We start from the raw sequence: 72,089 nt of genomic DNA, 5'->3' as shown, positions 1-72,089 counted from the left end.
TAAATATTTTTTAACAAAAATTTAGATATAGTATCTTATGTATAGATAAAATTATTATCTAATTAATTAGAATTAGAATTTTATCTTTATCATATTTGCAAATGTATATCAATTAGATCTACAATAACTCCATTTGCATTTAAGAAATTTAACGGAAGTTTTGTTTTCATATTTTTTTAACCGTTTTTTATCTTCACAAATTTTAGATTATCATATCTTTATTTAATAAGAAAAATATTAATTTTTTTAATAACTATCAATCAACACTCTCAATAATCACTCAATCCATGATATTTATTTTATATTTTTTAAAAACAAATTGAGAGGTACAAAGTGTTTCTCTCTAACAAAGAATAATGAGAATCCCTTAATTTTAACATTCAATAAAAAAAATCAATTAAATTTAGAGGATAAAATTAGTTTATAAAATGAAAATTATCTCTTATTTATATATTCATTATTAGTATCTTAATTTGTGCAATACACAAATTAAATAATTTTTATATATAACTAAAATTTAAATAAATTATATATATAAATCAACCTTATATATAAAATAAAAACATCTATTTTATGTAAGAGTGTTTTTAAGAAACTAGTATTTTGGTCTATGTAATGCACATGTATGTTTATGTGTATATATATATATATATATAATTCAAATATATAATAAGTCATATATATATAAATAAATATTGTGTTTGAATATATAAATTATATTTTAAATTTATAATAAATAATTTTTTTGAATAAAAAATTAGTTTCATTTATTGATAATTTATTTTTAAAAAAAATATTATTTATATGATAAATAAAAATCAAATTAGATAAAGGTTAAAAAAAATTCTACAAATCCTCTTACAAACATCCACGTGAAAGATATAAATTTATGTTTAACATATAGGTGTTCATAAATTATCATGATAAATAAGAACTAAATTAGATAAGAAGTTAAAAAAAAATTCTACAAATTCTCTCATTGAAGATATCTCTAGAAACACTCTTAGTAAGATAGAAATTCATATTTAATATATAGGGGTTGACTTTCTTTTTTGACAAATTTAGAAATTTCTTTAACTTCATATCTAATTTAATTTTTATTTATCATAATTATTTATTAATTAAATTTTAATATTTTTAAAATAAATTATCAATAAACAAAAATAATTTTGTGCGATAACGATTTTTAAAGCTTTTCTTCAACGAAGAGTATTTAGAGATTCTTTAACTTCATACCTAATTTGATTTTATTTATTATAATTATTTATTAACTAATATTTTAATATGTATAATAGATAAACATGTTAATTATATATAGTTAAAATTTATAATAAATTAAATATAAATAAGTATTATGTTTGAATATAAAATTATATGTAAGATTTGTATAAATATTAAATAGATATTTTTACACATATAAATAATATTTTAGATTTATGACAAATAATTTATATTGTAATATAAAATTATTTTATTTATTGATAATTTATTACAAATGTTAATATTTTTTTGAACAATAATTACGATAAATAATAATCGAATTAGATAAGAAATTAAAAAGAAATTTATAAATATTCTTGTTTAAGAAAAATCCCTAAAAATACTCTTGTTCAGAATAGAGATTCATATTTAATTTATAATTAAGGATTGATTGATTGATTGATAATTTATTTAAAATATTTATATCTTATTCAAGAATAATCATGATAAATAATAACTAAATTAGATAAGAAGTTAAAACAAATCTTACAAACTCTTTCATTGAAGAAAAATCCCTAAAAATATACTTTCGCGTAGAATAGATATTCATGTTTAATACATAAGATTGATTTAATGATAATTTATTTGAAATATTAATATTTATTCAAGAATAATTATGATAAATAAGAATCAAATTAGATAAGAAGTCAAAAAATATCCCTATAAACTCTCTTTTAAAGAAAAACTCCTAAAAATACTTTTGCACAAAATCAAGTTTCATGTTTAATATACAAGAATTGATATTTTTAAAATAAATTATCAAAAACTAAAATATATTTATCATAAATAAAAAATGATTTATATATTTAAAATATATATTTATTCAAAATTTAAATAAATGTATATATTCGAGTATAATATTTATTTATATATATAAGTTATTATAAATTTTAGTTATATATAATAAACATTCAACTTGTGCATTATATAGACTAAAATACTAGTAAATAAATAGTATCTTAAGTTGTGTGTTTAACTAGTATTTTAGAATGTGTATTATACATGCTAAATGATTATTATATATAACAAAATTTGTAATAAACTAGTATTTTAATTTGTGTGATACTTAAGTTAAGTGTTTATTATATATAACTAAATATTTTTTAAAAATATGTATATAAATAAATAATATTGTTACATATATAAGTTCACTACAAGAAAAATGTTATTTTCCTGCGAATTTTCCTGCAAAAAAATATTCGCAAAATATTTTTGCAAATTTTCCTGCAAAAAAATATTTGCAGAAATTTTTTGCGAATTTATTTGCAAAAAATAATTTACAGATATTTCTTACAAATTTTTTTATGAAAAATAATCTACAAGAAATTTTTGCAAATTTTGCTACAATTTTAATGATCATAGAAATTTTTTCCATGGTAAAAATTTACAAAAAATATTGTAAGAATTTTATTTTTTTTCTTGCAAATTTTCTTGTAAAAATAAATTGGCAAGTAATGTTTACTAAATGGTAAAAAAAATTGCAGGTAACTTTTCCTACGGATTTTCCTGCCAATTTTAATCTGCAGGAAAAATAAAAAAAAATATTTAAATTTATAAGTTTAATATTTTAAAAAAACTTCAAGTCTCACATCGATTGAAAATAAAAAAATTAAAGAGTATATAAGTTGGGACAACACTTACCTTACAAGTTGATTTGTATGGTTGAGTGTTAGGCTTATAATTTACAATCTTAGAATTTGAAAGAATTATTGATAGAATTTATAGTAATTTCTTTAATTTTTTTTCATAAAAAATATTCCTGCAGAATTTCTTGCGAAAAAATTCGGAGGAAACTTTCCTGCAATTTTTTTTGCAAGAAACTTTCCTACTAATTTTTTTCGCAGGAAAATTTCTTGCAAATTTTAAAATTCGCAAAAACATATTACCCACGAAACTATTACCTGCAAATAAAATTTCGCATAAAAATTTGTAGGAACAACCTTTCCTGCGAATTTTTATGAAAAATTTGCAGGAAAAATCACATGTAATAAAGAAAATTCTAGTTGTAGTTATATTTAAAATTTGAATAAGTAAATATTTTTAAATATATAAATTATATTTTAGATTTATGGTAAGTTAGTATTTTAGCCTATGAAATGTTTACTATATATAACTAAAATTATATATATAAAAATTTACCATAAATTATATATACAAATAAATATTATATTTAAATATATAAGTTATATTTAAATTTTACATAAATAGATATTTTTAAACATGTATATTGTATTTTAGATTTATGAAAAATAATTTGTGATAGTACATTTATTGATAATTTATTATAAAAATATTAAAATTTAATTCATAAATAAATATGTATATTAAAATTTAATTAAATAATAAGTTAAAACAATTCCTAAAAATTCTTTCGTTGAAGAAAAATTCCTATAAAATTTTTTTTGACAGATATTTATATTTAATATATAGTGAGTAATGATTTATATTATAATAAATTATTATTTTTACTTATTAATAATTTATTTTAAAAATATTAAAATTTAATTCAATAATAATTGTCATAAATAAAAGCCAAATGAAATTAAAAGAATATTAAGAAATCTTCTAATTGAAAATAAGTTTCTAAAGTACTTTCATACCTTGTTCATATATAAAATCGATCATATATAAAAGTTGATTACATATACAAACTAGTAAGTAACTTATACATAAGCATAATTAAATATAATATTGTAAATATGATTTGTTAAATAGTGATAAACAATTTAAATCTAATGCATGTAGCATCTGCTTTATCATCTTATTTTTGGGAAAACAAGGATATTAAATCATAACAGTAAAAGAGATGCATGGACATGAGGGAGGAGTGTGGGTCTTAGCTCAAAAGGGAGGGTTCTTCACTTTCAAGTGATAGGTTTTGTGTCATAGTGTGTGACAATTTTATTTTGCAAGGGGAACAATGGGTGGTGTTGTTCAGTTGTGTATGTGAGCCCAAATTTTGCCAAAAGACCCATTCTCTGGCAGCATTTGGAGGAGCTGAGGGGAAGGTTAGTCAAACCATGGATGTTGGCGAGGATTTGCTGGTTGCCTTAATATATAGTTGTGCTCTAAATTGACATGCAATTCTTCCAAGGCCAGATTACATGGCAAAAACGTTGAACTAGGGGGGTGTGTTTATCTCTAAAAGGTTAGATAAAGGGAGTATGTGATTGTGCTTGGAGGCTTGCTTTTCCTGAAGCATTTGTGGAACATTACAAAGGAGACATTCGGTTTGCAACCCCCTCCTCATTCGTTGTAAGCACACAATGACTAATAGGAGGGCTAGGCCTTTTCGATTTCAGGCAACATGGTTTAAGCATGATGACCACCCCGAGGTGGTCCAAGATGCATGGATTAAAAACAACAGGTACATGGTGGTTGTGCTAAAAAATGTGGTGGAGGTTTCAAAGCAATTAATTCAACTCTCTGAGGTCTTTGGAAACATTTCTCATAGGAAGAGGGAGCTTGCGGCTGTTTTTGAGAGGTATACAAAGAGCCCTAGAGAACATCGATTTTGCATAGCTTGTTCGACTTCAATGCATGTCTGTTGAAAGAATACGAAGACATATTGTTTCAAGAGGAAACATTCAGATATTTCAAAAGTCAGGACTCGAGAACAATAGGAATACTTCCTTCAGGAGAAAGAGGAATAAGGTACATGGCCTTTTCCTTCCATCTGGTGATCACTGGTGCACAGATGCAAAGATCCTATAGGCGAAGGGCATGAGGTATTTTAAAAGCATGTCCTATATAAGAGAGTTTGGGTCAAAGTGATCAAGGTGTAATACTCCCTTATTTTTTTATGATGCTAAACAGGCGTTTTTTACTCTAGTGAGTAATTAACGAGGATGTTAAAATGTGATACAAACTTCTAGAATAAGCTAGAATATTCTAGAAAAATATATAAGTATATGCTAGTAATTACTAGATACAAATTCTAGAATTATGTAGACAATTACATATAGGTAAAAAATTATAGAAATAGATATCTCTAGAATCTTCTACATAAAACATGAATGTGGTGTTGAGGCCTATAAATAGGCTATGTACTCAACATTTGTAACCAATCAACTAGTAAGTCATTTTCACTACTCAAATTTATTCTAACTATTCCTCTAAACTAGTTTTTCTTTCAACTAAGTCTTTCATTATAAATTTGTCTCCCCATTCATCCTACCAATCAAATAAGTTTTTATTATTTGATAATTCATAAACTAACAGTGATATCTGAGTTACATTCAGTCATCTGCTGGGCGTATAAATATTACCCTACTACTTCCAAAAAAAAATTTCCCAATATTCTACCCACTTTCAAAAAACAAATTCTAATCCATGGCTAACACCATTCAACCATCATCTATCCCTATTCCCATTTTTAATGGTGAAAATTATGATTTTTGGAGTACAAAAATGAAGACATGTTTCACCTTTCAAGATTTATGGGACACGATAAAAGAAGGATTTTCTACTCCAAAAGATACCTCAGCGCTTACTGTAGCTCAAAAAAAGGAGTTAAAAGAGAACAAACAAAAGAATTCAAAGGCATTATTCATTTTGCAACAAGCTGTGACCGACACAATTTTTCCGAGAATAATGGGTGCAACAACAGCCAAAGAAGCATGGACTACGCTGCAGGAGGAGTTCGAAGGAAGTGAAAAGGTACGTGCCGTAAAATTACAAACTCTACGGCGTAACTTTGAATTGTTAAATATGAAGGAATCTGAGACTGTAAAGAACTACTATTCTAAGATAAAAGAAATAGTTAACCAAATGAGAGCATATGGAAAATATTCTTGATAAGAAAATTGTGGAGAAAATTCTAATTAGTTTTCCCCGTAAATATGATCCAATTGTGACAATGATTGAGCAAACAAAAGATTTATCTACCTTATCAGTAACAGAGTTGATCGGGTCACTTGAAGCTTATGAGCAAAGGTTGAATAGACATGTTGAGGACTCAACTAAAAATGCCTTTCAATCAAAGCTCAAATTACGATCTCAAAATAAAGATAAAAGGAATAATGGAGAAACTTCTAGAAATAAAGAGAATTCTAGAAATTTCTCTAGAAATTATCAGAATGAATATCCTTCATGCGGCATTTGCAAGAGGACAAATCATGCTGAGAAAGACTGTCGATATCATGGAAAGCCACAATGCCGCCACTGTAACAAAGTTGGACATGTGGAGAAGTATTGTCGCAATAAAAATAATCATCAAGCAAACTTTGCTGAAGAAAAAATGGTGAGCAACATCTTTTTTATGCTACCCAAGATTCCAATAGTGAAACAAGTGGAAATTGGTACTTGGATAGCGGCTGCAGCAATCACATGGCAAAAGATGCAAGCATCTTCAAGGATATTGATGAATCTTTCAAGGTGAAAGTTCGAATGGGGAACGACACTATCGTTGAATCAAAAGGCAAAGGCACAGTTATGATGGAGACGAAGAAAGGTACGAGACTTATTACTGATGTTCTACTAGTTCCCAATCTTAAAGAAAATCTCTTGAGCATTGGCCAAATGATGGAGAAAGGTTATACTCTCCATTTCGAAGGAGACACATGTAAAATATATGAAAATAAAAAACTAGAAATTGGCCAAGTGAAAATGGAAAAGAGGAATAGAAGTTTTCCTATAAGTCTGAGACAAGGCCCTAACATTGCCATGAAAGCAGAAGTAGACGACTCATGGCTTTGGCATCGAAGATTTTGCCACTTTAATACACATGCCTTAAAGTTATTATATCAAAAAAATATGATGAGAGATCTCCCATGCCTAAAAGAGAATAGTGAAGCTTGTGAAGGATGTCTCCTTGGCAAGCAACACCGACTGCCGTTTTCAACAGGCAAAGCATGGAGAGCAAAGGACTTGTTAGAGCTAATCCATACAGATATATGTGGACCAATGCGGACGTCGTCACTCCATAACAACAGGTATTTCATTCTCTTCATAGATGATTTTTCTATAATGACTTGGGCCTACTTCATAAAAGAAAAATCATAAGTCTTTGGTATTTTCAAGAAGTTTAAGACCATTGTCGAAAAGCAAAGTGGTAAACAAATAAAAGTACTTAGAAGTGATCATGGCAAAGAATACACCTCCCATGAGTTTGATAAATTCTACAAAGATGAAGGCATTGAGCGGAAACTTACAGTTGCATATTCTCCACAACAAAATGGAGTATATCTGAAAGGAAAAATCGCACAGTAATGGAGATGGCTAGATCAATGCTCAAGGAGAAAGGATTACCAAACACGTTTTGGGTTGAAGCAGTTTATATTGCTGTCTACATACTTAATAGATGCCCAACTAAGGTAGTCCAAGATAAGACTCTAATTGAAGCTTGGAGTGGAATAAAACCATCAGCAAAGCACCTAAGGGTATTTGGATCTATTTGCTACATACACGTTCCAGAAGAGAAAAGGCACAAGCTAGAAGACAAGACAGTACGAGGTATCTTCCTTGGATATAGCACACAGTCAAAAGGCTATCGTGTCTACAACTTGCAAACCAAGAAGCTGATTATTAGTTGAGATGTTGAAGTTGATGAAAATGCGACTTGGAATTGGAATGATGAGAAAGTAGAGAAAAACATTCCTATCTCAATTCAGCAACCAGAAGAAGTAACTACAGAAGTCCCAAGGTCAAAGCAACAAGTATGGGTCAAGGCTATGGAAGAAGAGATAAAAATGATTGGGAAAAATAACACATGGGATCTAGTAGACTATCCAAAGGACAAAGATATCATCAGAGTGAAATGGGTTTATAAGACAAAGCTCAATCCGGACGACACCATACAAAAGCACAAGGAAAGGTTGGTAGCTAAGGGTTATTCACAACAACCTAGAGTCGACTACAACGAGACATTTGCCCCAATAGCACGCCTAGATACAATTAGAGCTCTAATAGCTCTTGCAACACAAAAAGGAACTACCAAGAGCAAGAATCAAACAATTTTGCACTATGATAGGAGTTAGAGAAATTTGTATCAAGGAGGAGTGTTAAAATGTGATACAAACTTCTAGAATAAGCTAGAATATTCTAGAAAAATATATAAGTAATATGCTAGTAACTACTAGATACAAATTCTAGAATTATGTAGACAATTACATATAGGTAGAAAACTCTAAAAATAGATATCTCTATAATCTTCTACATAAAACATGAATGTGGTGTTGAGGCCTATAAATAGGCCATGTACCCAACATTTGTAACCAAGCAACTAGTAAGTCATTTCCACTACTCAAATCTATTCCAACTATTCCTCTAAACTAATTTTCCTTTCAACTAAGCCTTTCATTATAAATTTGCCTCCCCATTCATCCTACCAATCAAATAAGTTTTTATTATTTGATAATTCATAAACTAACAGAGGAGGTCAATAAGTCTCTGTTGGTTATGAAATCTTATAAGACCCCTATGTCAAATTGTAACATCTTATTTTTTAAAAATAAATAATAAATTATTTAGAATAAGTAGAAAATATAATATAAATATTTTAATAATACAAATAAAATAGGGATAGTGAATAAAAAAGATTTTGGGTTAGACTATGAGTTTAATTCGAAGACTAATTCAAAAGAGAAAAATATAGAGAGGGTTAGATCATATACACATTTTGAAACCTAGAGCATGTTGATCAAGTTCAAGATGAAGACATAATCATAGTTAGTTTTGATGATTACAAATAAGCCTTTTGAGAGATAAAAGTGCAGCTTGTAGTTTGTTTTGAGTTTTTTGATAGATAAGAGTGTAGGTTGTATCTTATTGTGTGTGTTTTAGGCCTTGTCGGTCATGTCCTTTGTGCTTAGTAAGTAACTTAGCCTTTTGCCTCTACCTAAATGATGATTGATGATTTAGACGTGTTAGAATTGAATCATAAAGATAAATGATATGAAAAATTGAGATATTAAGTCTTTACTTAAAATAATCGATTATTTCAAGTAATAATCGATTATTTATTTTATTTTTTAGTAATCCGAGGAGTAGATGTTGTAATAATCAATTATTCAGTAAAACAATCAATTATTTCAAAACTTGATTTCTAGAATAATCGATTATTGCTCAAAATAATGAATTAAACTGTTATTGGTTGATTTTCAAACTTGCTAAGAATAAAATTATCGATTATCCATGTAAATAATCGATTATTTCAGTCGAAAAACTTATATATATTAGTTTTTACAGTTTGAATAGAGAGATTTGATTCTTTGGAATATCTTTTTTCAAAAATACTCTTTGAGAAACATTTTTCATTACAAGAATGGGTTATTTTACCTTTGTGATAACCTTAAGGAAGCTTTCAAGAATTGAATTGATCATCAAATTCATGGAATGAAAGGATAAGTTACTTGATTGATTCACCTACTCAAATATGTTCTATACATAAGGTGAATTCATTCCTTAAACTTTTGTATTGATTATTTTCTTATAAGTAGGTTTCTTAAGAAGGGAGAATCTTGTAATGAGGTGCTACAAGTGAGTGTTTCTTGGGGTGCAAGAAGTGATTTTTTAATAGTATATAAGTGTATTGCATATGGTATTGTGACTGTAAAACTTTTGATATTAAAGATTAGTAAAAAAATCTCAATTGAGTTGATTGGAAACTAAATGTAGATTACAAGTGAATATGGTCAAACCAATATAAATTGGTTGTGCATTTCTCTCTTTCCCTATACTTGATCTTACATTCTTGCATTTTTATTTTTATGTTTGTTAATATTTGTTGTGAGGTACAAACATTGAATAAAGACTTGAGTGAATTTAGAATTGTATTGAATCTAAACTACATATTCTATATGCAACTATAGATCAATACACTTCTTTGAAAAGATTTAGAAAAAAAAAATTCAAAACCAAGATAGATGGGCAAGAAATTTTTAATCAACCAATTTACCTCCTCCCCTCTTGGGTTAGACCATCTTTTCTAATAGAACACTCACAAGAGAAGACTAAGAGGAGACCACCAAGGAAGACATATATTAACAGTTAAAGCTATAGGAGGAACATCGTTCTGCGAGAATCATCTCCCTATGTAGGGGGAAGTGAGATTTTTGACTCCTTGGACATATATGAGAAACAAGAATAGAAGGACGGTTCCTAAGTCCTAAAGGTTATATGTTTAGTCGTATTGTATGTATGACTACATTGGTGAAATTGTTAATGCTTTGTTTACAATTTAGTACGATAGGTTGATCAATTTATTTGAATGATGAATGGTATATTTGAAGGGTGAGTTTATACATATGTATTGGGGATTTTGGATTACATTGTATGGATCTTAATGATTGATTTTTTTTTGATGTGTATCAAAGTATGTATTAATTAATGGACCGATTGAATTGTAAATTTCATGAATACATGAGTTGTGGAGGAGAAAAATGCAAACTGCAAATATGCAATGCACAAGTTCTACACCACGTTAGGCGTGAGAATGACCACATCGAGCGTGAGGTTTCGCATCCAATGTCATTTGACGTTGATTTTATGAGGAAGTTGACATCGAACGTAACTTAGACCATCTCAAGCAAGATTGAGACAAAAAAAAGTCTCAGACCTCACCACTTTGGGCACAAGTGATACCACGTCGGGTGTAAATACATTCTTGTTGGGCATCACTCCTTTTTCCATTTTGAGATGTTTTATTTTACTAATTAATTATTAAATGAGGAATCATGAAGAGGGATTTGATATTGTATACTAGTAGAAAGAAATAATTAATGAATAATAATATGAAAATTGATGAAGTCTGTTATGTTGATCATGTATGAATAATTATTTTGATATATTATTGAATGGTTATGATGGATTCTTTGATGATGTATATTGTGAGAATGTTGATGATGAAATATGATGAATTAGTGTTGTGAACAGACACTCGAGGAGTTAAGTATGCATATTGTGTTGTTGTATTAGGTGTATTGAGTTCATGCATTTACATTTTTTTTCATAGGATAGTGTAAGTATGTGTAGGTGGAATATCATAAGTCATCTACTTGTGTCCTGATGTTATGGTTGAAAACCTCTAATGGAAATGGGATGCTACCATAACTAGGTATAAGGATAGGAATAAATCAGGGACCTATAACGATCTCTTTTAAGTTTGGTCTATCCTACAACTTGTTTAATAAAAAGATTAGATTTAGACTTTTAAAAAAAAGACTATTTATATATAAAAAATTAAAAAAAAAAAAAAAAAGGTCAGATTTAGCTTACAAAACTTTTTGTTAGATTTGATAGGTTAATCTATTTATTTATATAATATAATAAAAATAATATATATATATATATATATATATATTATTAAAAATATAGATAAACTAATATATTTATAAAACAAATAAATTATTAAAATTAAAAAAATATATAATTTTTTTTTCATTATAGGTTTATAAACTTACAACTACAACTTATGCATGATTATACATCAACATACATGGTTATGTATGAATTATCCTTTCAATATTCAATTTTTTTCCTATTTTTTTTTAATTTAAATTTTAATAATATTGAGTAAATTATATTTTAAAAATAATTTTGTTGATTTTTAAAAATTAAATTTATTGATCTAATTAACATTAATAATTTAAATAGACTTTTAAATAGATTAATAAATTACTTTTAAAATTGATTCTTTAAAAGCTTAATAGTGTGTTTGGATAGAAAATTTAAATAGAATAATTCATTTATTTGAAGAATTTCAAATTCTTTGAGGTAAAATACCTTGTTTGGATGGAGAATTTATAAGGAATTTGAAAATCAAGTATTTGTAAAATTCCTTGAAATAGTAGAATTTCAAATTCTCTCAAAAAAGTAAGAATTTGAAATTCCTCATACTTTTTTTTTCTTATTTCACTTATATATTTTATCTCATCTCTTATCTCTTCATGTTTTTAATTATTGAATATTCAAAAATATTTTTAAAATTATTAAATATTATCTAATATTAATTTTTAAAATTATTAAATATTTACAAATTAGTTAGTATTTATTTTTATAAAATTTAATTTAAAAATCTCAACATATAAATATATTTTTAAAATTAATTTTAACATGGCGAAATCAAATTATCATATCTAACCCAACAATTTAAAATTTGACAAATTTGAATTGACTTATCCAAACAAAATATTTTAAGAAGGATAGAAAATGAAATCAAAGTAATTCAAATACCAAGAATTTAAAATTCTTTTAATTTATAAAATTTTTCATCCAAAAACATCATAAGACCTTCAACGGGGAAATCTTCCCGCCTTACTTATTTGTTTTGTATATGTAGAGGCCAGGGAGTATGATACATCAGAATGTAGTGGAGGGTGGATGGAAACAACAGTCGTAACAGGTTGCCTTATAACACCTCTTCTTTGTAGATGATGTTATTCTTTTAGCAAAAGGAGATTTAGAGTAGGTGGAGAATGTGGCTCTCTGCTTTCCTTCTGCTCTCTTTCATGGTGTCTTTGGGGGTTTCTGACAATAGAAGAAAGATATTTGAGATGTGACCAACATTAATATGGACAAATATCTGGGGTTTTGAATTTATGAAGGGCAAACTTGGAGGAGGGATTTCACTGACCTTATATTGAGAGGGCCAGTAGTGAACTTTCAGCATTGGAAGGGTAGGTCAACCAATATGCATCTTTTCTTGTTTTCTTATCTTGACTTTCAAAAAAACAATTAAAAAAAAACTAATACAACTTTAAAATGAAATATTGGTTATTCATATCTTTTGACAATTTTTGCTCGGCTTCGTGATCATAAACACAATTGTTCCAATCCGCATAAAGAGCATATGTAGATAATGTGAATAATCACATTAAGAAGAATACGTAATAATAACTACATATAGAAGTTTAGCAACATAATGATTCAATAATTTGTAATTCTTTCGCAAAACCATTAAGACAAATGTAATCAAGTACAGTTCATTATAGGTTTTCAAAATTGCTCCCCATTCAGTAGGAGGAATGAAAATAACTTCTGCTGTTTTGAAGCTCTAAATTTAAAAGTCACTAGTCACCATTATGAGTGACAAAATAGTTATTCACGTTCGTTTAGACTTTGTTCTACCTTGCTACTAATATCTTATTAGTTGGATACTTGTATTTAGCACCATCAACGTTTCAAAAAAAACTTAACTAAATAATCATCCATTTTTCTATTTAATAGGGTACATATTAAGATGATTGACAAAACATAAGCAAAAAAGGCAAAAACATGGAAGACCCTGCTCCCCTATTTTCCGTAGCCTAATTAATCATCATATGAAAATTCAATAAAAGCAAAAGAGAACCCTCTTTTAAATGAGAATAGTTTCTCCTTAAAATCTTCCATAATCTTCGATTTTCCCAACCACTGGCTAACAAGGGAGAAACTCATCCTCTCCAGCACCAAACCATTTTCCACAAAAAACTTAGCTAACCACAGCTCATGCTCACATCCATGGACTTTACGAAATTTCACAACCTGGAGAGTATATGTCAAACAATCGGGCACAGCAGTAGAATTCAAAAGCTCTTTGGCGAATTTAGATATTCCCTGATGATTAATCATCAAATGAAGTCCAAATAAGAATCGAAAAAAAAGGCTAAAAAAATTAACAAATCATAAAATGTGGTTGCAATAATTACCAACCTTGAAAAGTAGAGTCTTGAGAACCGGTGACTTTAGAAGCAATCCTAATAAAACCTCACCACTAACTAAACCAAGCTCCAATTGGCTCAACATTCCAAATAAAGGTAGCTTAGCCACACTTGATTGTGTCAGTACCTGGATTAATTCCACATAAAGAAACTTATTTGTATTATGACATTCAATATATTGCACCAAGCTTAGAAGTAAAATATGCATGTATATGAATCTCTATAATCAGTAGGGTCGACTTAATATCAGAGAATTGAGAAAGTATAAAACATACACACGATCTTAATTCCAATGAAAAAATAAATAAATAAAACTATAGCTGTGTGAATATATGTGCCACTACTTCAGTCCAAGACTTTCTTCTTAATAATTTAATCAACTAAATAAATGAAAGAATTAACATTTACATATGCTACTCTTATCTAATGCATATTAAGTTTATGATGTGGTGTTCCAAGTAAGGGATGATGCACATTTTTAGAAAGGATACTTACCTCACAGCCCTCAAATTTGAGATACTTCACTTGGCTGAATTCTTGGAGAAGCACAAAGGCACGGAACTCTGTTTCTGGATCTCTATTTATCGGACATTGACTCACAGTTACATTAAGAGAAGCATTATGAGTCAACAACGATTGTAACAGCTTAAAATAATGTGATATGTAACCATCACCACAATAACTGAACTCTATCAGATTGGAAGCAAAAAAACACATTGAACATTTAGGCGTGTCATAAGACATAGACTTGGCGTTTTGCACTATGATAACACTTTCAAGTAGAGGCACGTTTAGTGTAACACATTTTGCATTTAACCAAGTGCAGTTTGTTGTTTCAAACACCTTGAGAACTGGTAAACTAAGATTCATGGTTCTGTAGCTAGGGTCAACAGTAAACAAAATCCCAGACAACTTAAGGATTCTTAGTAATCCAAAATGAACAAAGTCACTATCATAAACCCTAATGGCACAAGATTTCATATTGAGCACCAACTCTTCTAAGAACTTGGAGTTGAAAAGAGAGTGAGATGCAAAAGATGTCAAGGGCATCTCAAAACTTGTGTCAATACGAAGACTTCTAACATCCCTTATCAAGATGTTAGATACCCATGTGTTGAGAAGGGACACATCGTACTTGTTAACAACAGTAAGTGAAACACTTTCTAAGAGTTTACTTTGGGTGAGAAGAAGTGCCCTATACACGAAGTTCATGAAGAACATTTTTCCACCATTTTTTCTCTTAGGAGAGTAGAACACAGTGTCATCTAAGTCCAACTTGGTGATGAATGTCCATCGAAAAAGCCATTTCTTGGATAACACACACGTGCGAACTGCATCTTTGGTTGGGAGAAAAGAGAGTATGCGACTTATGAGTGGTTCTGGAAGCATGTTGATCATATCTACACCTTCATTTTTCTTCTGTCTCTTCACAAGATTTCGCTTGCGTACGCTAGAGCCAGTAACAGATGAACCAGAAGACTCCAACATCACTTTAAAAATTTCCTACAAATAACTAATTTGCTGCGTTAATCATCAAGCAATTAACTTACTTTTATGCATGACGTCTTCCAAAGTAGTAAAATTTAGAAAGTTAAAAACTAAGGCTTATTGCCTCTAATAATATTGTAACATGAACAGATATATAGAGAAACCGTAACTTGAAAGAATAAGAGCTGTGTAAACTCAGCAAATTTAAAGAACAAACGTAGCATTAAGGTGTCCTCTCACCAATTTGAGCAAATAAGAACTGAGAAGGAAGATGGTGGTTATGAAAATTGGTTTGTTTGTTTCAACTGTAGGAGCATAAACACGTTTTATTATGGAGGGAAAGCTGAATCCAGTGACGGTAGCGTGGGAAATAAAAGTATGACATATATAAATGCAACGTCCCTTCAACTCAGGTTTCCTTTTCTATATCCTTCACCTTGAGCCACGAAAAGTTGAAAACTATAAATGCAATAGGTAATTATTATGTCTACTTAAAATAATAATAAAAATAATACTCTTACCATTTTATTTTATTTTGTCTGATAGATAAAATTTTAACACAAAATTAAAAATATATAATTAATGTATCTAATTTTATTGAAAAAAATTATATAATTATTTTATGTATTCTTAAACTTATATGTTTTTACTCAATTTGGATCCTCTCCTGTAATATTCTCTCTCCAGCCTCTTTTCAATAACATTAATAATTATTAGATATATCTAATGACTCAAATTTAATCATATAATTAATGTAACTTCTTAAATGATTTTTATAAAATTAAATTTGAGTCATTAGATATATCTAATGATTATTAATGTTGCTAGATATGGCTGGAAAGAGAATATTGCATGAGAGGATCCAAATTCGTTTTTACTAATAAAATGAGTTTTAAAAAAATACATTAATCAAATAATATGGTATTGATAGTTAAAGGCATAATAGAAAAAAAAATTTAATATTACAATAATATTATAAAACTATAATTAAATTGAAATAAATTATTTTTTTTTAAATTTCAAATAAATTAAAATAAAATAAGTATATACTAATTTATAAATTTGTAATTAATTTATAATTTTTTATTAATTAAAGTAAAAATATTTATTCAATAGTATACAAACTTTTTAATATTTTTCATAAATTACTTAAGATAATGTGTTTTAACTTTATAATTTGTAACTTACACATTTTTCATGTTTTAATATTTTAATAAAAAAACATTATCTTCCTTTCATATTATATTATTTATTTTCTAAAATATTTTCTAAAAATAAATGTTTAATACTAAACAAAAATTATTTATGATTAATAAAAAATATGTATATCACTGAAGAAAAAAGATTTAAATATTTTGTTGATCTCTTTGATTTTAAATAAATTTATTTAAATTTTTGAAATTTAAAATTATTATTTTAATCTTTAAAATTACAAAATAATTTAATTTGTCAAAACCATCAATCACATCATAAACAATATCAAAATTGAGTCAATTAATGAATGTCACTAGGATTTAATGCAATACTTTCATTAGCAACAATATTAATAAATAAATTTTGTACAAAAGTTCAGTAATAAATATATTTTGTTTGTTAAATACAGAATAGGAGGGCTAAAGTTTTTTTTTTTCAAGTTTAAAGGATTAAAATATATTTTTAAATTTAAGAGTTCAAAATCAGATTTACTTTATATTTAATGACTTAAAAATATATTTAAACCAAATAAAATATGTAAATGCATCTTTATAGTATTTAATATATCAATTTTAATACTTTTAAATTAATAAACTAATTTATTTATTTTTTTACTATATTATATAAATTAAAACTAGTACTAATTATATTTCTTTAATGTATGCATCATTGAATAAATTAATTTTTTGTCCGTCATTGTTAAATATAACAAAAAGGGAGAACAATTTTCTTAAACTTTTTTTTACTTATAGATTATGACATCTAACCATAGTTTTAAAAATTGGACCGGTCATCAAATCGGTTAGGGTATTGGGTCAGTGGGTCAAAAGTTAAACTGATGGATCACTAATTGAACCGCATGACTCGATTTTTATTAATTTTTAAAAAAAAAATATTTATGTTAAATATATTTTATATAAATTTTAATAAATTCATATCTTATTTTAAATTTCAGTTTTCATCTTATTTAAAATTATCTTTATTTTTATTTTGTATAAAGAAATACATAAAAAATTACATGTTAAACTATATATTAATACAAGTTAAAAATATAAATAATATGTATATATATAATATGCTTACAATTGATATTATAAAATAATATATGTAATATCTAAATAGATATTATATTATTAAATATATAATTTAGAATTAATAATATATTATAAAAATTATTTAAGTTGCATATATTATAGACAAATATATTAAAATAAGTAGTTATTTTTATGCTTAATAAGACTCTTTGTTCTTTCATTAACAAATTAATTCTCATTGTTATTTTTGTGATTTGTGGTCTTTTAGAAAAAATTATAAAACAAATTTATGGTTGAACCGGTTTGACCCACTGGTTCACTGGTCAAACCGGAAAATTGACCGGTTCAATCCAGTTTGAAACTGGTCGAATACATAATCGATCCAACTTAAGATTTGAACCAGCTAGACCACCGGTTCCCGGTTCAACTGTCCAACGGGCAGTCTGATCCGGGTTTTTAAACACTGCATCCAACAACATTTTAAGTGTTTGATATACTTCCAAAAAATGTTTAATATACATTTACAGCGTAAATTTTTTACGTTGCCAACTTAAAAATTATCTTCATATTATTTATCAGAGAATTATTTTTAAGTCAACACACTTGCTACATATAACAATGTGACCAAATGATAGTGTAAAAAAATTATTACCGTGCATACATTTTAATTAAAACCACTCTTTTCTGTGTTTCATTGGATAATTAAATTTTGAAGCTCTAAATTAAAAGTTACTTGCTGATGTAAAACGAAAATCAATATGCTTTTAGAGACACGTGAATGAAAGGCATAAACTAAGATACTGTAATAAGCATGAAACGACATTACAGTCCTAAAGCTGGCTCAAGCTCAACTGTTCTTTATGAAAATTCAATAACGGCAGAGCCAACACTTTTCTTTAATGACAATATCTTCTCTTTAAATTGGTCAAATTTGGACCAACGGAGACCCCGACAAGCTATGAATCTTGCTCTCTTCAAGACTCGAGCATTTTCCACTACAAATTTGGCGAATCTAACCTCATGTTCATCACCTTTAAGTCTTCCAAAATATAACTCTTGCAGGTTAGTTAAGACACAAGGCACACATCTGGCATCCCAAAGGTCATCCTCAAAAGAAAGTAGCTCCTGATGATCGAGGATAAATAATTATATTGCACAAGAATGAAATAGAAAAAACAATAATTTATGACAATTATAATTAAAACAACTGAATAAAGTTGATCAGTAGGTTAACAGAATAGTTTATTTGCAAAACTCCAGAAGATTTAGTCATCTACGTATGTATTTTGTAAAATTTAGTGATTATTTGGTGGCATAGCTAGTTTCAGTTCAATCAATTACTAACCCGAAAAACAAGAGTCTTGAGAAGTGGTGCTTTTATAAGTAAGAACAACAACAATACACCAGCAACTTCATCTAGCTCCAGACGACTCAACATTTCAAATTCAGGAAGCTCGATCAATGAATCCCCTGCTGGCACAAGAACCTGAGTGACAAAGGAATGTTCGTATTGAGAGACAGTCAATATACTAGTCATAAATGCAACAAACAGAATCTAGACTTGTAACAACAAACATACTCTCATAAAATAAAAAGTCACAGATATATGATTCGCATTTGATATAGCATTAGCAAGGTAAACATTTTCAATATTCTCAAACAAGGAAATTAACTATAGATGTTCTTATTAAATTTCATTGTTGTCGACATTCATTGCAAAGAAAAGACGAAGCAAGGAAGCATACCTCTGGCTGGTAAAAACTTAGACATTCCACTTTATTATTGAACTTTTTCAGAAACTCGTAAGCAAGAAGCCCGGATGCTTCATCACTTCCCTCTCTTTGTGTCAAAATATTAGCAGAGGCAATTTGTGTTATAGATAGGTCTATGAAACTGGCATCTGACATGTTTCCGATATAAGAAAATTTTGCAAGACGCGAAGCACAAAACTTGATTACAGAACGAGAACCATCTGGCCCTAACACACGAGTATGGCTTATTCGAAGCACTTCAAGTAGAGGAACTTCAAAAGTGACACCCTTTACATTTAACCACTCGCAATATTCTGTCTCATACTTTCTAAGAACTGGGAAGTTAAGGTTAAGCTTCTTCGAGTCATTAGAGGGGGCACAGGTAAATGTGATTCCATTCAAGATGAGGACAGTAAGGGACGAAAGACAAACACAGGTGGGAACTTTGACTCTAACATCATAATTCATTTTCCGTTTGATAGAACAAGCACTCATACACAACACCAATTTCTCTAAAGACGGGGATTTCCAAAGGGAAGGTGAGAAGATGTCATTTTCTTTGGTTGATTTGATATAAAGCTCTTTAAGTCTTCGTCTTAACATAACAGATATCCACTGATTAACATGGTAAGAATTATAATTCTCTGAAAGGGAAAGAGAGAAGCTTTGAATGCTTGAAGTGTTTAGATGAATTAGTACCCTATACACAGAGTTTACAAAGCGGGTTTTGCCTATATACCGATGTCGCTCTTTATCGTTAAAGTGTAGCTTGGTGATGAATGTCCAGAGGTATATCCATCTCTTGGATAAAACACAAGTACGAACTGCATCTCTAGTTGGAAGAAAAGAGAGAATGTAATAAATAATGACATCAGGTAGGTTGCTGATTATGTCCTGATCTTCTTTGGATTTTTGCTTCTTGGACGAGGAATTTGGGCCCATGTCTGTTTCAAGTTCCTACAAAAAGTGAAGGACAATTAACTGCATTGTCAAGCTATACACACACAAAATCGTCTAAAAAACTGAAGCAAAGTTTGAACAAGTAATTTAAGTTATTGAGATACTTAAGACACACCGAGTCACAGATTGCAGACTGAACGCATGAAAATGTGAAATAGAGGACAAAATGACCAAAAAGCACTAAACACAGACGCTACAAGATGTGAATGTGATTATGCCCAAAGCATTCTTGATAAGAAACACAAGAGAACCCTCAGGAAGGGTAGCTAACATGTGAAGGGCAACATCATATCCATGAGCCAAGCATGCTAAATAATCAGCCACACTATTCTCTTCCCTGTACACACGAGAGACTCTAACCTCCCAATCCTTTGCTATCCACCACCAAATTGTATCAACCATGAACCTGAAAGCATGTCCATGCTCCAAACCTTGCAAAACAAAATTAACAGCAAATGCTGAATTCCAGCTGTCCAAGCTACCCGAAGCACAGACAATATACCCCATAATTCTGCCATAAGCACGTTAGAAGATCCAAAGTTCCTAACAAACCCCTTCAACCAATTCCCATTATCATGTCTAAACACACCAGCACACGTGGCTTGCTGGCTAGGACTCTCAACAGAAGCATCCATGTTCACCTTATACCAACCCATAGGTGGAGCAATCCACGCCAAATTCGCTTCCTGTTTCCTGCTTGACAAACCCCCATGAAGAGATTGATGAGACTTAACTTGGGCTCGGAACTCTGCCTTCAATTGAATATCACGATAAACCTAGTACCCATCAAAGTCCACTCCAGGAAAAAAAAAATGCTTATTACGAGCCGACCAAATTGCATGGATTCCCACAACAAAAACAGACTTACACATAATACCATCACTGCAATTAATCTCACACATAAATTGTGATGAAGCCATTCCAACAACTTAACCTTGAAAAAACTGTAATGGCAATAAGGTAAAAGAGTTAACCAAATAACCTTTTCCTAATCACATTCATGCAAAACATGCAGGATAATCTCATCCTTATGTAGACAAAGTGGACAAAGAGAACAACTATTTACTACTAATCCGTCTTTCCCAACAAAATAAATTGGTCATAACACCTTTATGAATAGCTTTCCATAGAAAGCAACTATCCCTGGGTTGCATATCTCGAGACCATATCTTCTCCCAAATTACATTCAATCTAGTCGCCTCCTCATTCTTGAGTAATTTATAAGCAGATTTTGTTGAAAATTTTCCATCTGGTGTGCTAACACGATCCTCCCCCAAAGCCTCATGGGGTGGGACACAACCAAGAATTTTCCACCAACAACCATTCAGGAACGAAGTCCTGAAATCTGGCACTATTCCATTCACCATCTTCAGCGATATAATCACACACAAATTCACATCACTATAAGATAGGTTCTGCTCAACAAAGTTAAACATGATAAGTCCAGAAGGTAACCATCTGTCTTTCCATAATCTAATCTGCTTTCCATTCCCAATGATCCATCTACACCCCAACAGGACAGAATCCCAAACTGAGGATATACCTTTCCACACATCCGAGCAACTTTCCACACAGCTAACGCAAGATGATGCATCATCATTACAGTCATACATGCTTATAATAACCCAAACCCACAGAGCATTAGGATTAACCACAGACCCAAAGCCAACTTCTTAACAAGAGCGCAATTAAACACCTTCAAATCACAAAAACCCAACCACCTGCATCCTTATCTCTACAAAACTTGTTCCAAGCAATAGAATGGCACCTCCTTTGATCCTGAGATTCACCCCCACACAAAACTCCAACACATACTTTCCAACTAGATAGAAAAACTTGATTAGGAAGGATCACTGTTTGCATGGTGTACGTTGGAAGAGTAGCGTACATCTTCCTGCAAAGGATAAATTATTTGCTCTCCAAGAACTTAGGCTTTTTTGAGTCTTTTCAAACAAATAAGAGTAAGTCTCCCTCCTCGTTCTACCATGCAGCAAAGGAACACCAATGTACCTCCCAAGATCTCTCATAATTCAAAATCCAGACAAATCCCTTAACTATTTAAATCAAGCATAATGGGCATTCTTTGAAACAAAAATCCTAGTCTTGGCCACAGAAACCTGTTGACCAGAGGATGAGCAGAACAGAACAGAAAACATCAAGACAAAAGTTAATGGTCTCCATTTGGGTCACACTAGCTTCCCCAAATAATAGAAGAACATGCACAAAAAATAAATGAGAAATGGGAGGCCCTAATCTACACAACTTGATGGGTTTCCAGTTATTACAACTCACTTCTTTCTCAATCAAATTTGCCAAGCATTCCATACAAAGCACAAAAGAATATCGGGAAATTGGATGGATTGGATCCCCTTAATGAATTCCTTGTGCAGGGCTAAAATTCTCGGAAGGAATACCATTGAAAATGTTATTCATAAATATGCTCTTCTTGTTTGACATTTTTATTATTTTCTTCTTTTTTTTAACAAAAATGAGTTTTGGACACTCAACAATCCACATGATAATCAATACATTCCATATATATATATATATATAAGACTTAATTAACCTTTTGATCTTTATAGTTTCATACACTTTACCTTTTCCTCAAAGTATGTAATTTTAGTCTCTATTCATGCTATTTTTGTTTCCTTTTACTCTCAGTATTCTATTGCTAATTTGTTATTGAAACTAAAAGGTAAAATTTACGAAACTATATGAACTAAGTGAAAATAAAAATAGAATGGATAGAGACTAAAATAAAATACTTTTAATTATAAAGACTAAAATCGATGAAACTATAGGTAGATAAGGGTAGTTAAACCTATATGGTACATGCAACATAACACATAATCTAAAAATTGGAGCAATCAAAATTTAAACAAGTCCGATAAAAATAATTTGATATTTAAGGCTCCTCTCCTCTGAGTCTCAAATTGCAGACTGTGAGAGCAACACCACAACAAGGAAATCTAAGAACATCAATCTAGAAAGCCAATAGCCCAAATTGAAAGAGGAGATGAAAATTGAAACCCAACAACATCTCATAAACATAGCATGAAGAATAGTTAGAGAGGAGTGAGGAAGATACCGTGGGGAATATACCGAATTTGTGGGGTTCGCCGGTGGCTAAGGAATTGGACATGGTGAAGGAAGTGATGCACAAAGTCGTGAAGAAGTTGAGCAAGTATCAAACATGAAGAGGTGAATGATACAGAGAAATGCCAATATACACTCCAAACATCGTTCCACTTTAAAATGATAATAAAATATTATTTATTTATACTCCTTCTATTTTTTATTCATAGTCGTTTTTGTCAGAATTTGTTATTTTTTTATTGTTATTTTACTAAAACCAATGACTTATTAATTTTTTCTCTTATTTTTACTCTTGATAATTAATGTATATTTATTGAACAATGTGTCTATTTATTTCTAATGTCTACCTATTTTTTCTCCAACCACCTATGTGAAGTTAATGTTACATTTAATATGTTTCCAACGAAATATTATTCCCTCTATTTTTTATTCATAGTCGTTTTGTCAGAATTTGTCATTTTTTTATGAATAAAAAATAGAGGGAGTAGTATTTCGTTGGAAACATATTAAATGTAACATTAACTTCACATAGGTGGTTCGAGAAAAAATAGGTAGACATTAGAAATAAATAGACACATTGTTCAATAAATATACATTAATTATCAAGAGTAAAAATAAGAGAAAAAATTAATAAGTCATTAATTTTAGTAAAATGACAATATAAAAAAATGACAAATTCTGACAAAACGACTATGAATAAAAAATAGAGGGAGTATAAAATAATAGAAGATAGAATAAAAAAGTAAGTAATAAATATTTTTGAAAACTAAAATATCAATCATTTTTTTAAGTTCCATGCAAAAACTTTAAACGACTATAAATAAAAAAGAGTGAATAAAATTTTCACTTCTTTCAAATTTACCCTTTACAACACTTTCGTAAAGGGTAAGGCTTTAAGATTCAAAAGTCAAAAAAAGGAAAAACAAAAATACATAGAAGCCAAAGAACCATGCCATTTTTACCGTCTTTAACGGTGTCAAGTAAGTTATTTACTTTTTACTTTTTTTTTAATTTTAATTTTTTGTTTTTTATTAGATATTATTATTTACTTAACTTTTTAATTTTTTTAATTTTAATTTTTTGTTTTTTTATTAGATATTATTATTTACTTATCATTCTACTGAGTTTTTTTATCGGTGTTAAGTTATATGATAATTTTTTTTGTTGTCCTTGAGTTTTTCTTTTTATATTTTTAGGATGTTATTGTTTACTTTCTCTAATTTTTATTATAAAGCACTTTTATCTAAATTATCATATCAATATTATAGTTATATTAGTTGATTTTATTAAATTTATAAAATAAAATTATGATGACTTAATTTTATCTTTTTTATTTATTATTAAATATTTAAAAGAGAAGTGCAGATATTATTTTATATCAAAGTTTATGTACCAATACCAATAAAAATAAATAAAGCTAATGCTTTATAGAAAATGTATTGATAGATGAATAATTATTTTTTTTATTTGATCATTTTTATCATGATTAATAGTTTATGAAATTATATTTTAATTGTAACTATCTTGTTATTTTCCCATGGTTAAGGTATAAAGATGGTGAATTCTATAATCTTGGAAGAAAGTGAAGAACTTAAAATATGTTGAAGTAGCATTATAAAAGAAATTTCAAAGGTCAAAATGATATTAAACTAGTGGTAGAGCCCATGCGTGCAATGCACGGGCAATATACATTTATGTTTAAAAGTTTTAAATATATTTATAACTGCATATATATTAAATAAATTATTTAAGTATCTAATAAATTATAATTATTGTTATCTATAATATAATAATTAAATAATTTTTCATTCAGTATAGTTTAATATATATAATTTATTTTTAAAAACTTTTAAATACATCATAGACATAGAGCAAAAAAAAAATTATAATTAAGCATTTTTTCTCATTCTTCAAAATTTATTATGTATCAACTTTTTTATTATCATTTCAGAATATTTAATAAATAGGTCAAAAATAAATATTAAAATTGAGAATTTGTTGTTACTTATTGAAGTTTATTGGTCATTTTTTCTTTTAAAAGCTTTTCAATATATCAATTACAAAGTGTTGAAATTAATGAATTAAATATTTAATGTTTTCAATTAGTGTAATATTATAAATGTAATAATTGAGTCTATTCTCTTATTTTTTTTAAATTTTACATTTATTTAAACAAAATATATAGAGACGTGAAGTGTCTCGATTCTATTAGTAATAATTATAAAAATCTTCAAGTTAGTGTTAATAATACTCATTACTCACTCTTTAGTTTGTAACATTGTTTAGTGTATGGATTGACAAAATTATATTTACAAAAACAAATCTAATAATCCAAATCTATTTTGAAATATTTAATTTTTACTAAAAAAAATAACTTTAATTATATTGACTTGATTGACTTAATTCAATCTAACTCGTTTATGATTAGATTAGATCTCACAATAAAAATACACCATTTGATCCAACTCGACTAGTTATAATTTATATTTTAATGTTTTAAATATACTTGTAATTGCATATATATATATATATATATATATATATATATATATATATATAAATTATTCAAATATTTAATAAATTTTAATTTTTGTGTTATTTATAAATGTTATAATTAAGGGTTCTTCAAATTAGAACCTCTCTCATTTTCATTATAGCCTATTATTTCTTTTAAAAACTTATAGTTATATCATAAAAAAATTAGGCATACTTTTCTTTTAAAAATAGTTTTTGTGAAAAAAGAAACAAAGAGTATAACTTGTATAAACGAAATAAGGCTAGTATTATAGAGATAATTAATTAATTGCAAGTATAATTTTTAAATTTATAAATGTGACTTATTAATATTAAGATTACTTCATTAACATTAATTTCTTGTCAAATTTATTATTATCAAACAACATAACATATACTTGTATAATTTTGATCAAATCTTATACAATAAGTTAAATCTTAAATAACTTAAAGTATGAATTAATTATTTTTTAATAATTACAAATAAAAAATTAAAAGTACTACACAATTCAATCCGTAACAATGATAAAATAATTTATTGTACTACTCTAAACCACAAATAATATATTTAGATGACAATTTTTCATTAAGATATTTATTATAAAAATAAATCAGATATTTATTTATCATATGGTATCATAAAGTATTTTTAAATAATTGAAAAAATATAAAAATAATAATATAACTTGTAATATGAAATTAAGATATATTTTTAAGTTTGATATTATGATTTGTGACTTGAATTATAATGCATATTTTAAGTGTGACGATTTATCATATAATATTAATTTTATTCAATTTTAATCTTGATAATTTATAATCATATACTTAAGATTAAAAAAAAGTTATTTTATATGAAAATAAAGTATAAAACACAAACAATTATTGGGAAAAAGAATTGTTAGTAAGGTAGAATAAGCTTAAGTTCTAGATTTTATAAAGTCAAATTGATGAATTTTCATTTACACTTGGACAATTACAACATGTTTTTATTGTGGAAAGAAAGGTCATAATTCTTCAACTTGCTATATTAGAAAGAATTTTAACAATCTAAAGAATATGGTATGGATTCCTAAAGGTTCTTCTGTTATTACTAACATTAAGGACTCAAAGAAAGCTTGGGTACCAAAATCAATTCATTCTTTTTCTTGAAGGACTCCAAAGACCAAACTTGGTACATTGATAGTAAATGTTCCAAGCACGTGATAGGAGACAACAACAAAGGAAAAATACTTGGCATTGGAAGAATTGGTACAAACTTCTCAACCTCCATAGAAATTGTCTTACTTATGAATGGTCTTAAACATAGTTTATCAAGTGTGAGTCAATCATGTGATAAAGGTTTCTCTATATCTTTTGATTCACAAAAATGTCTTGTTGAACATAAAAATAATGAACATGTTATAATTATAAGAAACAAAGCTAGACTAGTTGCTAAAGGATATAATCAAGAAGAAGACATAGATTATGAAGAAACATATGCACTTGTAGCAAGACTAGAAACCATTAGAATGTTAATAGCCTATGCATCTATAATGAATTTCAAACTATATCAAATGGATGTCAAAAGTGCATTTTTAAATGATTTTATTCAAGAAGAAGTATATGTTGAACAACCATCTAGATTTGAAATCTTATAATTTCCAAACCATGTCTTTAAGTTGAAAAAGTTTATATATGGATTAAAACAAGCTCCTAGGGCATGGTATGAAAGACTTAGTAAATTTCTTTTGGAAAAAGAATTTACAAAAGGAAAGGTTGATACAGCATTAATTTATCAAAAGAAAAATGAATGATATTCTTAAAGTGCAAATTTATGTTGATGATTTATTTTTGAAAGTACAAATGATCACTTGTGCAAAGAGTTTTCTAATGATATGCAAGTGACTTTGAAATGTCCATGATGGGCGAGTTAAATTTTTCCTTGGACTTCAATTTGGCTTGATCTTTACCTTTGGATTATTTTGTTATTATATTTTTTTTTTGATGTTCCAAAGGGGGAGAGTAAGGCTAAGGATCACAAAAGGAAAAATACAACACTTATCTTAATCCTCTACTTGACTTTTTGATGTTGCCAAAGGGGGAGAGATAAGACTGCAAAGGAAAAGAAAATGTTTATTTTCTTTCTAACATTACTGTGGGCTAAGTTTGTCTAAAATATTTTGACAAAAATATTCTTGATGCCCAACTTGACACTTATGTTTTAAAAATATAAACATTGATCTCTACAATCTTTTTCAAAACATAAGTACAACTCCTTTTATAAAATAAAAGGAACTTCAATCAATGCTTTACTAAGGAGGAGTTTAAGGGGGAGTGATCGAAATATATTGTTTTATTTTCTTTCCCTTTACAGTGAATTGTCATCATCAAAAAGGGGGAGAATGTGGAAGAAAATATGCACAAAGTTTTGATGATGCCAAAGCATTGAAGAAAATAAAGGTCAAGTTAAAGCAAGCTGATCAAGAAGCAAGATCTCAAGTAATAACTAGATAAGTCTTGACTGCTTAGCTTAGTATGTAAAATGAACTTTTAGAATTTGCAAATTTGACTTGGCCATTAAAATAAGAATTTCAACAAAACCTAAACTTAATACTTTTGAATATAAGAATAAGTTGTTTGAAAAGAAAGAAAAAAAGAGTATTCAAAAGTATTCAAAAGATTAAACAAAAATATTTTTAACTGGAAAATAGAAGCTCTTTATATCTTAAGTTTTCATAAGCCAAAACAAGTGACATGTTTCTGGTAATCGATTACTCCTTGCTGTAGTCGATTACCAGAGAAAGAAAACCTTTCAAAATGTTAAAATGCTCTCTGGTAATCGATTACCACTGACTGTAATCGATTACCAGAAGAGAAATTTTCAAAATTCGAATTTGAACTATACAACGTTTCAAACATTTTGAACTTAAACTGTTGTAATTGATTACCAAGTACTGTAATCGATTACCAGAGCCTATTTTCTGAAAAATTATAGAGAGTTACAACTCTTCATGAAAAGACATAACTCAAGATACAATTGTCTATAAATACCTATAATTTTTCAGAGAAAGGTGACGAACTCTATTGTGAAAATCATTTACAAAAACTACTTGGCCAAAAATCATTTGCAAACAATTATCTAAAGAGTTCATCAAGTTCTTAGAAAGTGTAATATCTACTCTTTAAAGAGAGTCATTCTGTAATACCCTGTTGATCTGTTGATCTGTAAAGGAGAAAGGGTTTTTCTCCTTGTTGGTGTTTGAATCTCAACACAAGGAAAGGGAGTTCCGAGGTGTTGGAGGATTCATTTTCTTGTAAGGTTTACAAGAGTAGTGGAATTCTCAAGTGGGAGACTTGAGGACTGGATGTAAGCAGGATTGGCCGAACCAGTATAAAATCAAGTTTACAATTCTTCTTCCCTACACTTTTATTTATTTGTTATTTAATTATGTTTGAGTTGTTCTTCATCATCATTCTTTACATGCAAATTTGTCTAAGGAAATAAAGTGATAAGAAAGTAATTGGAAAAGGTTTTATAAGAGGAAAATTTAGAAAACTTAATTCACCCCCCCTCTTAAGTTATACGAGGCTAAGGGACTAACAAACCTAAAGAGGAATCTCACAAGTCACATGTGTGGTAAATGATATATTTTCAAAAACAAATATCACATATCATTTAAATGTCTTTCTACCATAGGGATCTACCCTAAATCCTAAAAAAACTAATAAAACCAAAAATAATTTATAGAAGAAATAAGATAAAAGCCACAAAAACCAATCACCTATGTTAATTTCAATTTTTGAGATGTGAATGTTGAAAATAAGTTATATTCAGACAAACAACTCAAATATAATACTTATGAAAAAAAGAATAAGATGGTAGAATAAATGAAGTTTGTCCCATAAGTTAATAATTCAATTATACACTTAACTTTTATATATATAAAGTCTCCCACCTCTTATTTTAGCAAATATTAGATACAGTGAAACATGAAAAAAAAATATTTGTTAATGTTTATAGTTCTCACCTGAGATCGGTCTAAGGATGACTTCTCGAATGAGACCGGTGGGCCTCTTTTGCTCTGCGGATTCGTCACTCCAGGATGGGGTGGGTACCTGCAAAAGAGAGTCTAATGCTTAAGTTAATCTTTATAGGTGTGTAAGTCTCATATATATAATGCACGTACCTCGATATGAATTAGGGTTTTTCCCTTGAGTGAGGGTGGGGTTGGTTATGATATATGATAAGATCGTGGCCTATCAGTTTATCTTATCAGTTGGAGAACGATCCGATTTGATAAGCTGACGTGGTCTACCTACATCAATATCGAGGTGGGCCCTTGAAACCGATGTGGGTAGTAGACTAGCCCCCCGAGCTCTGAAGGCTAGGAGCCAAAAAGTTAGTGCCGAGTTCGGGTGAGGGGTCATGACTGGCCCTAATACGGATATGGGTAGTACACTAACCCCTCAGACTCTATACGCCGAGTTTGGCGAGAGAGTCTTCTTAAAGAATCTTTTGAAGCGTCACGGGTTGGAGCTCGCGTGTGTCTGACATTAAGTTGCGTTCCTTGGTTTTCGAAATGGCACACCCCCTCACAGCGAAAGGCGCGCCTTTTAATGATCATTTAGGGCCATTAATGAGGGGCTGCAACCCGTCATTATGAGGCTTATTTAAGAGGGTTATGTTTCTGACAATTCTTGTCGTGTAATAACTCTTAACATTCCTGTTCTCGCATTTTCTCATTTTGACCCTTTGGCTCATATTACCATTTTTCTGTGTTTGCGTTTGTGTGCTCTCTTAGTTCCGATTGTCCTTGTGTTCTTCGTTGCCGTCGCTGTTGGCTTGTCTTAGTGCGATCAGGTACCATTCCTTCGCCTGTTTCGTTCATTTGCTTGGTATTTCTGTGTCATGGTTAAGGGGGTGGTAAGGAGTTAGGTTCTTTCGCTGCCCGCGTCCGCCCCAGGTCTCCGGTGGCCTCTGGTTCCAGCATTTGGCCAAGGGTAAATTTTTGTATATATGATCTAAGAGATATGAACTTTCAATCTAACAGTTGGATTTTCAAAATTCACATTTAATATAAAGTTATTGAACGGGTGTAATATTTAGTAAAAGTTACACCAGTGTTATTATAAGCCTCCTCATATATATATATATATATATATATATATATATATATATATATATATATAGTTTCCTTTTAGTCAAGACCTTCTCTTTTTTAAACAAAGAATTCAATTTTCAAAGTGAAAAAAAAGTTGGGTAATGAAAAAAAAAACTCACCTTAACCTCATGCAATTCTTCGAGATTTTTCACCTGTCAAAAAAAAAAAGGAATGAAAAAATAGTGACATCATGAGAAGAGAAAGATGAAGACAAACTCTTAGATAAGTTTTCCTCACAACCTTGCTCTCAGCATTTTTGGAAACAAACCACATGAAATTTAAAATTTAAAAATTGTGATAATTCTTTCACATACTTTCTCATATCATATCAAGCCAAATATTTAGATGACATTTCTACCTAGAAGCGGGCATCAAACACCATCCTAAGCAAATCATCATCACATCCTTAACACCAAGAGCCCTCAACTTCTCATAATTCCTCACCTCCTTCCCATAAAAAAGAAGTTGTTGTTGCTGAAGAGACGCACTTGTCTTCTCAAAAGCAATAGTTCAACATCAAACAAACACAATAAGAAATCCAATCACATAAACATCACACCAAGCATTAACAAAAGGGACACGCAAATTGAATCAAATAAGATCCATAATCTCATGCTTGAAGATGAAACTCATTCCCATGATAGAGAACGCTTCCTCCTATCTAAGCTTCCCATGTCAACTTGTAAAGCCTCACAAAGACACAAGTCACCATGGGAAGATCAAAAACCCCATGTGTGGCACCAAACCCTAGCACCACTTCACATTTCCTTGCACCACTTGAGGTTCTAATGAGAATGCCCACAGGATTTTTTCCCTTACACTACCCAAAACTTTTTAAAAAAATGTATCCTACAAATGAAATAATGATAATGCAAAGCTACCGTCACACTTCGCGATGTGGTTTTCAACTCGTTAGTCAAAATCATATGCTTCCAACTCCCCAACCACGACATTCCACGAAACTTAGGGCCACTAATGGAATCTCTTGAGTGCCTTTGACAAAGCAAGGGTTAACAATGACACTAGCAAAGAAGCTGTGGAGATTCATACCATGCAAGGGAGGAGGATGAAAAAGGGAGTGAGCTAAACAATCTGCCTTTCTCAAACTCATATTTCTCATAAAATAATGGAAAACAATATAAAAGGAGTAAAGAAATCTCTGATAAAATCTTTGTGAAGCACAAAAACCGTGTACAAAAGAGAAAAGTGGAGAAAAGCCATTAACACTTACTTTAATATTTTTCATCATCGAAAATACCCCTTGAGAAAATAGAAAATTTTAGTTAAACCTATGAGTAGTAAACTATAGTAACTTTAAAAACTCTTGATTGTATGTTGTATTTGATTCTAAAGAGGAAATTTATGCTTTTTATAAGAAATATGCTTATGAAGTTAGATTTGTGATTCGAAAAATTAGCGCAAAAACAATGGGTAAAGTTAGGTATTACTCACTTGCATGTTCCAATGGAGGTAAATATGTCTGTAAGACAAGTTCTTCTAAGCAAAGTTTGTCAAGCAAAAAATTTTGTGATCATTGCAAGTGGAAAATGTACCATTTCTTCAACTAATCTAGAGCATAATCATGCTTTAAGTCCAAAAAAATTCATGATTTCAAAGGTTTCATAAGAAGATGGATAGTTATTCAAAAAGAAGAGTTGAGTTAAATGATTTTGCAGGAATTCCACCAAACAAAAATTTTCATTCATTGGTTGTTGAGGCTAAAGGGTATGAGAACATACAATTTGGTGAAAAAGATTGTAGGAATTATATTGCAAAGGTGAGACAACTAAGGCTTGGAGTTGGAGATGCCAAAGCACTTTATAACTACTTCATTCGTATGCAAAGAAAAAATTCAATTTTTTTTCTATATCATTGATATGGACGGTGAAGGTCATTTTACGAACTATTTTTTTGGGCGAATGTAAGATCTAGAGCAACTTATGACTCATTTGGGGATTTTGTACCATTTGATAACACATATTTGACTAATAGATATAATATGCCTTTTCCCTTTTGTTGGAGTGAACCACCATGGACAATCAATCTTGTTTGGGTATGGTTTACTATCGAGGGAAGACATAAATACATACATATGGTTGTTTATCGAGGGATGAAATAGATACATACGTATGGTTGTTTAAATCATGGTTGAAATGCATGCATGGAAAAACTCCAAAAGCAATAATTACATATCAATGTCAATTTATTCAAGCAACACTGACAAGTATTTCTTCAATCTCATTATTGTTTTAGCTTTTGGCATATTATGAAGAAGGTACCTTAGAAATTAGGTGAGTTGGCTCTAAAAAGAAATAAAGAAAACCTTAAAAGCCATTGTGTATGATTTTATGGAGCTAAATGACTTTATTGTTGGTTGGAAAAGAATGATTAAGGATTTTAATCTTTAAGAAAATGAATGGTTAAGCTCCTTATTTTTTGACCGTGGTCATTAGGTGCCAATATATGTTAAATCAATATTTTGGACAAGAATGCCTACAACTCAAAGAAGTGAAAGTATGAATGCATTTTTTTGATGGATATGTTAACTCAAAAATCTCACTAGCGTAATTTGTTAAGGAATATGATAGCGCATTAAAAAGCATGGTGAAAAAAGAAAATAAAGTTGATTTTGATTCACTTAGCTCATCTTTTCAATTGATAACAAGTTGCTACTTTGAAAAATAACTTCAAGAGACCTATACCAATGCGATTTTAAGTTGTTTGGAATTGTGCAATATGCTTTTTTGCAATTTCACATTGTTAAAAGTTGATGGTCCAATATAAATCTTTTTATCTATATAAGTATATATATATATATATATATATATATATATATATTTAGTGTCATTGATATTAAAGAAGGAAAGGATCGATACCACAAAAAAAAAAGATTTGCATACATAGTGAAATATAATGATGTGGAGTGTGATCTTCAATGTTCTTGTCATTTGTTCGAATTTAGGGGAATACTTTGTAGGCATATAACAAAGATCTTAATTGAAAAAAATGTGAAAGAAATCCCTTCTTGTTACATTTTAACTCGGTGGAGAAAAGATGTAAAGCATAGACATTATCATGTGCTAAGTTGTTATGATTAGTGACCAAGGTGTGGAATTTGATAAGTCTTGTGCCAACTTTTATGAGGCTGCACATTTAGCCAATTCAAGAAGAAAGTATGATTTTTTTTATGGAATGGATAGATAAAGCAGAGGAAAAGCTTAAGGATGATATGGGTTGGGATAGTAATAAACAAATTACTCTACCAAGTATTGATCATGTAATAGAATCAAGTGAAAAGATATTATCTCCTTTACAATTGTGCGTAGCAAAGGTTGTTCACCATCCAAGATAAAGGAATCCAAAATGGAGAAAATAATAAAGAGAAAAAAAAGGAAAATATCAAATATTTTTTTTGTATGGGATATTTGAATACAATAATTTATTTATATCATATAAAATTACAATTCTAAGGAGAAAAAAAGACATTTAACAAGATCACACAAGTTTACCATATTCAAACATGACTAGTGAAATGGTAATACATATCATGCAATTTATTTATTTTGATATGAATTGAGAGATTTGTTTTCTTGCTCATAGCATCTTATTTCTTTAATAGGCTACCCCTACTCATTATATGGCAACTCAACATGACACTTGGGAAAATTCCATATTTTCTGAACCATCACAGGTTTATCATACAAGTGTTCTTGTATTTTATTTATATAATTGCTTACTAAGTGGATGCTTAGCTAACTTTTAATGTTATAATAAAAGTATCAAGAATTTGGGATAATGTCCACTAGTGATAGAAGCTTTGATCTCAATCACTAAAAATATAGTAGCAGGTAAAACTAATTTATACAGACCACATTTGTTAAAAGAAGCAAGGCTTTAAAATATGACTTGTTTTTATTTATGAGTTTGTGGAATTACAATACAGGTTTGTTGTTTTTGAGAACTTTGTTGTGAAGGGTACAATGTGAGAAACTTGACACGTACATAGGAGCCATGGTCAAAAATCATCTTGGATTAATTTTTTGTTGTAACTAACTTTTGTTTTCAGAAGGCTTAATCCAATTTAGATTTTGAAGAATTGTCATTTGATTTTGTCCTTTTAGATATTTGTTTCTCTTGTAATTTATATATAAAACTCTGATGTATGCCTCCAATATAGTATGCATAATGGATGTTTTGAGAAGGCTTAATCCACTTTAGTCCTAACCTAGATTCAACCTCAGTTATTATTGCTGTTGTAGATGAAATTAATGATGACTTGTATTACTTTCACTACTAGAAAAGTGTCATTTTCTTACAAATTTTTCTACAAAAAAATATTCGCAATTTTTTTTTACGAATTTTCTTACAATAATAATTTCACAAATTTTTTTACGAATTTATTTACAAAAGATAATTTATAGATATTTCTTAAAAAAAATTTATGAAAAATAATCTACAAATTTTTTTACAAATTTTACTACAATTTTAAATAGTAATTGCTAGTCCCATTATTGGAGGGTGAACGTTTTGTCCTACATAGGAAGAAGATGGTCAAATCACCTTGTGAACCTACGAATGAACGGGAGTGGCATGGAAAAAACAAAAAGTAACTTTAAAAAGAGACTAAATTATAAAATGTTTTCTATAATACTCCCTCCATTTTTTTTTCGTAGTCATTTAAGGTTTTGCACGGAACTTAAGGAAATCATTGATATTTTAGTTTTTAAAAATATTTATTACTTACTTTCCTATTTTACCCTTTATTTTTTTTTTTGCATTTTTGAGACTGTTGAACTGCAATCTACTCCATTAATTATTAATGCATTAATTACACGTGAACTGTAACCTACTGTATTTAATTATATCTGTCCATGAATTAATGGTTATATTGTTTTTTATAGTATTTTATTGGGAACATATTGCTCTTATAAATGCACATTAACTTTATATGGGTAGTTGGAGAAAAAGTAAGTAAACATTAAAAATAAATACACACATTGTTCAGTAAACATGTATTAATTATCAAGGGTAAAAATGAAAAAAAAAATTAATAAGTCATTAATTTTAGTAAAATGACAATGAAAAAAAAAACAACAAATTTTGACAAAACAACTATGAAAAAAAAACGGAGGAAGTAAATTAAATAAATATTTTATTATAAAATTATTGACAAGTGTAACTCTTGGTCGGAGAATATTTTAGACACATGCGTCTAGAGGACATAGTATTTCTCTTCTTTAAACTAAAAAGAAAATGGTTATAAAACATTATTTTCTAAATAAATAGATGAGAATTGCTTCTTAAAAAATAATTAAATTAAATTAAATTATCGTTGGATGTAATTTTGTTAAAATAATTAGGTCTTTACAGTTTAAAATACACTTAAAAACATGTTTATACTTTAAAAATATCACTTAATAATGTTGGTAAATTTTTATTAATTTATGCTGATTAAGTATTGCTATATAATAATTTACCTAATTAATTATTTTTTATTTTATTTATTTTAAATGTTTTTAATTAAATCCCTGATTTTAATATGTTAATTATACTAAAATTTCCTTTCACGTTTATATTTAAGTTATATTTCATTTTAGGGTTTAAATGTAAATTGAAAAATATTAGAGTTCAAAAACTGAAATATATAATTTAAATATAAATGTTAAAGGAAGTTTTTATGTAATAATTAACATATTAAACTAAGAAATTTGGTGCAACCGTATAGAAGTGGTTAATGTATTAAATTTAAGGTTAAATTATTTAGAATTTAGGATTAAATTATTTGAGCAGCATACAATTATTATAAAAAATAATCAATAGTCAAATTTAAATTAATTCTAGATTAAGACAGATTAGCCTAAGACACATTATTAGAAAAGTGTTATTTTCCTGCAAAAAAATATTTGTAGAAATTTTTTGTCAATTTATTTGCAAAAAATAATTTACAGATATTTCTTACAAATTTGGCTACAATTTCGATAATCATAGAAATTTTTTTTCATGGTAAAAATTTGCAGAAAATATTAAAAAAATTTTATTTTGTTTCTTGCAGATTTTCTTGTAAAAATAAATTCCCATGTTTACTAAATGGTCGAAAAATTTTGCAAGTAACTTTTCCTGCAGATTTTCCTTCAAATTTTAATCCGCAGGAAAAATAAAAAATATTTAAATTTATAAGTTTAATATTTTAAAAAAACTTCAAGTCCAACATCGATTAAAAATAAACACAATTAAATAGTATATAATGAGGCAACACTTATCTTACAAGTTGATTTATATGGTTGAGTGTTAGGTTTATAATCTACAATCTTAGAATTTAAAAGATTATGTATCACATGTTGGAGGCATGGAAATAAATGCTTCGGATGAATTCATTGTAAGAATTTGAAAGTTGAAGAATTATTGATAAAATTTATAGTAATTTCTTTAATTTTTTCCGTAAAAAATATTCCTACAGAATTTCTTGCAAAAAATTCGTAGGAAACTTTCCTGCGAATTTTTTTTGCAAGAAATTTTCCTGTAATTTTTTTGCAAGAAAGTTTCCTGCAAATTTTTTTTGCAAGAAATTTCGCAGGAATATTTCCTGCAAATTTTAAAATTCGCAAAAGTATATTATCCACGAAGGTATTACCTGCAGATAAAATTTCGCAGAAAAATTTGTAGGAACAACATTTCCTGCGAATTTTTCATAAAAATTCGCAGGAAAAGTCGCATGTATTAAGAAAAATTCTAGTAGTAACAATTTTAAAATACTAGTGCGAAAGAAAAAAAAAAGTAACATTTTAAAATTAGAGATAATATTAGAAACATTTAAAATAAATGAAAATTAAAAGGTAACTAATTACCATATTAAAAATTAATTACTATGTCATAATATTTGGTTAGCATAAACTAACGGAATTTTAACAACATTAGCTGATGAAAAGATTTAACTACAAGATTTTTAAACTATAAGGATATTTTTAGAGTGTGTTGAAAAATAGAGGCCTAATTAAAAATTTGACAAGATTATAAAGATCAATAGATTAATTTAACCTAAATTTTTTTAAAAAAATAAAATTTAGATAAATACATAAAAAATACTTATTTTATTAAAAATATGTTTTTTTATTTGAAGATGAATAAAATCTCAATTGCATTCTTAAAAGTGTATACTTTAATCTTTAAAGTATAAAAAATAAAGAAAAAAAGTTTTTATAAGTTTAAAACATTACTAACTTTAATCCAAAATTGGAAAAAAGTATGTGACTAAAATAATAATATCAACACATATTTATACAGTTATCTCAATCTGTCACTTTTAAATATATTATTGATAAACTGATAGACTAAAACAAGATTTTTAAGAATTATAAGACTAAAAATAAAAATTTTAAATTTGAAGGATCAAAAATAAAATTATCTTAAATTTAAGAGATTAAAAACATATTTAAACTTAAAATATAATTATAAAAATTTAAAATTTCTCCAACAAAGCATTGGACAGGGGCATGTCACACCATAGACGACACCACTTTCTTTTCTCATGTGAGCTACAACCTACAAATAGGGAGGGATCTTTAAATGGGAAATTGAAAAACAAAAATAATTATTTTCAGAGCATCTATAATGGAAGTTATTTATAAGTAATTCTCATGGGTCTCACTCTGCCACATCACTCATAAGCAACTCATATTACATTTTTACAATTTTTGCTTCAGTAGAAATTACTTATAAACATCTATACTTTTTGAAAACTCAAACTACACTTTTCAACAATCCATCATACTACACTTTCTTTGATAGATTATAAAAAATTTAATTATTATGAATAATATATAAATATAAATAAAAGAATAAAAAAATCACACAATTATTATAATACGTTAAGAAATATTAAATATTAAAAAAATGAGAAAGATTTAAGTAATACCAGTATAGTTTTTACTAAGTGTTACACCGCTCAATAACTTTATATTAATCGTAAATTTTGAAAATCTAACTGTTAAATTAAAAGTCCATATATTTTATATAATAAAAAGAAACACAATAATAACAATAAAAAGAAACACGATAGTAAAAAGAAATTACATAATACGAGCTCCACTTCGCCATCCCCTTTGTCGGTGCCGTTCTCAACATCATCATCACCCGCCTAGACGTGCGCACCGTCTTCATCATCCTCGATCACGCAAACTCCATGGTTGTGTTCGTGGACTGTGCCTCATGCGATCTCACCCTCCGAGCCCCATCCCTCTTCTTTGAAAACACTAAACACCCATCGAAGATGAGGGAAAGACAGGTAGTCAAAAGTAGGAAGCATAGGAAGCAACAGTAAGAGCAAGAGCAGTCCCCAAAGCAACTAGTTGAAGTGGGAATAGTCAACAAAACCTCCCCCGATAACGTAATTAACCAAATCAAAAAGGAAATATTTTTTTCATTTAAAATTAAATTAGATTACCATAATATCTTTTATACAAATTAATCAAATTAAAAAATAAATAAGTGATTTTTTTATTCTAAAATTTTAGTATAAATTACTAATATATTCCCATTAAAAAATAGATAAAAGTATATTAACATTCTTATATATATATATTAGTAAAGTGCGAGTTACAATTTAAATTTAAGTATCTAAATATCCAATAGAAAAAAGGGATCGAAGTTACTACCTCAATATATACGAACATTATTTTCAAATACAAGTATGTTTACAATATTATAGAATCATACCTATTATTATCCCTAATTACGTAATAATCATATTGTTACAGGTTATTCTCTTAATAAAATGAGTGTTGAAGTACTTTCATATTATATATATGGGTATGTTTATTCATTCAGTTTTTTTAATAAAAAAATACAATATTAAGAAGAAGAAAAAATGAGCTGAAGTAGTCGGACGTATATTCACGTATTGCTAGAGATTCATATGTATATTTTTATTCAATTACGAGATTAACAGTTCATTTAATACAGCTTATCATTTATATATAGCCTTATATTAATTCATCCAAATCTAAATACAAGTAAAATTTTTTATCATAAATGATAATCAAAATAAAAAGAATCCTAATTAATTTTTATTTAATAATATTATTTCCAAAATACTTTTTATTTTATATTATATTTCTAATATATTTTTTTTTATCAAATTTAATTAAAAAAATAATGTACAGAAAATTATTTCCAATTGAATTTAATAAAAATTACTATGGTTTAATTATTATATAAATTAATTACTTTTACTTATATTAACAAGGGCATGTGGACCTAGACTCCTAGTATACTTATAATTAATCTCCGTGTTAAAATATAATGTTTGACCAACTTAGACTATCTTCATGAAAAAAATTAAAAAAAAATACTGTAGAATCCAAACACGGTTTACTAAGAGGTTTGAAGATGTTTTTGTTTTGAAGAGTCATACTTGTGGATTCAATAAAAACATATAGATAATGCTCATTAATTCACACGCCTTTTAAGTTCTAACTACCATCGGTGTCTCTTGAGTTCAGTGGTAATTAACTTAACTAATTATACAGGCACTGTAGTGGAATCCAAACAGTCATGATCTTTAATCTACTCCTCGCGAATCCTCACCATCTCTCCATCCAAATAAATAGCTGAAATTCTCACTTGTCTAAACCCTACACAGCCTAACATTTCACATTTTCATGGCTTCACATTTTGCAATTTGAGACCCAAAGTAGGGTTTACAACATGTTCAAACATTGATGATTTAATTTTTAGATTACTTTATATATATACTTTATTGTTTGTGTATAGCTAGCTAATTGTTTTCGATTTTTTGCAGGAATTCCAAGCAAAGATGGACGCAAATAGAGGGAGTGATATTAAAAAGAGGAGAAAATCCAATAAAGAAGGTCAAGATATAATCAGCAACCTACCCAACTTCATTGTTGGTCGCATTCTCTCTTTTCTTCCAACTAAAGAAGCAGTTCGTACTAGAATTTTATCCAAGAGATGGATATACCTCTGGACATTCATCACCATGCTGGAATTTGAGGATAGAAAAAAATACTCTTGGCAAAAGATAAGAAAAAGTGACTTTCAAAACTTTGTTTATATGATACTACGTCTCATTACTTCAAGCATCCAAACTTTCTCTCTTACCCTTTATGAGAGTCATTCTTCTTACCATGTTAACAAGTGGATACATGATATTTTGAATCGGAGAGTCAAAGAGATTTATATCCATTCAAGTAAAAAATACAAATTTTTATCGCATTCCCTTTTGGAAACCATGTCCTTAGAGATATTGGTGCTGAAGATGAATGGTTGTGATATAAGAGTTCCCACTATTGTTTCACTTTCATACCTCACTGTCCTCGAACTATCTGGAATCACGTTTACCTGCAAAACTTTTAATGACTCGGAAAAGCTGATTAACCTCCCAGTTCTTAGAAAATATGAGGCAGAAAATTGTTCTTGGTTAAACGTAAAGGGTGGTGTTACTTTTGAAGTGCCTCTACTTGAAGTGCTTTTGATAAAGCACACACTTGTGTCGAAACCCCATGAGTCGCACACTGTGGTTAAGTTTTGTGCCCCTCGTCTTAATGATTTCACTTATAGTGATTTTGTGTTACGATACACCGTTTTGTTAGATTTAGACTTATCTACAGCACGAATTGTTGCTGCGAATATTCATCTGATCAAGTTGAGCGAAGACAGCGAGGAAAACATGGCCACTTTTGCTTGTGAAGTTCTGAAACAATTTAATAACAATGTCGAACGTTTAAAGCTTGAGGTTTCGAAGGTATATATGCTTTATTTCATTGCTCTTGGTTTGCAATGATATTTAATAATGATATGAATATATTTCCTTGTTGGTTAAAAATATAGGAACATTTTACTTTGCTATTGCTATATCGATTGTCTTCTGTTATTTTATGAGTGTTTGTTTGTCGGATTTTGTAGAACATGTATGATTATCATCTATCTCCCGTCCGTGTTCCTGCTTTGACCGATCTTGATGATTTTGGAATGTTGAATCGTCTGGAGCTTGTTCGTGAAGTTACTGGTGAAGTTTTGTTGGACTTTCTTCAAAAGTCACCATTTCTTGAGACCCTTGTAATTTTTAAGGTTGGTAATATTGATTGAATGTAGCAAATCGATGTACTAGTTTCGGCGTAGTAGAAAGTGTTGTATTATTATTTATAAGATCCTAATGTATAAATTAACATTAAAAAAACTTATTTTTTATTGTAATTTTGACTGGTCAAGAAAAAATTAGTTTAAGATCACATAATACATAAATTTTGGTATAGTGATTAATTATGTGATCTCAAGTTTGTCTTTACTCGATAACTTTAAAATAATGCGTGAGCCATGTTTAATACATTAAGAAAATTAAATATTATGTATAAATTGTTAACTATATCCTCCCAAAAGAAACTTGTGATAACTACTGTTTTTTTTTTTTAATTTAATTATAATGTTTTAATTTATGTGTGTTATGTTATTTGATTCCTTGTGATACAATTTAACTAATTATTTTTGTTGAACACCAGGTAGTTGAATTTGACGAAGAGTTCTCGAACCCTGATAACGTGCCATTTTGTTTTATATCTAACCTTGAAGTGCTAAAACTTGGACATTTTGATGGTAATGAGCAAGAACTACGTTTCATCAAATTTGTAATGGAAAATGCTCTAGTCTTGAAGAGAGCTAGTTTCTCAGCTGTTAGGTCTCTGCACATTGCCCAGGTGAAATTTGAAGAAGTGAAGAAGAAGATATCATCTTTTAAGAGAAGTGTTAGATTTGAGTTTATAGATTTTTTATTAATTTAAAGTTTCAATTTTCATTTATTATTTTTTTCTTGTGTTTTTACGAAATAGCAGGCATTTTCTTTTGTGTTTTGCAGTTGGAGGCAATTTTTTAGGTAAAGTCTGCGATGTCAATTATTGCTTATTGTGTATCTCATACTTATGCTCTTAGTGCATAAGTTTATCTAGTACTGAATTTTTTTAAAATCTTATTACTATATAAGTCGTACTTATTTATAAAAAATATATTTTACTATAATATTGTTTTTGTGACTTGAAATTGTGTACATTTAATTTTTAATGCTACATACATAAACATTTATATATATATATATAATAAGACACTAATAAAAAAAATATTATTTATACTAGGAAATATTTTATATAATAACTAATTTTGATATTTACATTTTATTAATCATCGTACCTTTAAGTTATAAAAAAAATTTAAAAAATTATAAACTTTTAGTAACTACAATTTTTTTCGCATAAAATCAGAAACTGGAAAAAAAATTCTAGCTAGTTCTATTATCTTTTATCCTATTTTCAAATGAATATTAAAATTTCCTACCTTTTCTAAACAAAGGCAATTGATTTTGTATGTACATTTATTAAGAGGTTTTTGTCTCTCTACTCATCAACTAATTCTAGAAACCAGTGTAGTAGTCTAGTCTCACATGGTTATTTTTTATTTAACTTTACGGTGGGTCGTAAAAGAAATATTTTGACTTTTAAATTATTTTTATAATACGTTCAACTATTTCATTACTATTTTCTCTAAAGATAAATAAAAGTATGATTAAAATAAAAATCATTTTCATCCAAATCGCTTTAAATATTATCTGGTGCTTGTTAATATAAATTATAAATCAGTCATTTAAATAACAAAATAAATATAATGAAATTAATTAAATGGAACGTCATATATCTTTGTAAAATTTTACTAATCCAATCCACGCACACTTTATAAAATTTATTAGATTATTATACAGCCGAAGCTTATTGGTGTCACTTCTAAAATGTGTTTTTGGTAATGTTAGAAAATATTATTAAATTATTAGTAATATCGTTAATACATTTTTGTTTTTGTGATATTTTAGTAAATGTAAGATAAAATTTGTTATTAAGAATTTTTAGTAATATTTTTACATATTAATAACATTTTAAAAATATTATCAAAGTAGTATTTTGTAACATCTACAATATTTTATATTATCTGCATTATTATATACTATTATGTAAAGGGCATATAGTAACTTTCTTTTGTTTCCATTTTTACATGAACTATTTTCTCTAATTTTTTTAAAATTTCCTAAAACTAACTTTTTTAACAAATAATTTCTCATTCTTTTTTTTTTCTTTTTATTGTATTTTAAAATTATAATAATTACTCATAAAATCATAAAAAAAAATAATTATTTTTCTTCTTTAAATATAGTGAAAAACGGAAAGGAATATTTTTTTGGTCATCTATTACTCTATGTGAAATTTAATTTTGAGTAAACAAAGGAATATTTTTCGAGAGTATTACGCATGCAATACTCTCGAAATCATCTGTTAATGATCTCAAGATTTTCTCCACAATTCTACTTGCTGGCATTGGCTCCCCATTCCTTCCGAGTTGGTTAGCCAACTTCTCCACCCGAGTTATGTACTCGGATACTTGTTCCTTATCCTCCATATTCAAACACTCAAACTCTCCTCGGAGAGTTTGAAGTCGGATCTGTCTGACACGGTGGTTACCTCTGTGCGCAACCTCCAAGATCTTCCATGCTTCCTTTGAAGATGCAGCGTTTGCAATCTTCTCGAAGCCTGACTCATCCACGGCATTGTACAAAAAATACAAAGCCGATTTGTCCTTCACTCGTGTCTTTTCCAATGCGGCAATCTGAGCCACAGATTGGTCTTCGTCCTCCTCGGGTTCTCGGTACCCCTTCTCTACTATGTCCCATAGACTTTGGGAACCCAATAGGGTCTTCATCTGTAAACACCAATTATCATAATTGGTTTTCTTTGACAGTTGTGGTACGGTCATTCCATTCACAACCTTTGCCATTACTCTCTCTTTCTTCTTTCCTCCCCTTCACAGGCGCACACTGTTTTCCTCTCACACTCGGCACTCAGAGCATAAAGCTCTGATACCAATTTGTAGAAAAAATAAGATAGACGAGGTAATACAAATGTTGTGGGTGAACGTAGCAACTCACTGTATTTTTTATTGAATAAGAGATGACCTTTAAATAGCCATTTTACAACGTACTGAACTAACAAGAAGATAATAAAATATCTTATCAAATCAAAACTTATCAAGAAACTATCTTATCTAATCTGAAACAAAATAACTCAAAAGATAAATCAAATAATTCCAGATAACTTAAATCGGATATCTCGGATATCTCGGATAACTCAGAATCTCTAAAAATTTAAGATTTTTCAACAACTTTTACAAACTTTTCCATTGTTGGAATATGTGTGTTGTGTGTATATATATTGCTTGAGAATGCAACTAAATGTTTTTTCACTTTTGCAGGAAGTGGAAACAAACATGAACGGAAGGGCTATTAGACGTAAAAAATCCAATTACAAGGATCAGGACATAATCAGCAACCTACCTGATGTCATTATTTCTCACATTCTCTCTTTTCTTCCCACTAAATATGCAGTTCGTACTTGTGTTTTATCCAAGAGATGGAAACACTTTTGGAAATTCATAACCATGTTACACTTTGAGGATAGGGACTCACACTGGCGTAACAGGCATAATATGAACAAGAAAATAATGACCCGTTTTGTACAGTTTGTGAATAGGGTTTTACTTTTACATTCTTTGAATGCTTCCAACATCCAAAGTTTCTCTCTTTCTATTTCTGTCTTTTATAAAGATCTTTGCCCTCTTAATCGTTGGATATCTGATGTTTTAAATCGTGGAGTCAAAGAGCTGTGTATGAATTTAACTGTACAACTCGAGATTAACGCGCATTCCTTTTTGGAATCCCCCAACTTAGAGAAATTGAAATTGCGTAATTGTTCTATCAGAATTCCCACCTCTCGTTGCCTTTCAGAGAGACGAGGTAATACTAATGTTGTGGGTGAACGTAACAACTCACTGTATTTTTTATTGAATAAGAGATGACCTTTAAATAGCCATTTTACAACGTACTGAACTAACAAGAAGATAATAAAATATCTTATCAAATCAAAACTTATCAAGAAACTATCTTATCTAATCTGAAACAAAATAACTCAAAAGATAAATCAAATAATTCCAGATAACTTAAATCGCATATCTCGGATATCTCGGATATCTCGGAATCTCTAGAAATTTAAGATTCCAACAAAACTCCCTCATAATCTTAAATTTTTTTCATTTTGATGCCGCTTCCACCAGAGCGCGATACTCCTCCGCGTACCATGGCCTCGCGAGCCACACGACGTCCAGCACCCCCGACGTCGCGGTGGCCGATGCCTCTTTTGGGACACAAAAGTACCCGTTGTTCTTTGATCCACCTCTAAACCCAGAAAATACTTCATGATGCCCAAATCGGTTATCTCAAACTCCCTCTTCATCACTTCTTTAAACTCCTCAACTAGCTCAGCTTTGCTTCCCATCTCACTCTTCCCAATTGATCCGATCTCCTTATCCATTTCTTTCTTCCATCTCTCATCAAGTACTGCCTCTTCAAATTTTATGTCTTCTGTTCCTGTCAATAGACATACTACATGTAACTCGTCAGTGGAGTTGTAGATGTCTTGCAAGCTCCGAGTTCTAAGCTGCTCAGGTTCATCATCTTCCTCGGAATGCTCATTGGTCCTATCTGAGCTTCTTCCTATCATCTTCGAGCTCTTCCTCTTAGAGTTCGAACTCCCCGAAGTCTTTTCAGAGTTTCTCCGCTCACTTTCCTTGTCTACCTGGACATCTCGGCTTACCAGAATTTTTCCTGTAACAGGGTTGTACAATTTGTAGGCTTTTGCCTTTTCATCATACCCGATCAAGATATACTTCTTGCTCCTATCATCAAGCTTCGTTCTGAGCTGAGCTGGAACATGACCGTAAGCAAGGCTTCCGAAGATCTTGAAGTGATGTATACTCGGTTTTTGTCCACTCCATGCTTCTTGAGGTGTCACATCATCCAATTTTGAATGTGGGCACCTGTTCTGTATATATATAGCACACTGTACTGCCTCTGCCCAAAACTTCTCAGGCATATTCTTCTCTTTAAGCATAACTCGGACCATATCAAGAATAGTCCGATTCTTTCTTTCAGCTACTCCATTTTGTTGTGGTGAATATGGAGCTGTGAGAAAACGTTTTATACCTTGCTCTTCACAGTATTCCATAAACTCTGCCGATGTGACACCCTCTACCCCAACATAATTACTTAATAAGCATTAACTATATTTAAAAAGTATATTAGAGTGATATAAAATAATAAATATCATAAGGTAGAAGATGCACATTCGTAATTAACATTTATACCAAACTCAAGAAGTCATAATAAAACAAAGATTATAAATTAATCCCAGTAAAGGTGGCAGTGCCTCCTAGTTAGGAATCAATTTATAATTTTTTTATATCATACAAATATATTTAAATTTCAAAAGAAGGAAAATAAAACATTATTATCCCAGAAAGAAGCCTAGCTAAGCCCGATGTCACATCCTATCAGAGCATGCCCACTTAAGCCTCTAGACTTCATTACCAACATCCTCATGATTAAGATTACCTGCAACATAAATTTAAACATATACAAGAATAACAAGAGGAGTGAGAAACTTCTCACTTAGTTGCAGGTATAGAAATAAAAGTTAAATAGCACACACACATACAATATAATCAATATCATATATATATATATATATGTATATTTATAAATCATGCAATGATTTTATTGACTCGACTCACAAAATGCATGCATGTGGCGCCATACGGAAGTTTCAGAATTTATCACTGGTGACCCAAAGGTACACCTATCACTGGTGTTCATACACCTCGTTAGCATGTTACATCACTGGTGTCCCGAAGGCACACCTATCACTGGTGTTCATACACCTTGTTAGCATCACTGGTATGCGGCCTCAGCGGCACACCTGGAATAATATATGCATATGATGCATGTCATACATTCATAGACTCAACATTTAACATATTACACATATAAGATTCATATTTCATAATTATGATTTATTTTATTAATCCAACTTTAATAGTCCAATAGTCCAACGGTCCAATGGTCCAATCAGTCCAATAGTCCAACGGTCCAATAGTTCAACAGTTCAATGGTCCATTCATGGATCATAGGTCACAAGTCATGAGTACATATTTCATACGGTCATATCCTCATAGGTCCGCACAGGTCTCATATATACTTCATATACTCAAGTCATAATAAGATCTTCATAAGTTCGTATAGGTATTTTTTATTTTAAAACTTATTCATTTTTAACATCAATTACATATTTATTAATTAATAGGAGGCTTAGCCTTCCATATCTTTATTAATAAACAATTTATTTATTTTTCTTTTATAAAAATAGTATAGTTATTATTTACTACAGACAAGAAATCAAGTAATATAAAAAGCAAAGCACATTAATAACAATATTTCATACAAACAACAGACATAAGATCGGGAGCCAATCTACAAACAACTATTTAACGATTACTCCCACACCCCCAAGCGAGGTTTCCCACTCCCCCCCTTACCTGGATATACAGAAATTTGGGCAGAATCTCGCTAAAACTTAGAGCAGAACTTCTTCCCCTAGGCTCCTTCAGTCTAAGCAGAACGTAGAGAGAAAAATTACAAGAGAAGAGAAATGAGAAGTGTTTTAGGGAGGTTCTGAAATGAAGAATTGAGGGGCTATTTATAGCCTTCAAAAGACATTAAAATATAAGGAAATTAGGTTTAGTGGATGAGTTAGTGGTGGTAGTGGAGGAGTTAGTGGTGATGGTGGATGGTTAGTGGAGTTTAGTGGACACGTCCTTTGGCACTCCCATTTTGACCTTCTAGACGACTGAATTTGGTCACGAGGTCTTCATTAAAGTTGTAGCTTAGGATGTTATCTTTTCAATCGTTTTGGAATCACCGAAAAAGGAGATCTATAACTCCAGATATGACTGTTTTAGTGAACAGGGGTCAGGCTGCCAGCGTGAGTTAAATATGTTGCGGTTTTTAGAATATTCAACATGGTAGATGAAGGAATTTGAAAATGGTTTCTTCATAAAAGTTATAGTATTTTATCTTAGCTTTCCATTGATATAAAGTTTGTATCATTTGGACAACCACAGACCGAGTTATGCCCCAAAAACCGAGGCTTGCCAGTCAGCCCAGCGAAAACGATTTTAACAAAAAGAAAGTTTACAACTATCTAATTAAGCCCAACAATATACATATGTTTCTAAAGCCTATAATTAAGCATAAATGGAGTGTGAATTAGCTACATTTGGAATAAAAGATAACTATCAAATATAATAATAATAACCATTTTGGAAAACTGGGGTGTTACAATTCTCCCCTCCTTTTAAGAAATTTCGTCCTCGAAATTTACCTGAAAATAGGAATGGATAAACTTCACGCATCTTGCTTTCTAATTCCCAGGTTGCATTTTCTTCAAAATTTCCTCCCCAAACGACCTTAACCAAAGGAATTTCCTTTCCTCTTAGTTGTTTCACCCTCGTATCATCAATTCTTAAAGGAACTGTTTCATAGGTAAGATTATCTTTCAACTGAATGTTGTCAGACTCAATGATATGGGAAGGATCATGGACATACTTTCTGAGTTGAGAGACATGAAAGACATTATGAAGATTTGAAAGAGATGGGGGTAAGGCAATTTGATAGGCTACTTCACCAATTCTTTTAAGGATTTGATAAGGACCAATGAAACGTGGAGTAAGCTTACGAGATTTTAGTGCTCTGCCTACTCCTGTCCAAGGAGTAACTTTAAGGAATACATGATCACCTTCATTAAACTCAAGGTCCCTTCTCCTCTTATCACTGTAACTCTTCTGCCTACTCTGAGCTGCTCTCATTCTCTCCTGGATCATCTTAACTTGTTCAGTAGTTTGTTGAACTATCTCAGGTCCTAAGATAGCATTCTCTCCAGGTTCTACCCAACACAAAGGTGTTCTACATCTCCTACCATATAGAGCTTCATAAGGTGCCATCCCAATACTGGAATGGTAGCTATTGTTGTAGGTAAACTCTATCAAAGGTAGGAAACTATCCCAACTACCCTCATGTTCTAAGATGCAAGCTCTCAACAAGTCTTCCAAAGATTGAATAGTTCTTTCGGTTTGGCCATCTGTTTGGGGATGGTAGGCTGAACTCAATCTAAGCTTAGTGCCTAGAGCCTCATGTAAACTGTCCCAAAATCTAGAAGTAAACCTAGGATCTCTGTCAGAAACTATACTAGTAGGAACCCCATGTAATCTCACAATTTCACTTATGTACAACTTGGTTAGTCTCTCCAAAGAGTATCTAATGTTAATGGGAATAAAATGGGCAGACTTAGTCAATCTATCTACAATGACCCATATAGCATCTAAGTTTTTCGCAGCTTTAGGTAACCCCACTACGAAATCCATAGAGATACTATCCCATTTCCACACAGGCACATCCAAAGGTTGCAGGAAACCTGAAGGTTTTTGGTGTTCTACCTTAGCTTTCTGACATACCAGGCAGGCATACACAAATTCCTCCACTTCCTTTTTCATCTTAGGCCACCAGAACATTTTCTTAAGGTCTTGGTACATCTTAGTGGCTCCTGGATGAATACTAAGGCTACTCCTATGTCCTTCTTCAAGTATTGCTTTCTTAAGTTCAGGCACACTAGGAATACACAACCTATCTCTAAACCTCAATACTCCATCTATTCCAATTTTAAATTCACTTTCCACACCTTGATTTAACTTCTCAACTTGACTCAATAAGAAAGGATCTACCTTCTGACCTTTTCTAATTTCATCTATCAAGTTATTAGTTACCTTCAAGGTTCCCAACCTAATACTCTTAGAGGTTAGTTCACACCCTAAACTCATATCCCTAAATTCCTCAATCATGTGCAATTCCCTCATCATTAAAGAAGAAATTCTCAAGGATTTCCTACTCAAAGCGTCAGCTACCACATTAGCTTTGCCTGGGTGATAGTTCAACTGAAAGTCATAATCCTTAAGAAACTCTAACCATCTTCTCTGTCTCATATTTAATTCTTTTTGGTCAAACAAGTACCTTGTATCAAATTTTCTGACTGAGCAGCTTCAACACCACTAAGAGCAAATACTCTTCCTACAGTCTTTGGTCGTTCGGTTTGCGATCCTGATCCAACGACACGTGTTCTTGGTGGTTCAGGACATTGAGTACTGATGTGTCCTTTACCATTGCAGTTGAAGCAAGTAACCTCCTTGTCACGACACTCTGATTTAATATGACCGATCCGTCCACACTTTCCACATCTTCCTGAAGAAATAGACACAGACCCTCCAACACTACCAGTAGTGTTCACAGTGGACGATTTAGTTCTATTGGCAGCAGCCATATTTCCCTGAGATCTGGTAGAAGCAGAATAAGGCTTACTCTTACCAGAAGTATTTGAATTCACTGCACGAATAGGACCTCCAACTCCCTTGTAAAAGACAGAACGTGCACGATTATCACGGTCATAGATTCTACTCTTGTTGACAAGCGTTGGGTAGTGATAAATCTCTTGATAATTAATTGCGGTTTTTATCTCAGGACGAAGGCCATTCACAAACTTAATACATTTAGCCCGTTCGCCACCCTCACCATGATAATGGGTACAATAACGGACCAAGGCATCAAATTTTTCAGCATAGTGTGCCACCGTATCATTTCCTTGCTTTAACTCAAGAAATTCAGCTTCCTTCTGGCTTCTCACATCATCCGGGAAATACTTCTCAAGAAAAACTCTTTTGAAGTTTTCCCAATTTAATTGCATTCCTCCATCTATTATCCTTTGAAGTGCTCCTTCCCACCAAAAATGGGCATCAGCAGTAAACATAAAGGTAGCCAACCTCACTTTCTGAGGAAAAGGACATTCCATAGCATTGAAGATCTTTTCGATCTCCATTAGCCAATTTATTGCAACATCTGGGTCATATCCTCCTTTAAAGGTCGGCGGGTTATTCTTCTGAAATTGCTCCAACCAGTTAGGAACAACTCCAGCCATATTGTTGTTGTTCATTGCTTGGGCTAATGCTTGGAGAGCATCAGCAATCGCACGATCATTTCTACCAGCCATAATCTGGATATACAGAACTTTTAATAAACACAGACAACTATAACATAATATATTTACAATCAATAAACATAGTAGACACATAACTCACGGCCGATAGAATCGACCTGCTCTGATACCACTAAATGTGACACCCTCTACCCCAACATAATTACTTAATAAGCATTAACTATATTTAAAAAGTATATTAGAGTGATATAAAATAATAAATATCATAAGGTAGAAGATGCACATTCGTAATTAACATTTTTACCAAACTCAAGAAGTCATAATAAAACAAAGATTATAAATTAATCCCAGTAAAGGTGGCAGTGCCTCCTAGTTAGGAATCAATTTATAATTTTTTTATATCATACAAATATATTTAAATTTCAAAAGAAGGAAAATAAAACATTATTATCCCAGAAAGAAGCCTAGCTAAGCCCGATGTCACATCCTATCAGAGCATGCCCACTTAAGCCTCTAGACTTCATTACCAACATCCTCATGATTAAGATTACCTGCAACATAAATTTAAACATATACAAGAATAACAAGAGGAGTGAGAAACTTCTCACTTAGTTGCAGGTATAGAAATAAAAGTTAAATAGCACACACACATACAATATAATCAATATCATATATATATATATATGTATATTTATAAATCATGCAATGATTTTATTGACTCGACTCACAAAATGCATGCATGTGGCGCCATACGGAAGTTTCAGAATTTATCACTGGTGACCCAAAGGTACACCTATCACTGGTGTTCATACACCTCGTTAGCATGTTACATCACTGGTGTCCCGAAGGCACACCTATCACTGGTGTTCATACACCTTGTTAGCATCACTGGTATGCGGCCTCAGTGGCACACCTGGAATAATATATGCATATGATGCATGTCATACATTCATAGACTCAACATTTAGCATATTACACATATAAGATTCATATTTCATAATTATGATTTATTTTATTAATCCAACTTTAATAGTCCAATAGTCCAACGGTCCAATGGTCCAATCAGTCCAATAGTCCAACGGTCCAATAGTTCAACAGTTCAATGGTCCATTCATGGATCATAGGTCACAAGTCATGAGTACATATTTCATACGGTCATATCCTCATAGGTCCGCACAGGTCTCATATATACTTCATATACTCAAGTCATAATAAGATCTTCATAAGTTCGTATAGGTATTTTTTATTTTAAAACTTATTCATTTTTAACATCAATTACATATTTATTAATTAATAGGAGGCTTAGCCTTCCATATCTTTATTAATAAACAATTTATTTATTTTTCTTTTATAAAAATAGTATAGTTATTATTTACTACAGACAAGAAATCAAGTAATATAAAAAGCAAAGCACATTAATAACAATATTTCATACAAACAACAGACATAAGATCGGGAGCCAATCTACAAACAACTATTTAACGATTACTCCCACACCCCCAAGCGAGGTTTCCCACTCCCCCCCTTACCTGGATATACAGAAATTTGGGCAGAATCTCGCTAAAACTTAGAGCAGAACTTCTTCCCCTAGGCTCCTTCAGTCTAAGCAGAACGTAGAGAGAAAAATTACAAGAGAAGAGAAATGAGAAGTGTTTTAGGGAGGTTCTGAAATGAAGAATTGAGGGGCTATTTATAGCCTTCAAAAGACATTAAAATATAAGGAAATTAGGTTTAGTGGATGAGTTAGTGGTGGTAGTGGAGGAGTTAGTGGTGATGGTGGATGGTTAGTGGAGTTTAGTGGACACGTCCTTTGGCACTCCCATTTTGACCTTCTAGACGACTGAATTTGGTCACGAGGTCTTCATGAAAGTTGTAGCTTAGGATGTTATCTTTTCAATCGTTTTGGAATCACCGAAAAAGGAGATCTATAACTCCAGATATGACTGTTTTAGTGAACAGGGGTCAGGCTGCCAGCGTGAGTTAAATATGTTGCGGTTTTTAGAATATTCAACATGGTAGATGAAGGAATTTGAAAATGGTTTCTTCATAAAAGTTATAGTATTTTATCTTAGCTTTCCATTGATATAAAGTTTGTATCATTTGGACAACCACAGACCGAGTTATGCCCCAAAAACCGAGGCTTGCCAGTCAGCCCAGCGAAAACGATTTTAACAAAAAGAAAGTTTACAACTATCTAATTAAGCCCAACAATATACATATGTTTCTAAAGCCTATAATTAAGCATAAATGGAGTGTGAATTAGCTACATTTGGAATAAAAGATAACTATCAAATATAATAATAATAACCATTTTGGAAAACTGGGGTGTTACAGCCGATGTGAATTCTCCACCTCTGTCCGACCTCAAAGCTTTAATTTGCTTGTTAGTCTCTTTCTCCACCATGACTTTAAACTTTTTAAAAGCTTCAAATGCCTTTGATTTTTCTTGCAAGAAATATACCCAGGTCTTTCGAGAGAAATCATCTATGAAAGAGATGAAATATTTCTTACCACTGAAGGATGCAGGAGAGATTGGTCCACACAAGTCAGTGTGTGCACGTACTAAATTCAAGTTTCGTGCCTCGCGTTACAGGCGCACACTGTTTTTCTCTCACACTCGGCACTCAGAGCATAAAGCTCTGATACCAATTTGTAGAAAAAATAAGATAGACGAGGTAATACAAATGTTGTGAGTGAACGTAGCAACACACTGTATTTTTTATTGAATAAGAGATGATCTTTAAATAGCCATTTTACAACGTACTGAACTAACAAGAAGATAATAAAATATCTTATCAAATCAAAACTTATCAAGAAACTATCTTATCTAATCTGAAACAAAATAACTCAAAAGATAAATCAAATAATTCCAGATAACTTAAATCGGATATCTCGGATATCTCGGATATTTCGGAATCTCTAGAAATTTAAGATTTTTCAACAACTTTTACAGACTTTTCCATTGTTGGAATATGTATGTTGTGTGTATATATATTGCTTGAGAATGCAACTAAATGTTTTTTCACTTTTGCAGGAAGTGGAAACAAACATGAACGGAAGGGCTATCAGACGTAAAAAATCCAATTACAAGGATCAGGACATAATCAGCAACCTACCTGATGTCATTATTTCTCACATTCTCTCTTTTCTTCCCACTAAATATGCAGTTCGTACTTGTGTTTTATCCAAGAGATGGAAACACCTTTGGAAATTCATAACCATGTTACACTTTGAGGATAGGGACTCACACTGGCGTAACAGGCATAATATGAACAAGAAAATAATGACCCGTTTTGTACAGTTTGTGAATAGGGTTTTACTTTTACATTCTTTGAATGCTTCCAACATCCAAAGTTTCTCTCTTTCTATTTCTGTCTTTTATAAAGATCTTTGCCCTCTTAATCGTTGGATATCTGATGTTTTAAATCGTGGAGTCAAAGAGCTGTGTATGAATTTAACTGTACAACTCGAGATTAACGCGCATTCCTTTTTGGAATCCCCCAACTTAGAGAAATTGAAATTGCGTAATTGTTCTATCAGAATTCCCACCTCTCGTTGCCTTTCATCCCTCACCGTTCTCAAGTTTTTTGGAGTCACGCTTATTAGTGACCCTTCTAATCGGTCGCAAAAGTTGATCCTTAACTTCCCAGTTCTCAGAACTTACGAGGCAGAAGACTGCACCTGGGTTAATGTTAAGAGTGTCACGTTTGAAGTTCCTCTACTTAAAGTGCTTTCAGTGAAACTTCCAAGTTGGTCAACATTTACTTTGTCACGTACTAAATTCAAGTTTCGTGCCTCGCGTCTTACTCAATTCTCTTATGGTAGTTACATGTTACCAGGCATGTTTACGTTAGAGTTAGATTCATCTGCACATATTGCTTCTGCTAATATTTCTCCGGGCAAGTTTAACGGTGAGAATAATGAAGAAACCGCATTCCTTGCTTATAAGCTTCTCGAACAGTTCCACAGCAATATGCAGTGTTTAAAGTTTCGGCGCTCGGAGGTATGCTTCTTTGATTTTTATTTTTTAATTAAATATTGATAAATGGTTATAAAATTTAGTGTCTGATATAAGTTTAGAAATACTTTTTGAAAATTTATCTACATGAAAATATTCTTTATTTTATGTAGAGAATTTGTGAAGTGCTTCTATGTTATATCTAATCATATTCTTAATGTCGTGTTTTTTTAATGTATTAATTAGGTGTTTATATCTTGCTAATTATGACTGTTTATGAACGTGATCTCCAAAATACTAACCATGTCTTTGGTCTTGCAGATTCTTGAAGTAGTGAAAGGTTCTATTGTGGCTGGTTCTCTTAAATTTGAAATGTTGAGTCATTTGGAGCTAGGGAATGTTGCTGGAGAAATTTTGTTGATGTTCCTGATGTGCACACCATTTCTGAAGACTCTTATTTTAGAGGTTAGTAATAGATTGATTTGAACTATAATATGCTTTCTGATATTAACAAAATTATCACAAAATTGATAGCACCCAATAATAGGAACTATTTTTGTTTTCTTCATTGTTATATATTGATTTGGTTCTTGTTACAGTTTAATTATAATTATTTATTTTTGACTGATTATCAGGTGTTAATTCAATTTAAGGAAGAGGTTTTGGTTCCCAAATTGGTTCCTGCATGTTTTGAATCTAACCTTCAAGTGGTACAATTTGGAAGACTTAATGGTGATGAGCATGAGATGCGTTTTGTTAAACATGTGTTGGAAAAAGCTCTAGTGTTGGAGACAGTGAAATACTCCGTTACTAAAGGATTATGTAGGTCTAATTTTGAAAATGTTAAGGAAAAGATATTTTCATTTAAGAGAAGTGAAAAATTGGTGTTAATGGAATTTATGTTGGTTTAGGTCTCATTAGAACTTTTGGAGGGTGATGCTTCAATGTCATTTCGTGCTTATGATTGTTATATACAGTAATTATTTATGCCTTTGTAGATCTTATATGGATATTGATTTTCGTTTTAAATTAATGACTTTAAAATAGAGCTTTTGAAATTTAATTATTCAATTATTAATTGGAAATATGGTATCCATATTTTACAGAACGATATATAATTTTTATTTGTAAATCGATGAGTTGGAGCGTAAGCAGCAGATATTAATAATATTTTATCACTTGTCTTTTTTTCTGAAATTTTTTTTATTACGGAAGAGAAATAAAAAGATTATTAAATATTCGCAATTACACGTAAGAATATAGATTTTACAAAGTTATTACAAGTATTTAGTCAATTTGAATAAGAGGATAATATCCAAGACAAAGCACGCAATAATAACATTTTTATGTTGAGATTATTTTTAAATTTTTATCTTGTTTGACTTTCGTTAGTTCTATATAATTTTATTATTTATGAATAGGTTTTTAAAAAAAAAAAATTGGTAGGGATAAGAAAATTATGGAGAGGTAATATTATTTTGAATTTTTTAAATAATATATAATAAAAATACATATTCATCTATCTTTTTCTTTTAACAGCATTCGTTGGTCACCCTCTCTCTCACTTCTTGATCTTGGTTCAGATAAGAATGTGATTAAAATTTGTTATATTTTTAAAATTTTGAAGTGAAATAATATTTATTTGAAAAATGGTGAATATATTTTTTTTGATAAATAATATTATGGAACACAATTATCTCATACTAAAGAGCCTAAATTAATTGAACCTTACTTCATCTTTTTTCTTGAATATGCAATTGCAATCCACAATTTTTGGATGAAATTGGTTTCATAAATAAGTTCCCAAGTCTAATCCTTGTGGAGGGATTCAAGTTCTTTTTTCATAACACCAATCCATTGTGATGCTTCATCAAAATTAATTGTCTTATGGAATGAATTAGGTCCCTACTCATCAATGTTTTTTTGCCATAATAAGTGCAAAAGCAATAGAATCCTCATACCTTTGAGGTAGTTTAGTTTGTCTTCTTAGCTTTTCTCCAGCCAATATATACACAGATTGTTATCGTTACTTCATCTTGTGTCTCTTCTGATTTTTGTTGTAAAAGCTTTAGTTTCAAGTTCCATCTTTTTGCTAGCACCATAAAATTTAACTTTATTATCATGATCTTCACATGATCTTGGGTTAAGCAAGATTGTCTCATCAAAAGTAATCAGGATTTTTGATTCTTTAAGGTCTCGCATAACCTGTACCCGTTTACAACATCTTGATAACCTAAAAATATGCATTTCTTAGTTCTTGGTTCAAACTTTTCTTCATTTACATTAGCATAAGTTGGACACCTAAAATACGCATAAAAATGAATAATTTTTCATAGAGTCTTATCATATTTCTTCAATCTTGCCTTCAATAGCTATTGAAGGAGACTTGTTCACCAAATAACATGCAATATTAACTGCTTTAATCCAAAATTGCTTAGGGAAACATACATTGAGAGCATGCAACAAACTCTCTCAAGCAATGTCTTGTTCATTGGTTATGTCGCGTCATTTTGTTGTGGTGTGTGCCTCATAGTTACAAATTTACAATCTCCAACCTATATTTTAAATATGATTTATCGAAATATGCAACAAACAAGGAGTTTTAAGAAATTTTTAATTAATTTTATTTATTATTTATTAGGAGAAAGAGGTTTGTACTTCTCAATATTTTTATAAAGGTCTATACTTCCATGCTAATCTAAAATGAATATCTCTTCTTAATTATTTTTGGTCTCCACAAGTTTTGGATCATTACACCTCAATTATTAAAAAAAATCAATTTTTAGTAATTACCATTGACTAAACTACTGTTGTTCCAGTTGCTTCACCAAAAATTGATTTTTTTTTTATATATTACAAGTGAATGTGTAATTGTCCAAAATTACGAAGTTCAAAAGTAGTTACGAAAAGAAGTATTTTCTTTATATATTTATATATAATATCTCTTCTTATTTGTTTTCGGTCTCCGCAAGTTTTAGATAGTTACACCCTCAATTATAACAAGAATCAACTTTTAGTAATCATCACTGACTAAACTACAACTGTGCCCCTTACTTCACCAAAAATTGATTTTGTTTTTTTTATAACAAGTGAGGGTGTAATGATCCTGTAAGACCCGTAAACCCCTTCACTCTTATTTTCTCCCCAACCTCTAAACCTTCTTCCTTGTTGACCACTTTCCTTCACTCTTCACCCCTTAGCTAAAGTTGATACGTTGGTCTCATTTACAAGTTGCTGAACCTTTGGAGTGCAAGGAAGTCTCTAAGTCATGGTTGAAGTTCCGTAGTCATTCCTTAACCCTAGAGTCATGCAGACACTTCTTCTTCTCCCTTCTCTTTAGCTCGGAGCCGGATTTTTCTTCCTTCGATGTAAGGGAAGTTGAGATTTTAGGATTTTGGGTTCAAAACATAGGGCTGATGAATGGATTGAAGGTTAATGTTGGTAAATTTGTGAAATCTACAACTGTGGGGTGGATTCAAGGGGGTTTTATGTTGAAAATTGGGGATTTTTGTTGTTCTTGAGGTAAGGTTAAAATGTGATGATTTTTTTGAGTTTTTGTGGATGCATGTTGTTTTTCATGGATTTTCTGAGTTGAATGATGTTAGTGTTGGAAGGTTTTTGGGTTGCATGTATTGATCATTTCATGGGTTGAGAGGATTTGGAGATTTGAGTTGTTCATATGTTGGTATGAGTTTTCTAGGTTTGGGACGCTTAGCGTGACAATTTGGGAGTGCCATTGGAAAGTTGGGATTGAGCGTGAGATTTTGCATTGAGCATGAGAGTGAGTTATGCCTCTGAAAGGCTAACGTTGAGCGTGGGATTTTGCGCTTAGTGTGAGAGCTGAGTTGTGCCTCTAGAAGGCTGAGGCTGAACATGAGTTTTTATGCTAAGCATGGAGACTTAGTTTAATAAATTTCTTTTCTAATTAAGTTGGTTGCTTACATGATGGATGAGTTGTATGTTGAAAGCTTGTTGTTGAGTTGTATTATGATTAAATGATATTGAATAAGTTGTAGAGATGTGGTATGATGAGGAACATTATGTGTTGAACATGTTGCATGTTGTTGGAGTTGTTTATATGTTGTATGTTGTTGAAGTTGTTTACGAGTTGTGTGTTGATCAATTATATGTTGAAAAAAAATGATATTATTGAAGCATGTTGAAATTAAGTTGTTATATGTTATGTGTTGACTATGTATATGTTGTGAAATATGATGAGATGATCTAGTTGAGAGTTGTGAAGTGCATGATGATAATGTTGCTAAGTTGTTAGATGAGAGTTGTATGTTGTTATAAAGTTGTATGTTGCACTATGTGTTGAAAATATGTTACTTTGTGATGGTTGAGTTGTAATTTGTGAGTTGAGTTGTTGAGCTATTGAGTTAATTGTGTTGTTTAAAGTTTGTTATACAAGTAGCCTCATATAACTTAAGAGGGGGGTGAATTAAGTTTTCCATGTTTTCCTCTTTTAAAAGTTTTTCAAATTACTTTCTTATAAATTCAATTCCTTAGATAAATTTATATGTAAAGAATGAAGATGCACACTACTTAAACACAATCAAAGGAATAAATAAAAGAGTAAGGAGAAAGATTTGCAAACTCGATTTTATACTGGTTCGTCAATCCTGCCTACATCCAGTCCTGAAGTCTCTCACTTGAGATTTCACTATCCTTGTAATCCTTACAAGACTTGAATCCTCCAACACCTTGGAATTTTCTTTCCTTGTGTTGAGATCCAAAAACACCCAGGAGAAAAACACTTTCTCCTTTACAAATTGAATGATAGAATAATTTTAACAAATGTCTCTCTTGAAGAGTAGGTATTACACGATGAAGATCCTTAAAGAACTCTTAAATAATTTGTAAGTGATTATGGCCAAGAAGTTTTTGTAATCGTTTTTCACATTTGAGTTCCTAACCTTTTAAAAGAAAAATCACCCATATTTATAGATAAAAGTTCCATGGTTGTATCTTTTCATGAAAAGGTGTAACTATTTGAATTCTTCTAAAAAGATACACAGGTAATCGATTACAAGGGTTTGGTAATTGATTACAACGGTTATAAATTTCAAAATAATTAAAACGTTGTATCTTAATATTCAAATTTTGAAGTTCCCTCTCCTGGTAATCGATTACAAGTGCTGGTAATCGATTACAAGTGCTGGTAATCGATTACCAGAACATATTGTTGCATTGTTTCAAAAACTTTTATGTAGAAAACTTCATAGCAATAATTTCTTTCACAAATTTATTTTAAGAAATGATTTGAACTATTCTTTAAAGCTTTTGTTTAAGTCTTTTGAAAACATTTTTATTTACTTGCAAAAGATTCAAAACTTGCTTAAATTTAAAGAGATTAATTTGAGGTTTTTGAAAACTTATTCTTAAGGCTAAACATACTTGCAATTCTAAAAGATTCTTTTACATTTTTAGCTAAGTTGACAAGACTTATCTATGTAATACTTGATATCTTGTTCTTGCATCAACTTGCTTTAGCTCAACCTTGATTCTTCTTCAATGCTTTATAATCACTTTAGCATCATCAAAAAATTTTGTGCATAAAGCCTTCCACAAAGTTGAAATGAGCTGATAACTGCACTGATGAGATGATAACTTTGTTGTTGTACTGTGATGATGAATTGTTGATCACTAGGACTAGGGGAGACGTTTTTGAAGTTGCTCATCCCATTGTGCAGATTGAGATAGTTGTGGTGCTCTAAGAGACCAATTTGTTGAAAAACCCTCCTCGAGAAGTTGTCTCTTGGAGTGGATAATGTGTTGTTCTCCTTTAGGACTTAGTTGATCCCATGTGTGGGCAAGGTCGAGGCACACATGTATGAAGCAACTATGGTATATGGGTCAGGTCGAGCTATACCAATTACAAGCGGCCAATTCAAGTAAAATACGAAGTCAGGAACTTAGTTCCTAACCGAGTATCGGAGGGTTGTTTATTTTACCTAGCTTACCCATGCATGTTTTTATAAGGTTTGGACTACGATTATCATACATTGTATAGGAGTAGGGTAGGGATAGGTTGACATGTTAAAGATAGAGGTCACCTAATGGTGAGAGCTGGAGATGTTTGTATTTTGTAGACTACCCTTAGGGTAGAATATTTTGTAGTTAGTTATGTGTGTGTGTGTATATATATATATATATATATATATATATATATATATATATATATATATATATATATATATATATATATATATATATATATATATATATATATATATATATATATATATATATATATATATTCTTCTATTTTTTGTGGCATGTTGGGTCACCTGTGCTATATATGTGTGTATATTTGTATTATATTATTTTAGTATATATTTCATTGTTTAGTTGTTGTTCTATAGTGTGACAGTCATGGCGGGTTATTACAGATCCAAAAATTATGGAGTTCAAAAGTAGTTATGAAAAGAGTGTTTTCTTTGTATATTTGTATAAATAAGTTAAATTATAATTTTTAAATAAATTATTAGTCATTAAAATAATTTTGTACTATAATATAAATTATTATTTATTATAAATATAAAATATAATTTACATGTTAAAAATATTTATTTGTATAAATTTCAACTATAATTTTTATATATAAATATAATACTAATATATATAATTTATTACAAATTTTAGTTATATATAAGATATAATAGTACATATATACCATGTGTAAACAAGTTAAATATGAATATTTGTCTTGCACATATTCATTTTAGGAATTTCACTTTAAAGAAAGTTTATAAGTTTTATATTTTGATAAGATGATTTTTAAGAATTTTTAATTTTATATCAATTTCAATTTATATTTATTATATAGATTTTAAAATTAAATTAAATTATATAGAAAATTTATGAATAATTAAAAATAATGTGTCATAATATAAATTTTCTTTTACATATATAAATATAATTTATTTATTTAAAAGAATTTATTTATATAATTTTAAATTAGTATAATTTATATATTATAATTTTTTATAAAATTTATTTATATATAATAGCTTGTGCTATCAATATATCATCACTCCCATGCATACAATAGCTACGAGCAGAAATCAGTATTCACTCTTCGAGTTTTCTAAAGATAGAAAGAGAGAGATAGTCAGTCTCTTAAGCGGCCGAAGGACCAACGAGGATTCAAGAGGAGAAGGGCACAGCCAGCTACCTTTAGTGTGGGAAATTAGTATAATTTATATATGGCTTAAATATGTTTTTAGTCCCTCAAATTTAAGGTAAATCTGTTTTTGGTCCCTCAAATTTAAAATTGTTATTTTTAGTCCCTATAATTTCAAAAAATCTTATTTTAGTCCTTCTATTCAAATTTTGTAAAGAAATTTATCAAACATTATTGCATAAAATCTACCTATTGATGTCTCTATTAGTGAAAATATCACATTTAATCCGATTGATATTGCATAACTATCTTAATTAATCACTTTCAAATATGTTATTGGTGACCTAAGGGACTAAAATAAGATTTTTGAAAATTACAGGGACTAAAATCAACAGTTTTAAATTTGAGGGACCAAAAACAAATTTGTCTTAAATTTGAGGGACTAAAAACATATTTAAGCCTTTATATATTATAATTTTTTATAAATTTTATTTATATATAATAAATATTTAGTGTGGGCATTAGACTAAATAAATTTCTATTACTTTAAATTATTTTAAAAATATACTTCATTTTATTGTTGTCTTAGTTTTAATAATTTTTTTAATTTATTCATTAAAAATAATATTTATTTTTAATATCAAATTTCAATAAAATATAATTATTGCTTTTTAATAAAAATTAATATGATTAAATTTATTAACTAATGTAAATTAGTCTTAGTGTAGTTAAGGTTTCGATTGAAACTACACTAGTACAAAAGAGGTATTCCACGTCGGTTATTTTAAGCTTTTTACGTCGAAAAAATACCGATGTTAATGCGGGAGATGTAAATCTACGTCGGCCCTGTAAAATCGACGTAAATTTACGTCGGACATTACCAAGGTCCGACGTAAAAAAGTAGTAAAAAAAAAAAAGAAAAAGAAAAAACATAACGAGTGCAAGCAGAACGACCCGTTCTGCTTGCAGAACGGCCCGTTCTCCAAGCAGAACGACCCGTTCTTCATTCAAAACGGCTCGTTCTTCAAGGAGCACAGGTCGTTTTGAATGGATAACGGTCGTTCTGCTTGGAGAACGGGCCGTTCTGCTTCGTAGAACAACCCAAAAGAAAAGGCCAACGACCTATACAAATAGAACAACCAAAAAATCGAATAGAACATATAGCCACAATAGCAATGCGAAGCAAAAAGGTGTTAACGAAACCTTGATTCATACCTGATGAGCTGCAACAGTGTGCGAATGAGTAACAAAGAGTTCACCCCACTCTGCAAAAGACAAAAAAACGATTCAGTAACAAAGGAGAGGGAGAGGGTTTACAGAGAAAAAAATGAAAAGTGATGAAGAGTGAATGCGCGCGGTGTGCCTCGCACTCTCTTATTCAATTTCGCGAACTTTTTTACGTCAGACCTTACCAGGTCCGACGTAAAAAAGTTTGCAAAAATTACAAAAATGCCACCACATCTCTTTTACGTTGAATTTTAGTGTGTCCGACGTTAAAGAGGTGACGTAATATACTAATTTTCTACTAGTGCTAGTTTATGACAAATTCGATAAATACTCATTAGAAACTTACCCTTTTCCAAAATTTTGATTTACAAAAATACAATTTTAAATAACTTATATATTAGGTTATTATTTATATTTTTAATTTGAATGGTTTTACATTGATTTTGCTAATGCTTTGAAGGCGGAGTTGGTTGCTGTTATGTTGACAATTAAATACGTGTTTTCAATAAGATGACATAGGTTATGGCTAGAATGTGATTCTCGGATGGTTTTACATGCCTTTCATAGTCCTAATTTCATGTATTGACATGTTCGTAGTTGATGGAAGTATTGTTGGATTTTGTGTTTTAAGATGTAGTTTTAGACTTCTGATATTTTTAAAGAGAATAATCAATGTGCTAATACACTTGTGGTATATGATTTAACACATAAATTATTTCATTTGGTGGGACACTTTACCATGTTTTATTTGGTTGGAGTTTTTCCTAACTATTGCAATCTACCTTCTTTTCCTAACTAGTCCCCAAGTTCTTTGTTTTTCTTTCTTTTTTTTAATTATATTTAAGTGTGCTGCAAATGAATGGTAGACTTTAAGATGACAATATTGTTGAAATGTCTTTATATTATAGTAATGTTTAGTATGTCAGACTTTTATTTAGAAAAAAAATATTGAAGGGTTTTTTTAGAAAAATCATTTGTATGTTGTTAATTTATTGGATAATTATTTTTGAATCTCTTAATAGAAGTCACTATTACTTAATTTAAAATAAAAATTCAATATACTTGGCAAACACGTGAATGGCATAAACTATGAGACACGACAGGCTAGAAATGACATCTAGCTAAAAGTGCTTTTTGTAATCTATATGGATTGAAATTAGAGTCCATTTGTAAACGAGCATTGCTACGGCCTTTAAAAACGGAGGCCGAAAAATGCTCCGAATATTAAAAAATTATTATTATTTAATAAATTTATTATAAAATAATAATTTTGTAATTATTTGAACAATTTTTTGACTTTCGTTTTCGAAGGATACAATATTTTTCTCGGTAAATAAATAAAGAAAATGATTGATAGTCTCAATCGACTATCCGAATGTATAAAATAATAATTTAAATTATAAAATATTAAATTAAATAATTATTTTATAATAAATTTATTAAAAATATTAATATTTTAATTTTCGGAAGATCATTCGGATAAATTTTTTGGACACCGTAACTTTACTCAATAAATAAATATGGTAGGGAAAGGATCAAGGGAGAATATCTAAGTTTCTATATTGTTATTAATTAGTGTAAAAAATATTTTATATCTTTGTGTATTTTATTTTAAAAATAAAATAAATAATAAAAATAATTGAAGTTAAATATTCATGAGTGATTTAGCAGTTATTTAAAAGATATGAAAAGTTATATAAAAAAAATGAGTTTATTGAGAAGTAGATTAAAAAAAAGAGAAAAAACTAAATAAAAACATATATGAGAGAAAATAGTGTTTTAAAAGTCAATGGGTAAAATGATTGACTGAATGTGTACAATTAAAAAAAATATATGACTTTTATTAATAGTATATATTAAGGAGACTACTCCTATTAGTGTACATATTTTATTTTTTTGATTACTTCTCAAACTACTCTTTCTCTTTACATCATTTTTTAAAAACTACCTTCACAACTATACCTATTCAAAAACTTACTATTAATTGCTCACTTAGAACTATGGTCCTAGGACTAACCCATCCCACCTCCTATAATACCCTCATTTATTTTAGTTTCACCTAATGGAGAGATTTAAAACTTCTAACCCACATAACCCCAAATAAAAGGAAGTTACAACCAAGGCCGAACGGGGTTTGATCCCCCTTACTTGCCACATTAAAAAATTAATATTGGACTATATACTCAATATAAAATAAGAAACATCTCCATTCTATGTTTATTCTGTCTTAATCAATGTTCTTATCTTAATTTTATAGAAAATATAGTTATTTTAATATTTCAAACATCTTAAATAATACCTTAAATAGATAATCGTAGCTCAAGTTATCACATTATTTTTTTTAACAATGATGAACACAAGAAATTATCTTTTCTATCATGATCAATGAGCCTACATTGAACCTAACTTTCATCAAGATAGGAGTTGATTTTGATCATTATGCTAGAGACAACAATTGTAAATCTTTCGTCAAACTTATCAACAATGCAAATAACACCTCAAATAGATAACTATAACATGACATTATAAACTTATGATATTTAACATGAAACTTCAATTTTTTTGAGTTATTTACTTGGACTATAGTACACATACATCTCACTTTTTATTTTCACATCCTATTATATTATTTTTTTAATTTTCTCTTGTTGTCAATTTTCATTTTTATTTTGTATTATGTTTTTATTTTTATTTTTTTATCTTAAATTTATATTTATATATATTTTTTAAAAATATTTTTTGCCTATGATTTTTTTTTTGTGTTTTATTTTTAATTGTCTAGACAAAATAAAGTATTAACCGTTACGATAATTTTTTAATAGTTGAATTTATTATTTTTATTAAAAAAATATTGGCCCATGGATTGGCACTAGGTGGACTTTTTGGCCTTTTATTATAAGTGGGCTTTTCTCTCTCACTCACATGAGCCAAGACTTTAGGGTTCGATGCGTCTTTTTAACAAACTTTGAAAGGGTTAGAAGTCTCCTATTCGTAACCTTGCAGAAGATATATTACATGACCTTAGAGATCGCACTTATGCTTTTAGTATACAGTGGTAATGGAATGTTTTATTCGCTGTAACTTTAGATCACATATATATGGTTTATATTTCACCTATTTCTTTCTTTCATGATTTTTTAGTTTGAGTTCAAACTCTTTTATAAAAATAAAAAATAAAAAAAACTATCATTAACAAAATATACCATTACTAATTACAACTTGCATACACTTTTATTTATTTTTTATTAATACACGTATATTAAAGACTGTTCGTATTTTTACCTAGTCTTAAAAAAGTGTAAAAAATAGTGTAAATAATCTTTTAGTAATTGTAGTTATAAAGATAATTTATAAAAATATTGTTGAGAAATAAAGAGTAATTTGAGAGAATTTTACAGACAAAATTGTTCTAAAAACAAAAAGTAAGCATTCCTTCATTAATAACTAAGGAAAAAAGAGATACCCTATGTCTATAATTAAATAATAATAATAATAATAATAATAATAATAATAATGAGAAATTATTTAAAACCAGGATTTTTTTTAAAAAGAAAATAAATAAATGAATAAAAGATGATCAAAGAGAAAGTAGTTTAGAGATAATTATAAAAATAAATGTTAAATTATAATTTTAATTTCTTTATTTATTTTTAATATTTAATTTAGTCCCACTATTTTTAAATAATTCAATTTAGTCCTTTGATTTTTCAAAAAAAAAAATTCAGTATTATTTTTTCATTTAAATTGAATTAACAATATTAATGAAACTAAAAGAAACTATTAAATAATATTTAAAAATTAATGACTAAATTAAATCATTTAAAATAAATAGAAATATTTCCTTTTTTTAATAGATAGATATTAATTTTCAGTTTTAACCTTTTATGATGTAAATTTTAATGTATGTTTCTTGTTAATATAATAAACACTTGTCTATAATCAAATATTCATTACATATTTATTCTGTCACTAAATTATAAATTCATTTTATATGGATTTATACTTAGATGTAACAAATAAGAAAAATCAATCACTAACAAAGTGATATTTTTTAATCACATAAAGTTTTAATTTGAATAAAAAATATGACATGAAATGAAACAATGATTTCAATCTACTTGCTATACAACTATATTTTAAATAAAATAAAATAGGCTATTTCTAACTTTGGACAAAGGGTCATGACACCTCCAGACCTAGTACCACCCTGTATACAAGTAGAAAAACTCAAAATTACTTTTACTTCTATAACAATAAATTCTTCTTTCTTCCTTTTGTTCTTTAGAACTCAAGAAAGGACATTGAAATTACTAAAAATGTGTTTCCAACTTTTATCTAAAGATAGGGGGAAATTCTATAATCACAGAGCTGACATTTCTCTTAAATAATAATATCTTCTTCTTAACTTTCTCAAAAGTAGACTTGCGCAGATCCCAACGGGGTGAGAAACTTGCCACCTTCAAGACTCGAGCATATTCCATTACAAATTTAGCAAACCGTAGCTCATGTTCAATGTCATAAAGTTTTCCAAACTTAAATACTTCAAGGTTAGATATAATACAAGAAGGCACATTTTCAAGATTCGAATGTTCTGCATCAAATTGAAGTAGTTCCTGATGATCAAAAGATAACACAATTATATTTCTCAATAAAAACAAAAAATGGAATTAAAAAAACTGAATAAATCTAATCAGTAGTATCACAAAATTCCTTTGTGAAAAATTTGATGATCTACAAAAGTATTTTACACAGTTTAGTGATTATTGGATCATCTTGATAGGCTCAATGAATCAATTACTAACCTGTAAAAGAAGAGTCTTCAAAAATGGTGTGTTTTGAAGGAAGTTCATCAAAATTTTACCAGTAACATTCCCTAACTCGAGACGAGTCAACATTCCAAATCCAGGAAGATCATCTTGGGCTAGTGCAAGAACCTGAGTGACAATGGGAGCCAAAAACGTTTATATCGGGACAATCCAAATACTATCTATAAAATGTAATGAAACAAAAACTACTATAATAACAATAAACATCTCATAAAATAAAATGTATAAAATGTCTCATCAGAAGTCACAACTATATATGTTATAAAGATTGATCTTCAACATAACACTAATAAAAAGTAAAATGCTACTATATTTTCATTCAAGCAAGGAAATGTTGATGACATTATCAAATTTCATTGTCGTTCATAATTCATTGCAAACACAGGGTGAAACAAGGAAACATACCTTAGATCGCTCAAACTTCAGACATTCCACGTTATTATTGAATTGTTTCAGAAGCTGAGAAGTTAAAAACGCCGCATTTTCCTCACTCTCCTGTAGATACTCCCGCGGATAAATATTAGCAGAGGCAATACGTGCTCTAGATAGGTCTATGTCTAACAAAATTGTGTCTGATATTGGTGAAACATAACCACTATAAGAGAATCTTGTAAGACATGGGGCACAAAACTTGATTATAGTGTGTGAGTCAACAGATTCATATGCAGGAGTTATTGAAAGCACTTCAAGTAGAGGCACTTCAAAAGTGATATCCTTTACATTTAACCAACTGCAATTTTCTGCCTCATATTCTCTAAGAACTGGCAACTTGATGATCAGATTTTTGGGGTCATTAGAAGGTTGGCAAGTAAACGTGATTCTGGTCAACTTGAGGACAGTGAGAGTTGAAAGACAAACAAAGCTGGGAACTCCAATAGCACAACCATTCATATTCAGCACCAATTTCTCCAAGGACTGGGATTTCCAAAGGGAATATGAGGAAATGTCAAGGTTTTTGTTTGATTCAATTAAAAGCTCTTTGACTCCCCGGTTTAAAATAGCTGATATCCACTGATTAATATGGTAAGAATGGTAATCCTTTGTAAGAGAAAGAGTGAAACTTTGGACGCTTGAAGCATCAAGGTTAAGTAGTACTCTATACACAGAATTTAAAAAGTGGGTTCTGCTTATCCTAGTGCGATAGTATAGCTTCCTATCATTAAAGTCTAGCCTGGTGATGAATGTCCACAGATATATCCATCTCTTGGATAAAACACAAGTACTAACAGCTTCTTTAGTCAGAAGAAAAGAAAGAATGCGACCAATAATGACATCGGGAAGGTTGCTGATTATGTCGTGATCTTCATTGGATTTTTGCTTCTTAGAAGGGGAATTCGGGTCCATGTTTATTGCAAGCTCCTACACATAGTCAAAAACCTTTGGTTGCATTGTCAAGCCATACACACATAACATAGTCTAAAAATTGAAGCAAAGTTTGAATAAGTCGATAAAATTCACTGCAATACTTGAAGACACAAGTCTCAGATTGAAGACTGTGGACGCATGAAAATGTGAAATGTTATAGGATTGACACAAAGGTGTAGGGCTATGGCAACACTGAAAAATTCTCTGTCCTTGTTTTAATTTTCACCTATCTTTTTTTTTATTATTATCAAATTATTATTATTCATCACATTACTGATTTTTGAAGATTTCTCTGGACAACAGATTCTAGAGGGAAACCCTAAATCTCAAATAACAGATAACAGAAACACAATCTAGAAAAGTAACGTTAAAATTCAAGAGCAATTGAAATAAAAATTGAAAAGCAAAATGACAGAGGTGAAAGTTTTACCGAAGATACCTTCGAAATTTGAGAGAGAAATTGGAAAAATACGGAACCTTTCCACCGCCAAACCCAAGCACTAGCAGTGCGAGAGACAGAGGTGAATGAAATTTCGAAGGATCCGAGAGAAAGAGGAATGAGTTTTTGTGTTTTTGTTGCAAATTAGGGATTGAAACCCACCGAGAGGTGAATGATATTCCATTACTTTTTGCCGAATGAGAAAATATCTTTTAGAATCGCAAATGAATTTTTTTTAATAATTTTAATTATATAGACATTATTTAAATAAATTATATATTTTTTAACAAAAATTATTGAAATGATATTTTTTATTTATTGCTTTAAAATTAAAATGTAATTACTGATAAAAATTTCAAAAGGATTGAACTAGAAGGAAAGATAAAAGTTTTAAGAGTATAGATGATTAGTTTATTTCTTATTTATTTTATAATTTTTTTTTTCTTTGACTTTCTTTGACCTTGTTACATATCATTAGTATAGGGTTAATATTGTACTTTTCTTTTGAGGGGTGCATTTTATAATTAAGAGAGATGTATTTTATAAATGAAAGATGCAACTAAACTTATACAAATTCAAGAGAGTGATGCCTATTTGATAGTTATTTGCACCATCCTTTATACTACACATATCCTACTAATTCAAATCTTCAATATCTTGTCACACTTCTTATGTGAGTACTATCTCACCTCTCTTTCTTCCTTCCACACCCCCTTCACACTTTTCATGCCTTGTCACACTTCCCATATGACTAATATCTCACTCCCTTTCTTACCTTATACTTAGTCACATTTTCCTCAAGTTTAATGTATTTAGACTTGATTGATCAGGTGTGAACTATGGTTAGAATTAGTGAGCTTTGGTTAACTAAAGTTAAGTTAGCTTGTCTTATAAGCTAACTTAATTTTGGTCAACTTGACCATGGTTTGGTTAGCTTGCACCACTAGGTAGGGATAACAAAACGGGTCATAGCCTGTAGGTTGACCCGCTAAAAAATGGCAAGCCAAGCCAAGCATTGTAGTCTACTAGTTTGCCTGGTTCGTCTTGTTTAACCCATCAACTCGCCTATTTTTTTTTCTCCTAATTTTTAT

The 72,089-nt window shown here is 29.8% G+C and overlaps 7 protein-coding genes across 10 annotated transcripts; 2 read left to right on the top strand and 5 right to left on the bottom strand.

Moving 5' to 3' along the window:
* Positions 1-12,903: 12,903 nt before the first annotated feature.
* Positions 12,904-15,820, bottom strand: LOC109788905 (F-box/LRR-repeat protein At3g58900). The gene has a single exon (XM_029269352.2). The coding sequence runs from the start codon at positions 15,384-15,386 to the stop codon at positions 14,322-14,324; it is 1,065 nt and encodes a 354-aa protein (XP_029125185.2). The 5' UTR covers positions 15,387-15,820; the 3' UTR covers positions 12,904-14,321.
* A 2,573-nt stretch (positions 15,821-18,393) lies between these two features.
* LOC109788903 (F-box/FBD/LRR-repeat protein At3g14710) lies at positions 18,394-23,573 on the bottom strand. Of its 3 annotated transcripts, XM_083065593.1 has the most exons (5): positions 23,414-23,549; positions 20,441-22,442; positions 19,360-20,322; positions 18,960-19,100; positions 18,394-18,739 (listed from the first exon to the last, which is right to left on the bottom strand). In XM_083065593.1, the coding sequence occupies exons 3-5, from the start codon at positions 20,305-20,307 to the stop codon at positions 18,473-18,475; spliced, it is 1,356 nt and encodes a 451-aa protein (XP_082921719.1). In that variant the 5' UTR covers positions 20,308-20,322; positions 20,441-22,442; positions 23,414-23,549; the 3' UTR covers positions 18,394-18,472. The 3 variants fall into 3 exon arrangements, with proteins under 3 accessions (XP_082921719.1, XP_020203357.1, XP_020203356.1); XM_020347768.3 differs by lacking the exon at positions 20,441-22,442 and having other exon boundaries at positions 23,428-23,573; XM_020347767.3 differs by lacking the exon at positions 20,441-22,442 and having other exon boundaries at positions 23,414-23,572.
* A 6,770-nt stretch (positions 23,574-30,343) lies between these two features.
* On the top strand, positions 30,344-42,963 carry LOC109788904 (FBD-associated F-box protein At4g10400). The gene is made up of 7 exons (XM_020347769.2): positions 30,344-30,459; positions 30,720-30,778; positions 30,836-30,918; positions 40,876-41,838; positions 42,000-42,164; positions 42,593-42,835; positions 42,946-42,963. The coding sequence occupies exons 1-7, from the start codon at positions 30,344-30,346 to the stop codon at positions 42,961-42,963; spliced, it is 1,647 nt and encodes a 548-aa protein (XP_020203358.2).
* Positions 42,964-44,336: 1,373 nt separating this feature from the next.
* On the bottom strand, positions 44,337-44,903 carry LOC145952457 (uncharacterized). The gene has a single exon (XM_083064820.1). The coding sequence runs from the start codon at positions 44,901-44,903 to the stop codon at positions 44,337-44,339; it is 567 nt and encodes a 188-aa protein (XP_082920946.1).
* Positions 44,904-46,192: 1,289 nt separating this feature from the next.
* Positions 46,193-47,185, bottom strand: LOC145952456 (uncharacterized). Its single transcript, XM_083064819.1, has one exon. The coding sequence runs from the start codon at positions 47,183-47,185 to the stop codon at positions 46,193-46,195; it is 993 nt and encodes a 330-aa protein (XP_082920945.1).
* A 7,626-nt stretch (positions 47,186-54,811) lies between these two features.
* Positions 54,812-56,923, top strand: LOC109788911 (F-box/LRR-repeat protein At5g38396). The gene is made up of 3 exons (XM_020347777.2): positions 54,812-56,057; positions 56,334-56,477; positions 56,648-56,923. Exons 1-3 carry the CDS (start codon positions 55,059-55,061, stop codon positions 56,921-56,923), a joined length of 1,419 nt encoding a protein of 472 aa, XP_020203366.2. The 5' UTR covers positions 54,812-55,058.
* An 11,536-nt stretch (positions 56,924-68,459) lies between these two features.
* On the bottom strand, positions 68,460-71,204 carry LOC109788909 (FBD-associated F-box protein At5g60610). 2 transcript variants are annotated; one of them, XM_020347774.3, is made up of 4 exons: positions 70,999-71,204; positions 69,600-70,571; positions 69,171-69,302; positions 68,460-68,981 (listed from the first exon to the last, which is right to left on the bottom strand). In XM_020347774.3, the coding sequence occupies exons 2-4, from the start codon at positions 70,536-70,538 to the stop codon at positions 68,700-68,702; spliced, it is 1,353 nt and encodes a 450-aa protein (XP_020203363.1). In that variant the 5' UTR covers positions 70,539-70,571; positions 70,999-71,204; the 3' UTR covers positions 68,460-68,699. The 2 variants fall into 2 exon arrangements, with proteins under 2 accessions (XP_020203363.1, XP_020203362.1); XM_020347773.3 differs by having other exon boundaries at positions 69,600-70,553; positions 70,999-71,203.
* Between the last annotated feature and the right edge of the window lie 885 nt (positions 71,205-72,089).

Source organism: Cajanus cajan, chromosome 10, assembly GCF_000230855.2.
Source record: "Cajanus cajan strain Asha chromosome 10, NIPB_CcT2T_4, whole genome shotgun sequence".
Lineage (NCBI taxonomy): Eukaryota > Viridiplantae > Streptophyta > Magnoliopsida > Fabales > Fabaceae > Cajanus > Cajanus cajan.
The sequence above is the reverse complement of the archived record's forward strand: the minus strand, read 5'-3'. Positions and strand labels throughout refer to the sequence as shown.

Coding starts and splice junctions, on each gene's coding strand:
- LOC109788905 (XM_029269352.2), bottom strand. CDS start 15,386: ATGTTGGAGTCTTCTGGTTCATCTGTTACTGGCTCTAGCGTACGCAAG.
- LOC109788903 (XM_020347767.3), bottom strand. CDS start 23,467: ATGTCCAATTCCTTAGCCACCGGCGAACCCCACAAATTCGGTATATTC. Junction 20,323..23,413: donor AATTCGGTATATTCCCCACG/GTATCTTCCTCA, acceptor CACTTTTTGTAG/GAACTTGAAACAGACATGGG. Junction 19,101..19,359: donor TAAGTTTTTACCAGCCAGAG/GTATGCTTCCTT, acceptor TTTGTCACTCAG/GTTCTTGTGCCAGCAGGGGA.
- LOC109788904 (XM_020347769.2), top strand. CDS start 30,344: ATGACTGGCCCTAATACGGATATGGGTAGTACACTAACCCCTCAGACT. Junction 30,460..30,719: donor CGTCACGGGTTGGAGCTCGC/GTGTGTCTGACA, acceptor GTGCTCTCTTAG/TTCCGATTGTCCTTGTGTTC. Junction 30,779..30,835: donor GCTTGTCTTAGTGCGATCAG/GTACCATTCCTT, acceptor GTCATGGTTAAG/GGGGTGGTAAGGAGTTAGGT.
- LOC145952457 (XM_083064820.1), bottom strand. CDS start 44,903: ATGGCAAAGGTTGTGAATGGAATGACCGTACCACAACTGTCAAAGAAA.
- LOC145952456 (XM_083064819.1), bottom strand. CDS start 47,185: ATGGAATACTGTGAAGAGCAAGGTATAAAACGTTTTCTCACAGCTCCA.
- LOC109788911 (XM_020347777.2), top strand. CDS start 55,059: ATGCAACTAAATGTTTTTTCACTTTTGCAGGAAGTGGAAACAAACATG. Junction 56,058..56,333: donor TAAAGTTTCGGCGCTCGGAG/GTATGCTTCTTT, acceptor TTGGTCTTGCAG/ATTCTTGAAGTAGTGAAAGG. Junction 56,478..56,647: donor TGAAGACTCTTATTTTAGAG/GTTAGTAATAGA, acceptor ACTGATTATCAG/GTGTTAATTCAATTTAAGGA.
- LOC109788909 (XM_020347774.3), bottom strand. CDS start 70,538: ATGGACCCGAATTCCCCTTCTAAGAAGCAAAAATCCAATGAAGATCAC. Junction 69,303..69,599: donor TGAAGTTTGAGCGATCTAAG/GTATGTTTCCTT, acceptor ATTGTCACTCAG/GTTCTTGCACTAGCCCAAGA. Junction 68,982..69,170: donor TGAAGACTCTTCTTTTACAG/GTTAGTAATTGA, acceptor TTTGATCATCAG/GAACTACTTCAATTTGATGC.